Here is a 70,947-nt window from a genome sequence, read left to right on the forward strand (position 1 = left end):
TGCATTACTATAAATAATAAGTGTTGGTTTAAATCTCACTTGGGCAAATTAGACTCTTTCAGGGTAGCTTGCCGCATATTGTTTTAGCAAGGCTTAGAAAAAGTTTGCAGCTGTTTAAAAAAACTTAAAAGTTGGATTTCTATTTCGCCCTTCCCAAGTCGGCTGAACTCTTTGAAGTTGGGGTACAGACGTCGTCTGAAGAAACAGAAATACAACGACCTTCTCAATTTCTGCTTTGGTGCCAAACCGAGGTTGGCTCAGGATCCCAGTTAGCTTGTCTCTGATGTAGTCTGCTTTAGCTGTTCTAGTAGTTAGAACAGTCTTGTGAGCAGGAGAGCCAGTTTGGTGTAGTGGTTAAGTGCATGGACTCTTTATCTGGGAGAACCGGGTTTGATTCCCCTCTCCTCCAATTGCACCTGCTGGAATGGCCTTGGGTCAGCCAGAGCTCTCGCAGATATTTCCTTGAAAGGGCAGCTGCTGGGAGAGCCTTCTCAGTCCCACTCACCTCACAGGGTGTCTGTTGTGGGGGGAGAAGATAAAGGAGATTGTAAGCCGCTCTGAGTCTCTGATTCAGAGAGAAGGGTGGGGTATAAATCTGCAATTCTTCTTCTTAACTTGCTTTTATAAAACCTAAAGCTTGTTGTCATGTTTTGGCCACAAGCAAACTCTGAATCATAGAAGAGTTGGAAGGGACCTCCAGGATCATCTAGTCCAACCCCCTGCACAATGCAAGAAACTCACAAATACCTCCCCCTGAATTCACAGGATCTTCATTGCTGTCAGATGGCCATCTATCCTCTGTTGAAAAACCTCCAAGGAAGGAGAGTCCGATCACCTCCTGAAGAAGCCTGTTCCACTGAGGAACCGCTCTAATGGTCAGGAAGTTCTTCCTGATGTTGAGCTGGAAACTCTTTTGATTTAATTTCAACCCGCTGGGTCTGGTCCTACCTTCTGGGGCCACAGAAAACAATTCCACACCATCCTCTCTAGGACAGCCCTTCAAATACTTGAAGATGGTGATCATATTACCTCTCAGCCACCTCCTCTCCAGGGGGGGGGGGGGGGACAGAAAAAACTGAGAAATGAAATACCTGGTCGGAAGCAGTTAATACTTTCTTGAAGTGCATCTTGTGGCTTCTTCTCCCAAGAAGTAATCAATCCCTGGCTGAGAAGGATGTTGATTGGTGGTGTCTTTGTGGAGAGCGACATAATGGTGTGCTATTCTCTTGCATTCCAGTCCTAGGGCAGGCCTGCTTTTAAGTAAATCCCACAGAAATAACCAAGGCATGCAAAGAAAATGTGTTTTTAGGATATCGGCCTTCGAAATAGTTGAGTAGATTTTGGTGTCTGATTGTGTCACAGGTTTCTGTAGCTCCTGTAATTGTTGGAGGCATCTGGTTTTAAAGTAACCTGGATGAGTTTTTGGTCAGGTTTGTGATATATATAGCAATGGGGTCTGTAGTAATGAATTTTGCTGGCTGGTTTTTCTTCTCTGTGTCCATAAGGGTTTTGATCCATTCTTTCAGCTTGTTTTGCTTCCTTTGAAACCTTATGTATTAAGACAAGAGCTAACGATTTGGTCTTTTTTTTTTAGTGGTCTTAAAGGTGTCACTGGAATCTAACTTTGTTCTTGGAGACTCTTAACTTTGTTCTGTTGCTTTAGACCAACACAGCTACCTACCTGGATCTGTCCCCAAGAAAAGCTGCTAACACATCTCCGGGATTCACAGAAAGCAACCAGCTCTCCTCAGCATCATTGACTGAATTGTGAACTGTTACCAGTTTTACTCCTTCTGATGCAAGTAGGCAAGGGTTTAAAAACCAATCCCAGCATTTTGAAAGCTGCAGAGGGGGCGATCCTTTGATATTTTGTGTGTGTGCCGCGGAAGCACAGTTTGTAATAAATTTTATTTATATATATATTTTAAAGAGAAGCACCGTTTGTAATCTTGAGAAACAAAACAGATCTGATATCCTTAGTAGTCTCTTTTCACGTAGAAGGAAGTTTTAGAGAGGCTGCTGGATCTTGTGCATCAGTTGTGTTGTGCATCAGTTGTGTTGAAACGAAATCAGTTGTGTTGAATTTTTTTGTCACTCTCGAAAGTTCAGGTATCATATCTGATACATTTTGTTCGTAATAACCGCTTGGAAGCAAGGCATCTGTTCTAAAGTGCTTGTTGGGGAAAAAAGCAAACGGTGGCATTGTCCAGCTGTCAGCGAGCATATTGCTAACGTTAATTGAATGAACTTTGGATTTTTTTATGAGCAGATAGGAATTGAGAATAAAAAAGAAATGCTGGGTAAAATTTATCAAAATTTGTGCCTTCTAGGATTGGAGTGCCCTTTTCCCCTAGGGGTTTTAAAGTGGTAGTATATTTATAGGTTAATAGCTAGATTTGAGTTCTGTAGCATTTTAGAGATTAACAAAGTTTTGGAATTAGACGCTTTCAGTGGTCAAGAGCTTCTATCTGACGATTCGGTTGGTCTCTTAAGGTGCTACTGCATCTAGTTATTCTACTGCAGACAAACACAGCTACCCTTTGAAATTATAGGTTAATAAGTGTTAAGCCTGTATTCCTCACTGGAGCCATGCAAATAATTCGAAAATAATATTTTAGTAGCATAATTAATTTCACCTCTTTTTTTTCATAAGCCCTAAATCTTTTTGCTCACGTGCTGTGTGTTGGAATGTGTAGTCTAGTGAAGAGGTGGCCAGATTACTTAATGCAAGAGTTACATAGAATAAATGAAGAAAGGTTGAAGGAGCTGGGCATGTTTAGCTTGGAGAGGAGGGGGCTGAGAAGTGATACGATCACCATCTTCAAGTCCTTGAAGGGCTGTCATAAAGAGGATGGTATGGAATTGTTTTCTGTGGCCTCAGAAGGTAGGACCAGAACCTGTGGATTGAAATTAAATCAAAAGAGTTTCCGGCTCAACATGAGGAAGAACTTCCTGACTGTTAGAGCAGTTCCTCAGTGGAATAGGCTTCCTCGGGAGGTGGTGAGCTCTCCTTCCTTGGAGGTTTTGAAACAGAGGCTAGATGGCCATCTGACAGCAATGAAGATCCTGTGAATTTAGGGGGAGGTATTTGTGAGTTTCTTGCATTGTGCAGGGGGTTGGACTAGATGACCCTGGAAGTCCCTTCCAACTCTAAATGTCAGGTGTTTGAGAGCCACAAGACATGAACATCAGATGTTAGAGAGCCACAAGGAAGGAAGGAAGGAAGGAAAATGGATTGGGGGAGGGAGGGAGAGGTGGAAAGAAAGCAACTTTAACTTTAAATGTGTTTCCCAAGCTGCTGGCTGGCTTGGCGAAGTGATTTAAAGAGACAAATGACTTTTCCTAGCCAGCTGATGGGGAAGTGGGGGCTTCAAGAGCCACACAATATGTGTGAAAGAGCTATGTGTGGCTTCTGAGCTGCAGTTTGGCCACCCCTGGTCTAGTGGTTGAGAGCTTCAAACCAGTCTTTGGGCAGCCCAGGTTCAAATCCATGGAAGTTCACTGGGTGACCTTGGTTTGCACTGTTCTGTGGTTCTCTCCCCCCAGTTTTGTTTCGGTTGAAGGCTGAGAACCTGCAGCTTGCTGCATTGGGAAAGAGTAAAAACATAGAGCAGCATCAGATTGATGGGAGATGTTGAGGGTGTGCAGTACAAATCCGCCTTTCTTTTGGGGCCTACCTGGCTGTTTGTTTTTTGCCAGCATACACCATTGCTTTGCCTTCCTGTCCGCTGTTCTTTGTGTCACGAGATCTTGATGATAGCCCTTGTGTCTTATATTGGGCGTCTCTGGTCTTAATTGAACACATGGTGTTGAAATATTGAAAGTGACTTTCAACAGAAAAAGCATTCTGCTTTTTAAAGAGTTTATTCTTAAACAGATGGCATTGCAGGCCTTCGGTGAATTGTGGCCAGGGCATAAGGCTAAGGCAGTTTAAAATGATGAATAGTGAGAATTCTGGTCCCTTTGTGGGAATGACTGCCTTTGAGTAATACTAAAAAAGTGCACTTAAGGACATTTTTCATGTCAGAAGCTTTTAAGCCACTTTATTTACTTCATTTATGCTCAGCCTTTCTCCCAGTTTGATGTGGTGCTTAAGAGCGGTGGACTGTAATCTAGAGAACTCATTTTGATCCCCCCCCCACTCCTCCACATGCAGCCAATTGGGTGGCCTTGGGTCAGTCACGTTCTTTCAGAGCTGTTCCTTCAAGAGCAGTTCTCTCAGAGCTCTCTCAGCCTCACCTTCCTCACAGGGTATCTGTTTTGCAGAAAGGAAGGGAAGGCGATTGTAAGCTGTTCGGAGACTCAGAGTGAAGATATAAATCCAGTTCCTCTTTCTTCCTCCTCTTCTTCCTTATGAACATATGAAGCTGCCTTATACTGAATCAGACCCTAGGTCCATCAAAGTCAGTCTTGTCTACTCAGACTGGCAGCGGCTCTCCAGGGTCTCAAGCGGAGGTTTTTTTCACACCTATTTTCCTGGACCCTTTTTTGGAGATGCCAGGGATTGAACCTGGGACCTTCTGCTTACCGAGCAGATGCTCTACCACTGAGCCACTGTCCCCTCCCCTTCCTTCTTCTCCTTGCCCCATCTAATGGGCATTGCCACAATCTACCTTAGATTCCTCCCCATTTTGAACATTGCAACATTGATGGGGAAGAAGTTTTTCCACTTGCCTGTCCAGGTGCCTTTGCTTGCTGCCTATGGCTGAATGAACGCATGAAGCGGCCCTTTTACTGAATCAGACCACTGGTCCATCAGAGTCAGTACTGTCTACTCAGACTGGCAGAGGTCTTTCACACTGCCTGCTGCCTTGTCCTTTTAAGCTGGAGATGCCAGGGATTGAACCTGGGACCTTCTGCGTGCCAAGCAGATGCTCCGTCCCCGAGCCACGGCTCCTCTTGAATGCATTGTTCTGATGATATGTGTGCCTAGCGAGCAGGAAGAAATGAGGAAAAGGTGGGCTTGTGGGGCGCCTCTGATTTCATTCATTCTTTACTATCCCCTTGGATTTCTGGTGGAACTGGGAATATGTCAGCTTCCCTTAAAGGTGCCTCCTTGTTTTTTAAAAGTTAAAATATTGTTGCATCCGTGGATGTCTGATAAAGATTATTGTGCCGACAGATGTTCACTTAAAGGGGGGAGGGATATTGAGTTAATTGATGTGACCTTTTGCTGTCTTTGTCAGCCTTACTGAAAACTGGGCTGTCAGGTGGGGTGGGTGTCTCACAAATGTCCTGAAGTCACAGAAAGGAGGATTTGGATCAGGAAGCTGAGTCACGGCTGAAGGGAGAGACTTCCATACAAGGAAGAGAGGTTAACGTATGGGTGTGGGGGGGGAGAAGCCATTCCCACATATGTATGGCTCTGTGGGAGAAGAAAAATGGTCAAATGGGGTGTGCGCGCGGGCAGAAATGTGTGAAGTGCGCAGAAATGCACTTCAGGCCTTATCTAGCCACAGGTGACCCACAGTCACTGAAATGTGACAGTCAGTCTGTTGCCATTGCTTGAAATGTGACTGAAATGTGACTGTCATTCTGTTGCCATTGCTTGGTTTTTAAACATAAATCCTGATGTTGTCAGTTTTAAAACTGCCTTCTGGTCTTACGTTCATATCCACAAGGGTGAAATAGCTCAAAAGCACTTTCACCAGGATGTTTGCAATCTCCTTTTCATTCCCCTCTCCCTCCTCTCCCTCTCCCTCCTCATCTCCTTCCTCTCCCTCCTCTTCTCCCTCCTCCTTTCCTTCCTCTCCCTCCTCTTCTCTCTCTCCTCTTCTCCCTCCTCATTTCCTTCCTCTCCTCCCTCCTCTCCCTCTTCTCCCTCCTCATTTCCTTCCTCTCCCTCCTCTCCCTCTCCCTCCTCTTCTCCCTCTTCTCCCGCCTCTTCTCCCTCCTCTTCTCCCTCCTCTTCTCCCTCCTCTCCCTCTCCCTCTTCTCCCTCCTCATTTCCTTCCTCTCCCTCCTTCTCCCTCCTCTCCCTCCCAATGAAGGTATATCCACTTGTTTTTCATTCAGTGTTCTGGGGCTTTAAAAGCAAAGGTTCATAATCCTAGAATGCTCCTGTACTTCAGTTTTCCAAAGATAAATGGGAAATAATTTTCATTCCAGAAAATGCAATATAAATGATGAAGAAGAATAAAGCTAAGTAGTTTTAGGGGCCAAGGGTATTGTTGAATTTAAAAACACTTCTATAAAAGAGTCTTTTTTAAAAGGGTAATTTTTCAGTGGAAGCGATGTTCCTGGCAGTGGCATCCTGACAGTGGCAGGGTTTTTTTTTAGTTTTAATAAATTTAGATTAATCTGTCTGGGCTTCAGCTGTTCTAGACGCAGCAGTCTGGCCTGTCTATTGCAATAAGAGCCTTTATAAATTTGGTTACGATAAAATTGCAAATCTGAAATGCTGGAACGCATGCTTCCTTCTGGAAGACAGCTTTTGGGTGGTGATGTTTGGGAAAACAAAAGGCAGGAAATGCCTTCTGGAAACAACCCCTGCTCTCCATCCCCTTTAAAGTCAAGCAAATATCTGCCAATGAAATACTCCAGAGAACTATTCTCAGTGGGGGGTGGAAACTGTGGTTGCTGTCAGGGGGATGGAATGAGAAAGCATGATGAATCCCTTTCAGTGCCAGTATCCGTGCATCTTCAGATCTTGTTGTTGTTCAGCTGCACAGTCGAGTCTGACTCTTTGTGACCTCGTGGGCTCTCCTGTCTTCCACCATCCTCCAAAGTCTGCTCAAATTCGAGTTAGTTGCATCAGTAGTAGTAGTAGAGGAAGACTGCAGATTTATACCCCGCCCTTCTCTCTGAATCAGAGCGGCTTACAATCTCCTATATCTTCTCCCCCCACAACAGACACCCTGTGAGGTGGGTGGGGCTGAGAGCTCTCCCAGAAGCTGCCTTTTCAAGGACAACTCTTGCAAGAGCTATGGCTGACCCAAGGCCATTCCGGCAGCTGCAAGTGGAGGAGTGGGAAATAAAACCTGCTTCTCCCAGATAAGAGTCCACACACTTAACCACTGCACCAAACTGGCTCTCCGATGTCCAGCCATCTCCTCTTTTGCCCTCCTATTCTTCTTTTGCCTTCTGTCTTTCAGCATTAGGGTCTTCTCCAGGGAGTGCTTCCTTCTCATTTGGTGGCCAAAGTATTTGAGCTTCAGCTTCAGCATCTGATTTTCCAGGGAACAGTCAGGGTTGATTTCCCTTCGGACTGACTTTAGCATACGTACAGTCAACTTGTAAGAACAGAAAGAACTGAAACCAGAATGATCAGAATAATCAGAATATCAATGTGCATCTTGGACTTAATGACCGTAAAATGTATGGAAATGTTTTTATTGTATATCTTGTTTTGAAATTTTTGGGAGGTTTAAGCATATTCCATATTCCAACAGGTTTTGTGGTTGTGGTTCAAGGAACATAGAAAGTACTGAACGTTCTCCTGCATTGTAGATTTTACTGTGATATTCGTGCCATGTACTTAGATCCTCTTCTTTGAAATCATGAGGGACAATCTGATGTTGGTAAGACTCTGTTGTCCTCTCATAACCCCGAAATTATTGAGACTGGCTAAATATCTGTGCTGTGCTTCTAAGAGGAGAGGAATGCTTCAGATGTTGGGGTAATATTATATGTTTTCTCCCTTGCCGATTGTGCACATCTATGCTGCTATGCCAATAAAGGTTGTTGTTGTTTTGAAATTTTATCTCTGTTTTTAACTGTTGTGAGCTCGTTAGGGGAGGGCGGGATATAAATTTGATAAAATAAATAAATAAGCTTGTGAAGTGGACACGTTGATTGAAGTGGGAGAGCTCATGTTAGTGGTCAGCAGCCTGAGGGGACTCATATTTTGATCAAGGGGGATCCCTGTTTTCATTTAATGTTTTTCCCCACACCCACAAGTGTTCTGGATGGCTCCGGTTAGATCTATTGAGGTTATTTTAAATAAGAACATAAGAGAAGCCATTTTGGATCAGGCCCGTGGCCCATCCAGTCCAACACTGTGTCGCACAGTGGCCAAAAAACTCAAGTGCCATCAGGAGGTCCACCAGTCAGGCCAGGACACTAGAAGCCCTCCCATTGTTGATCCCCAAGAACCAAGAAGACAGAGCATCACCATCCCAGACATAAAAACATAAGAGAAACCATGTTGGATCAGGCCAGTGGCCCATCCAGTCCAACACTGTGTTACACAGTGGCCAAAAAACCCAGGTGCCATCAGGAGGTCCACCAGTGGGGCCAGGGCACTAGAAGCCCTCCCACTGTCTCCCCCCCCCCCCAATAAACCTTTATATTTGGACTGTATCTGTATAAATTGATGGTGCGGTCTCATTTGGAATACTGTGTACAGTTCTGGTCACCGCACCTCAAAAAGGAAATTATAGCATTGCAAAAAGTCCAGAAAAGCAACTAGAATGATGAAAGGTTTGGAACACTTGCCCTATGAAGAAAGGTTAAAATGCTTGGGGCTCTTTAGCTTGGTGAAACGTCGACTGCGGGGTGACATGATAGAGGTTTAGAAGGTTATGCATGGAGTGGAGAAAGTAGAGAAAGAAGGACTTTTCTCCTTTTCTCACAATACAAGAACTCGTGGACATTCAAAGAAATTGCTGAGCAGTCGGGTTAGAATCGATAAAAGGAAGTACTTCTTCACCCAAAGGGCGATTAACATGTGGAATTCACTGCCACAGGAGGTGGTGGCGGCTACAAACATAGATAGCTTCAAGAGGGGATTGGATAAAAATATGGAGCAGAGGTCCATCAGCGGCTATTAGCCACAGCTTTTTATTGGAAATGTCTGGGGCAGTGATGCTCTGTATTCTTGGTGCTTGGTGGTGGGCAAAGTAGAAGGGCTTCTAGCCCCACTTGTGAACCTCCTGATGGCACGGAGTTTTTTTTGGCCACTGTGTGACACAGAGTGTTGGACTGGATGGGCCATTGGCCTGATCCAACATGGCTTCTCTTATGTTCTTATGTGTGACACAGAGTGTTGGACTGGATGGGCCATTGGCCTGATCCAACATGGCTTCTCTTATGTTCTTATGACCGAGAGAATTTTCATTTGGTGGCAACTCTGTTAATACAGGGACTGATTTATTTAAGCAGTTACTCTGGAGTCAATGTGGAAAGGCCACGGCTCTGTGGCGGATCATCTTTGGCTTAGCGTGCCAAAAGTCCCAGGTTCAAATCCCTAGCATCTCCCAGGGTAAAAGGATTAGGTAGCAGGTGATGTGAAATACCCTTTTCTGCCTAAGACCCTGGAAAGCCACTGCCAGTTTAAGTAGACAGTAGTGACCTTGATGGACCAAGGGTCTTATTCAGTAGAAGGCAGCTTTATGCATCAAAATTGCTTGCAAATGCATCAGGAGTTCTCTGTGGATCTTCCATCCCAGGGTCCTTTAAAGCGGGGGGGGGGGGGTCAAACTCATTTGTCGTGGGGGCCGAATCTGCCATAAATGAGACCTTGTTGGGCCAAGCCATGTCTGGCCAGGCTGTATGTGGACCTATATAAAATTAGGTAGCAGAGATATAAACTTTATAAAGGACCCAGGCAAACACAACGTTTTTTTAAAAAAGGAAGGAAAGGTCCCCTGTGCAAGCACCAGTCGTTTCCGACTCTGGGGTGACGTTGCTCTCACAACTTTTTCACAGCAAACTTTTTACAGGGTGGTTTGCTATTGCCTCCCCCAGTCATCTACACTTTTCCCCCCCAGCAAGCTGGGGACTCTTTTTACCGACCTCGGAAGGATGGAAGGCTGAGTCAACCTTGAGCCGGCTACCTGAAAACCCAGCTTCCGCCGGGGATCGAACTCAGGTCGTGAGCAGAGCTTAGGACTGCAGTCCTGCAGCTTTAACACTCTTGTGCCACAGGGCTCTCTGTTTTTAAAAAAACAAACCTCAAATAATAATAATAATAGTTAATTTGTATCCCGCCCTCCCCGCCGAAGCAAGCTCAAAATAAAACATGCTTAAAACATTAGCACTTGTTGGTCTTAAAAGCTCTTTCTTTGTATCTCTCCCAAGGGATCCAGGGAACTGGGCAGCTCTGGCTCTTTCCTTCCTTCCCCAGGGGACCAGGAGGGGGAGGAGCCTGGCCAATAGAAGGAAGAGTGGTTTGGCTCAGTAGCTCTGCTGTGCAATTGAAAGAGCCTGGCAAATAGAGACTTTGCTTTAGCTCCTGTGCAACTGAGCAAGCCTGGCAAAGCAAGCTGTGATGCGGAAGGAAGCAAGAGAGAGGGAGAGGGAAGCAGATGTACAGCCAATTGCTCAGGGGCCTGATAGGAGCTCTCCCAAGGGCCTGATTTGGCCCCCAGGCCACATGTTTGACACCCCTGCTCTAGAAGAAGAAGAATTGCAGATTTATACCCCACCCTTCTCCCTGAATCAGAGACTCAGAGTGGCTTACAATCTTCTATATCTTCTCCCCTCACAACAGACACCCTGTGAGGTGGGTGGGCTGAGAGGGCTCTCACAGCAGCTGCCCTTTCAAGGACAACCTCTGCCAGAGCTATGGCTGACCCAAGGTCATTCCAGCAGGTGCAAGTGGAAGAGTGGGGAATCAAACCTGGTTCTCCCAGATAAGAGTCCGCACACTTAACCACTACACCAAACTGGCTCTCTAAAGAGTCTCTCATTTTCCAGTTGTGTTTATGTATAAAAATTCACGAAATTGTTTATTTTTTAAAAAATGGCAAACGAGAACTTTTGTCAGTAGACATCTTTGAAGTGTATTTTCATCTCTGGAGGCTCAGTCGTGGATGATGCAGTTCTGTTCATCCAGGTACCATCTGTAATGACCTCAAGTATTAAGGGTGTGAAATACACTTTTTTTTTTTTTTTTGCTTTATCCTCTTAAACCATGAGAGTAAAGGTCTGCTCTAGACCTCACTGGTGGTTCTTGTGCATGGGCGTGTGTCTTGTCTGCTCTGTTTCCATGCTTTTGTCAACAAGCTCCTGTTATGTAAACTGGCGATGTCACTTGATTACATGGATAGGGTAGCCAAGGTTGAAAAGCTGCTCCATTCATTGACAACATTTTGACTTCCTCCTTGCTGTTCATGGGTAGTGAAGAAAGTTATGGGGTGGGTTTGTTTGTTTGGAATTCCTTCTCAATGACGAGGTATGCTCTGGCTCTTCTTGAATCCTGTTTCCTGCCTTTCCCCTTTGCTGCTGACATTGTAAGGAGTTATTTTTTAGCGCTTTCTTCGCCTATCACTCCGAGGCTCCTTGGCAAAACCTCAAAACCGTGGACACTCTTATTTTCAAGAATCTGACCACTGCTAGTGTATGAGAAGTCTAATTATGCATTGGTATAACATTTCTTGAGTGTAGGACGCACTTTGTATTGAGTTTTTCCACACACTCAACATTCACAAGCGTTGGAATCGGTTTGAGCAGGGTTCTTCTGCACGTCTGACCTTTCTGAGCCAGTTTGGTGTAGTGGTTAAGTGTGAGGACTCCTACCTGGGAGAACCGGGTTTGATTCCCCACTCCTCCACTTGCAGCTGCTGGAATGGCCTTGGGTCAGCCATAGTGGTTAAGTGCGCGAACTCCTATCTGGGAGAACCGTGTTTGATTCTCCACTCCTCCACTTGCACCTGCTAGCATGGCCTTGGGTCAGCCATAGCTCTGGCAGTGGTTGTCCTTGAAAGAGCAGCTGCTGTGAGAGCCATCTCCAGCCCCACCCACCTCACAGGGTGTCTGTTGTGGGGGAGGAAGGTAAAGGAGATTGTGAGCCGCTCTGAGACTCTTCGGAGTGGAGGGCGGGATATAAATCCAATATCTTCTTCATCTTCTATCTGGGAGAACCGGGTTTGATTCCCCATCCCTCCACTTGCAGCTGCTGGAATGGCCTTGGGTCAGCCAGAGCTCTCTTATCTGGGAGAACCGGGTTTGATTCCCCACTCCTCCACTTGCAGCTGCTGGAACGGCCTTGGGTCAGCCATAGCTCTGGCAGAGGTTGTCCTGGAAAGGGCAGCTTCTGGGAGAGTCCTCTCAGCCCCAACCACCTCACAGGGTGTCTGCTGTGGGGGAGAAAAATAAAGGAGATTGTGAGCTGCTCTGAGTGGAGGGCGGGATATAAATCCAATGTCTTCTTTTTCTTCTGGGCATTTTCACAGATGCAGAGTCAGTTTATTCCCCCCCTCTCCACACACACACACACACGCACACGTGCCTTAAATAATTAGGATTTACAAGGGAGGGTGCTGTCACAGCATGCCCCTTGTTTTTTGTTTTTTAAAAGGCCCTAAAATATTGATATAGTACTGTAACTATAGTTTAAGCAAGGGGCCCCCAACCCCTGGGTCGTAGACCTTTTAGCAGCCAGGCCATGGAGCAAAGCAGAGGTGCTCCACCACCCCTTTTGCCTGCCCAGTACGGTACCCGGGCAGATGAAAGAGGCAGTGGAGCCTCACTCTGCGGCTGTGGGAGGCAACCTCAGAGCAGCCCCACTGCCCCTTCTGCATGTGACCTGGATGGACAAAAGAGGCAGCACGACCTTGCTCTGAAGCACCACCTCTTTTATCTGCCCAGCTCCCAGGAAGGAACACCTTCACCTACCCCTCATTTAAAGACCCCATGGGGGCAGGGAATGGGTGTGGGTTGGGGGGGCAAAACCCCCAGCACCCCCGCTCCCACCAGCCCATGGAAAAATTGTCTTCCACAAAACTGGTCCCTGGTGCCAAAAAAGCTGGGAGTCACTGGAGATTCTCTGAATTTTGAGCATGCTTTTAAAAAATTTTTTAAGTATGTATCTGACCCCTCCCTTGTGGAGCTACAAGGAAATGGTCTCACCTTTCTGTGAAGTGGGGACTGGAGACTTGCCTTATTTTTTTTAACGAAAGCTGAGACTTCAGAGAGCCTGCTTAAACTACCATTACAACATTACATTGATATTTTAGGGCTTTTGCAAAGAAAGGAAAAACACAACCACTTGTCTTCGGTAGGTAGGAGAGGGAGTGGTTTGCGGTTTGACAGCGATGGCTGTCCAGTCATTCGGGCAAGTGGGACAAAGAAAACTGACAGAAACATTACCTGTGATGGGAAAAAGCTGACTCGAAATAAGCTTCCAGAAAAAGACTGGAGTAAAAGCGGATTGAGAAGAACCAGAAAAAAAACCCCTGGGGAATAAGGAAACAACAATCCTGAAGCAAAAACTAAAGGCACAAAAATGCTTGTGGAAATTGGGGGATAAGCTCAAGCAGTATGAAGCCAGAATGGATGCAAAAATAACACACAGAAAACCTCTTCTGTCAGGAATTCCTACCTTAGAGATCAGTGCATTTCCCCCATAGTTTGTACTGTGGGAAAGATTGGAAAGAATGTTTTTTAAAATAAATAAAATTAAATAGCAGTCACCCAAGTCTGAGCACTCGCTATGGTGATCTGTGGTGTTACTTAATAATACTTCTGGGGGGGCGGGAAGTAGATGATGAATATACTTCCTTCTGTTCATCTCTTGGAGAAGTCCGTTTTCCTTAGTATGGCCAGGTGCGGCCCCTGAGTTATGAAACTGGAAGTGGAAGGCTTCTGCAGTTTTCGAGTTTGTCATCCTCCTTTCATAAGATTGTACCCTTGTGCTCATCAAATGTTGAATTTTGACAGGAGTGGATGGTCTGTCGCCCTCTTAAATGTCACCTGACTTCTCAAATCTAGTTTGACCCCATTTCTTAATAGTTTCACGTTTAACCTTTGAGGAAATTACAGTGGAGTGTATGTTTGTGTTCCGTGCTGTTCCGTTAACACAGATTGCTTTTTTTTTTTTTAAAAAAAATTAAATGTGTTTATCTGTGTCCTTCATAAAGTTTATATCTTTGCTACCCAATCTTAAAGAGGTACACACCTGTCCTGACATGGCCCAGCCCAGCCTGACATGGCCTGGCCCAACAGGTCAGATCCAGCCCTCTATAACAAATGAGGGCAGAGGGAGCGATCCCAGCGCTTGCTTTAAACATCACAGCTGAAGCTAGGCACACAGGCAAGAAGGAAGCACGCTGCCCCCTCCGCAGCCAGCGCTTGCGGTGGGGCCATGTGGAGTGATCCCAGCGCTTGCCTGAAGAAGATGGAGCCAGGCAGGCAGGCGTGGGGGAAGCGCCGGATCGGAGGCAGAGGCAGCGGATCGCCCCCCAGGAGGAAGGTGCGTCCTATCCTCCGGAGCGCCTTATGGTGCGAAAAATACGGTAAATCTTAACCTTAAGAGTTAAAGGCCATTGCTTATGTGTTCCCTACATTGCTGTTTATTGCAGTTAGAGGCATATCATAGTACAAGCCTTCAGTCCAACATAATACAAGCTGCCCTGCTTTCTGTGGGCTCTTAGTTCAATTATAGTTTTTGGATAAGCAGCATCAAGTCATGATGACACCCCATGGGGGCGTGTTCTTGCTGGAACCCTCTAGAAAATGACTTCATCACCCTTGACCCCTTCCTTCTCATCAAATGGGCTGCAGCTTCTCACGAGAAACTGATCACTGCATTTCCAACTCTGGTCTTGAAGGTGATAAGGGCTGAATAGGTAGAGAGACCAATTAGCAACACCTGCAGGATGGAAGGAGCCTATTTACCATTCACATTAACCTTTGAAGGGGGAATGGGATGATTTACCTCACAAATGCATATTGCAAAGTGAGGTTAATTGACTTAAAATCCCAGATTTTAAGATTTTAATACCTGGCATAGATTTTAATACCTGGTGTGGAATTTGTTATGCAGCTTTCCAGTTGTGGGTCTTTTAATTTCATGTTCTCATTATTATTAAGGGCGGGGGGGGGGGGGACTGCGGCTCGGTAGTAGAGCATCTGCTTGGCATGCAGAAGATCTCAAGTTCAGTTCCCGGTATCTCCAGGTAAAGATCTGGCAGTAGGTGATGGGAAAGACCTCTGCCTGAGACCCTGGAGGGCGGCTGCCAGTCTGAGTAGACAATACTGACTTGGGTGGACCAAGGGTCTGATTGAGTATAAGGCAGTTTCATGCCATCTAATGGCCTTTACACTCTTTCTTTGGTTCTTAGGAGCCGTCCCCAACATTTAAGAGGTAGGCTCATCTCATGTGAACATATGAAGCTGCCTTATACTGAATCAGACCCTTGGTCCATGAAAGTCAGTATTGTCTACTCAGACTGGCAGTGGCTCTCCAGGGTCTCAAACTAAGGTTTTTCTCACCTTTTCGCCTGGACCCTTTTTTGGAGTTGCCGGGGATTGAACCTGGGACCTTCTGCTTACCAAGCAGATGCTTTACCACTGAGCCACCGTCCCTCCCAGATGTGTAACAGAAATAGTATTTTCATTGTCGTATCAGCTAAGTCAGATGCAGTAAAGGAAAGAGGAGAGCCCAGTATGCGATGGGTCGACTTAAGAAAAGAAGTCACAGTTTGCAAGACTTGACCAAGGCTGTTAATGATAGGATGTTTTGGAGGATGTGAATTCATAGGGTCAGAAGTCAGAAGTGACTTAACAATGTTTAGCACCACATATCAACTAAGTTAGTGTCACCTCTGAGACCGGAATGACTGGAATTTTGCTTCCCTCACCCACACCCACAAAAAGTCTCCCAGCTTTGCTAGTGTTTTAACAAGGAGTTTGGGCTCAACTAGACCCCCCCCCCCCAGTCAAAACCAAGTTCTTGAGGAAAGGGTAGAATCAATGATGTAGGGTGGGAAATTCTCCGATGTTACATTCCGGAGGAAAAGAAGAGGACCCAACATGAGATGGATGGACTCAGAAAAAGAAGCCACAGTTTGCAAGATCTGAGGCAGACTGTTAACAATAGAATGTTTTGGAGGTCATGAATTCATAGGGTTGCCATAAGTTGAAAGATACTTGATGGCACATAACATACAGATGTTTTTTCCCATGGAAAATTTTCCACTTGGGTGAATATAACTTGTTTATCTGTAATTGTCAGGGCTGTCATGCTGGGATATGAAGCATGGACAGAAACGTGTTGGTGTATTTGCCTTCTTTTGCTAACGTTACTGAAATTTTGCTGACATTAATATAAACCATTTTATTCAACTTTTTCAGTTCAGTTTTTCTTGGGAAGCCCACATCCCCAAGTGAACACACATAGACACATCAAGCTGCCTTGTACAGATTCAGACCCCAGTCCATCGAAGTCTCATTATCATCTACTCAGACTGGCAGCAGCTCTCCAGGGTCTCAGGGAGAGGTCTTTTCCCATCACCTATTGCAGGGGTGGCCAAACTGTGGCTCATGAACCACATGTGGCTCTTTCACACATATTGTGTGGCTGTCAAAGCCCCCACTGCCCTGTTGGCCAGCTTCAAGAAGGCATTTGTCTCTCTAAATCACTTCTCCAAACCAAACCAACCAGCAGTTTGGAGAATGCATTGAAAGTTAAAGTTGCTTTCTTTCTACCTCCCCATCAATTATTTTCCTTCCTTCCTTCCTTCCTTCCTTCCTTCCTTCCTTCCTTCCTTCCTTCCTTCCTTCCTTCCTTCCTTCCTTCCTTCCTTCCTTCCTTCCTTCCTTCCTTCCTTCCTTCCTTCCTTCCTTCCTTCCTTCCTTCCTTCCTTCCTTCCTTCCTTCCTTCCTTCCTTCCTCCCTCCCTCCCTCCCTCCCTCCCTCCCCTCCCCTCCCCTCCCCTCCCCTCCCCTCCCCTCCCCTCCCCTCCCCTCCCCTCCCCTCCCCTCCCCTCCCCACCTACCTACCTACATCTGATGTTCATGTCTTGCAGCTCTCAAACATCTGACATTCATGCCTTGTGGCTCTCAAACATCTGATATTTATTCTTTGTGGCTCTTACACTAAGCAAGTTTGGCCACCTCGACCAGTTGCTTGACCCAGTTTGGTGTAGTGGTTAAGTGTGCGAATTCTTATCTTGGAGAACTGGGTTTGATTCCCAATTCCTCACATGCAACTGCTGGAGTGACTTTGTGTCAGTCATAACTCCCTCAGAGCTGTTCTGCTCTAGAGCAGTTCTGGGAGAGCTCTCTCAGCCCCACCTACCTCGCAGGGTGTCTGTTGTGGGAAGGAGAAGGGAAGAGAGATTAAGAGAACATAAGAGAAGCTATGTTGGATTAGGCCAGTGGCCCATCCAGTCCAACACTCTGTGTCACACAGTGGCTACTCTGAGACTCCTTCGGGTAGTGAAGGACGGGGTATAAATCTAATATCTTCTTCTCCTCTTTTTAACTGGAGATGTCAGAGATTGAACCCAGGACCTTCTGCATGCTAAGTTCTACCACTGTAGCTCTCCTACGCACCCCCTACTCTGTGTAGCCTGATAGAGTTGTGGGTTGGGGATGATATATAGTTATTTTAGTACTCCACCCACCATCTGAGTCATCCAGAGTGTGGATTGAGGTACAGCTGGGCTTCCATAGTTTCAGCGAAGCAGCAGCTCGGAAAAGGCAAGATTTTTTTCCATAGGGCTTCTTTCACAAAAGCCACTGCCAACATCCCAGAAGCAGTAATTGCAGATATGCAAATACTGCTCCTGTTGGAGAAATAAAGGGGGGGGGGGAGATAATCAAGAAAAGATTGTGAAGTTCTGTCGCTAAGCAGGCGGGTTACTGCAAGTGTGTTAGCAGATTCCCTCCCCCCTTCCTGCCCCTTTTTGAGTTAGCTTGTGTGGGTGTTTTTGTTCTGGTGCTTGCACGAACAGCTGTTGCATGGAATTTAATTTTGTTTGCTGCTTGCAGTTGCAACTTTGTTTGCTCTGCAGGGACTGTGTTTTTTTTTTACTGAGCTTGCAGGTTTACTTAGCGGTTCATTAGTAAACTGGTAATCCGCTAAGGTCCAGTTAAAAATGTTAATTTCTTACAAATGTGTTGCTGCGCTTTTAATGAAAGTAATTTAACATGCTGCATTCTTTCCATTGTCTAGCGAGTGGCATCTTGACGAAGCTGTATAATAGATCGAGAGGAGAGTGAGGGCCCGATTTGTCTAGAGCAGGGATGTCAAACATTCTGTCTGGGGGCTGAGTCAGGCCCCTGGAGGGCTCCTGTCAGGCCTCCAAGTAACTGGCTGTCCTTCTCCCTCTCTCTTGCTTCCTTCTGCATCACAGCTTGCTTTGCAAGACTTGCTGAATTGCACAGGAGCTGCAGAGCAAGACCTCTACTATTTCTATTGGCGGAGGCTCCTCCCTTGGGAAGAAAGAGAGGTAGGTAGAGCTTGTTTTTCCAGGCTCTCTCAATCGTACAGCAGAGCTACTGAGCCAAGCCTCACTCCCTTCTATTGGTTGAGGCTCCTCTCACCCCGAGGAAGGAAGGAAAGAGCCAGAGCTTCCTTTGCCCAGTCCCCCGGATCCCATGGGAGAAATACAGAGAGACCACCTTTAAGACCAATGAGTGCTAATGTTTCAAGCTTAAAAAAATATTACATGTGTTTGTCTATGTCCTTCATAAAGTTTATATGTCTGCTACCTAATCTTAAATAGGTACACACCTGGCCTGGCTTGACATGGTCCAGCTCAACGTGGCCCGGCCCAACCCAAGATTAGGTAGCCGCCCTGAGCCACTTCGGTGGGAAGGGCGGGATATAAATCGAAATATAAATCAATCAATCCGAAATGGCCTGGCCCAACAAGGTCTCATTTATGTCAGATCCAGCCCTCATAAGAAGAAGATGATATTGGATTTATATCCCGTCCTCCACTCTGAATCTGAGTCTCAGAGCAGCTCACGATCTCCTATATCTTCCTCCCCCACAACAGACACCCTGTGAGGCGGGTGGGACTGAGAGAGCTCTCCCAGAAGTTGCCCTTTCAGGGACAACTCTTTTGAGAGCTATGGCTGACCCAAGGCCATTCCAGCAGCTGTAAGTGGAGGAGTGGGGAATCAAACCCGGTTCTCCCAGATAAGAGAGCTCTGGCTGACCCAAGGCCATTCCAGCAGCTGCAAGTGGAGGAGTGGGGAATCAAACCCGGTTCTCCCAGATAAGAGAGCTACGGCTGACCCAAGGCCATTCCAGCAGCTGCAAGTGGAGGAGTGGGGAATCGAACCCGGTTCTCCCAGATAAGAGAGCTATGGCTGACCCAAGGCCATTCCAGCAGCTGCAAGTGGAGGAGTGGGGAATCGAACCCGGTTCTCCCAGATAAGAGAGCTATGGCTGACCCAAGGCCATTCCAGCAGCTGTAAGTGGAGGAGTGGGGAATCAAACCTGGTCTGGAGAGAAAGGCATGAGCTTTTCCGTTTCTAAAAAATGGCCTTGGGTGGTTATGGTGAGTGGGTTGGAGTTGCCTGTAGAGTTCTTTTGAGCTAATTCTCGCTGATTCCTCTGTGCAGACCTGAGAAATTTTCTCTGGCTCAAGGAGCCAGCCCAGAAATCCAGCAACCAGGTTCCTTTTTAAACCTTCCAGGGTTTTGTAATTTAATGGCTATATTTTGCAATTACTGCTACCACAAAACCTCATCTCTTCACAGTTTCTCATCATTTTTTAAAAAAGCGAAATAGCTCAGGCTAGTCAGGTTTTGGAAACTCAACAGGGTTGGCCTTGGTTAGTAACTTGGGTGGGGGACCACAAAGGAAGCCTTTGCAGAGGCAGGCAGTGACAAACCACCGCTCTTCTTGTCCCGCTCTGGCCTGGATAACCCAGGCTAGCCTGCTTGTGGAAGCTAAGCCCAACCCTGGTTAGTATTTGGGTGGGAGACCAGCAAGGAACACCAGTGTTGTCTCTACGCAGAGGCAAGCAGCGGCAAACGTCCTTTGGGTGTCTCCTGCCTTGAGAACCCTAGGAGTGGAGGCCAGTGTAGGCAGACTTCTGGTTTTTCTCACCATGAACAAAAGGCTAATCTGTATCGTTAAACTTTTTGTCCCCTGATTTCTCATAATTCCATTATTGTGTTTTTAAAAAAACCAAACCCCTTCGTTGAATATTGGAACCGGTATAGAAAGAAACTGCTTAAGAAATGAATTCCACTCTGACCTGTGAATGGCGCAAAGAAATGGCAAGAAATTTACACACATTTCTTTTTAGGCCATGAAACAAAACTTTCCAATGCAAAACGATGAATAAACTTTGTACTTTTCAGTGAGAAGTATTGAGAGGTGCAGAATCATCAAGAGGTGCAATGTAATCATAGATGCAAACACTGGGTTGCTCAAAGAGACTTCTCAGTGGCATGGTGACATGGCAAGTGGAATTTGTCAAGCTGTTCTTGGTATGGTTGCTGTGCCCATTCTAGGATGGATTGCTTCTTAAACTTGTAGTGTGCTTACTCTCTTGAAGGGTTTTTTTTCCCTTGTAGTGTGCTTACTCTCTTGAAGGGTTTTTTTCCCTTGTAGTGTGCTTACTCTCTTGAAGGGTTTTTTTCCCCTTTTAGTGTGCTTACTCTCTTGAAGGGTTTTTTTCCCCTTGTAGTGTGCTTACTCTCTTGAAGGGTTTTTTTCCCTTGTAGTGTGCTTACTCTCTTGAAGGGTTTTTTTCCCCTTGTAGTGTGCTTACTCTCTTGAAGGGTTTTTTTTCCCTTGTAGTGTGCTTACTCTCTTGAAGGGTTTTTTTCCCTTGTAGTGTGCTTACTCTCTTGAAGGGGTTTTTTCCCCCTTGTAGTGTGCTTACTCTCTTGAAGGGGTTTTTTCCCCCTTTCTGAGGTTGGAGTGCTATTTTCATGTATCTTGTTTTCATTCTTTCACACCTGCACCTTTATTATGCACCATTTGTTCTAAAACTGGTTAACATTTATTTGCGGTCCAGATATAGATGAATTTTGCAAAAATGTCCAGAAGGGGATACCTCATCCCAGGTTTATTTCTTGCTGTAGTTCAGCAATAAGAAAATTTAGTGCTTGCGGCAAATCGAGCGGGAATTTTGACACTTGCTTGGGTTACTAAAAATACGACAAAACAATTAGCAACGTAACTAATTTTGGAATTTTTTTTCCATCCTTAGGTTAGGATTTCCAATTTCTTCTGTACCTTGCCCGAGGAGAGGAAATGACTTTAGCAGAATTCACTCCAACTCGGCCGTGTGTAAAGCGTCTTCATGCCCCAGGGACTTGCAAAGGGGGAAGAACGGTGACCGTTCCCTGAGGGTTTTTATCTGTGGGGTTTTATTTTTTTTTTGCTTGGATTCCGCTTTGGGGTAGAAGGAGGGGAAACATGACAACTTCATCCATCAGGCGGCAGATGAAAAACATTGTGAACAATTACTCCGAGGCGGAAATAAAAGTCCGGGAGGCGACTTCCAATGACCCCTGGGGCCCTTCTAGCTCCTTGATGACCGAAATAGCTGACCTGACTTACAATGTGGTGGCCTTCTCTGAAATCATGAGCATGATTTGGAAGCGGCTCAACGACCATGGCAAAAACTGGAGGCACGTGTACAAGGCCTTAACCCTGTTGGATTACTTGATTAAGACCGGATCGGAGCGTGTGGCCCAGCAGTGCAAAGAGAACATCTTTGCCATCCAGACGCTGAAGGATTTTCAGTACATCGACAGAGACGGCAAGGACCAGGGCATCAATGTGCGGGAGAAGTCCAAGCAGCTGGTCTCGCTCCTGAAGGACGACGAGCGGCTCAAGGCGGAGAGGGCCCAGGCCCTGAAAACCAAAGAGCGGATGGCTCAGGTGGCCACAGGGCTTGGGAATAACCAGATCACCTTCGGCAGAGGTTCCAGCCAGCCTAACCTGTCCACCAGCTACTCAGAGCAAGAATACGGCAAATCCGGAGGCTCGCCGGCTTCTTATCACGGGTGTAAGTACAACTGGGGCGAGCGGGCTGCGTTTTGGGGGTGCTTCGTAACTGTGGGCGTTCTGGCATGAGTGGGGATCAGAGGAATAAAGATCTTTGGAACGAGTTGCATAAATATGACCCTTTTGTAAGGTGTGAGCGTACAGGGGCTGCACTGTGACAATATAGTTGAGAATCCTCACAAGATGGTTGTCGTGAGGAGCCAGATGGAGTGTGCAGATCACACCCCTTCTGCAGTCGCTCCAGCCAGTTTGGTGTAGTGGTTAAGTGTGCAGACTCTTATGTGGGAAAACGGGGTTTGATTCCTCCCCTCTTCCACTTGCAGCTGCTGGGATGGCCTTGGGTCAGCCATAGCTCTCTTATCTGGGAGAACCAGATTTGATTCCCCACTCCTCCACTTGCACCTGCTGGAATGGCCCTGGGTCAGCCAGAGCTCTCTTATCTGGGAGAACCGGGTTTGATTCCCCACTCCTCCACTTGCAGCTGCTGGAATGGCCTTGGGTCAGCCAGAGCTCTCTTATCTGGGAGAACCGGGTTTGATTTCCCATTCCTCCACTTGCAGCTGCTGCAATGGCCTTGGGTCAGCCATAGCTCTCTTATCTGGGAGAACCGGGTTTGACTCCCCACTCCTCCACTTGCACCTGCTGGAATGGCCTTGGGTCAGCCAGAGCTCTCTTATCTGGGAGAACTGGGTTTGATTCCCCCCTCCTCCACTTGCAGCTGCTGGGGATGGCCTTGGGTCAGCCATAGCTCTCTCTTATCTGGGAGAACCGGGTTTGATTCCCCCCTCCTCCACTTGCAGCTGCTGGAATGGGCTTGGGTCAGCCAGAGCTCTCTTATCTGGGAGAACTGGGTTTGATTCCCCACTCCTCCACTTGCAGCTGTTGGCATGGCCTTGGGTCATCTCTCAGATAAGAGTCCGCATATTTAACCACTACACCAAACTGGCTCTCCTGCTTAGCTTCCAAGCTTTCACAAGATTGAGTTAGCCTGGGCCATCCAGGCTGGGTTTTCTGTACTCTGTAGAACCCATTCATAAGTTTGACATGCATATGCATATATGGGGTAGTCCCTCCTGGCTGCAGCATGGACCTCCAGCTGAAAGAAGCTGACACAGCTCCTGTAGTTAACCGTCAGAAGTACGTCTTTTTGTGAGTTCTCTGCCTAGTGCTGGTGATTCCATTGGGGACCCCAAAGCTGTAGGTCCCGTTCACTGAAAAAGGTGTTAGAATACTGTGCGTGGTGTCATGTAACTGCCGTAAACCTTTATCGGTGATTCAGAGTTCAGGAGGAGTTGCTGCAAAAGAGCCAAGAAGGCAGCTGTGAATGATAACTCTCCGAATAACATTCTGATCGTTCTTATTTCTTGCCTGGAAACACCCATCTGTTATTAATATCCATTGCTTTTGTATCATGGTGCCTTTTTAAAAAGTGCGTGTTCTGTATTTCTCCTCCTTGGTTTCTGAAGTATTTGTGTGTGTGTGTGTGTGCTTTGTAGTTAGTGAAAAACAATGCCCTGGTTTCTGGAAGTGCCTTTTCCCCTCTTTATGTTCCCTGTTCAGCTTTCATTTTCACACATACCAGTAAATTAATTGAGGGTGAAAACTGCTGTCTGCTGTTTTCCGGAAGCTAATTCATGATCAAAGGCCAGAATATAGGATCAGTGTAGAGTTACTACTGGAATGCTGGTGGCTTGGAAAGGGAGGAATTACCTTCCACATACTTTGAGGGCTAAGAGCTGCTTACAGTGCATTGGAGAAGGACAAACAAAACCCAGGACCTTTATATGCGCCGTCAAAGGTCCTTCTCTGTTAAAGAAAGATTAAGAAAATCCGAACTAAATTAAAATCTCAGTTTTACCCCTGCTGTTTTAGACTTGGGTTTTCCTTTCATCCTTCCTGTAATGATACCCTTTTGTGTGTTAAGAACATAAGAGAAGCCATGTTGGATCAGGCCAGTGGCCCATCCAGTTCAACACTCTGTGTCACAGAATAACCTAAGAGAAGCCATGTTGGATCAGGCCAATGGCCCATCCAGTCCAACACTCTGTGTCACATAAGAACCTAAGAGAAGCCATGTTGGATCAGGCCAATGGCCCATCCAGTTCAACACTTTGTGTCACATAAGAACATAAGAGAAGCCATGTTCGATCAGGCCAATGGCCCATCCAGTCCAACACTCTGTGTCACAGAATAACCTAAGAGAAGCCATGTTGGATCAGGCCAATGGCCCATCCAGTCCAACACTCTGTGTCACACAGTGGCCAAAAAAATAGGTGCCATCAGGAGGTCCACCAGTGGGGCCAGGACACTAGAAGTCCTCTCACTGTTGCCCCTCCCAAGCACCAAGAATACAGAGCATCACTGCCGCAGACATAAGAACATAAGAGAAGCCATGTTGGACCAGACCAGTGGCCCATCCAGTCCAACACACTGTTGCCTTTCCCCTCCCAGCACCAAGAATACAGAACATCACTTGCCCCAGACAGAGTTCCATCTATACTTTGTGGCTAATAGCTCCATATGTTGATCCATATGTGACTAATAGCTCCACCTCCGCTCCAGATGTTGATCCAATCACCTCTTGAAGCTGGCTATGCTTGTAGCTGCCACCACCTCCTGTGGTCGTGAATTCCACATGTTAATCACCCTTTGGGTGAAGAAGGGCTTCCTCTTATCCGTTCTAACCCAACTGCTGAGCGGTGTCATTGAGTGCCCACCAGTTGTTGTATTGTGTTCCACTGGATGGTGATCATGCAACATCTATTTGGGCAGAGGGCATCATCCTTCTGCAAGATTTGCGTCCAAGCGGTGCCTTAAAAGACCAGCAAGCGTTACAGGATATAAAATTTCAAGAGGCAAAGCTGTCTTAGTCAGGGATCTTCAATGCTCACGTTTGTACCCAGGAAGTCTTGTTGGTGTTAAAGGTGGCAGTGGACTTGAATCTTGCTGCTCTTCCACAGACCAGCCTGGCTTCTTGGTGTAACCCTTCTCCAAGACTTACCTGACTTAGGATTGCCTTAGCGCGGGGTCTCCAGGGGGGTAGTTTTCAGGATGCCTACCAGTACTGGTTTAATCCCAGCATCCATCTAAAGGTAGGACCCAGCATTGTTCTTGGCATGGGGCTACTGCTATATTGTGTTGAGATCTCCCCTCCGTCCCGGACAGTTTTAGGAACGATTAGCTGTGCTGTGATGTCGTCGTGTCATGTGAATTTTGTCTCTGCCCACATTGTCTGGCCAAGTCAGAATGTGACGAAGCCATGTACATGGGACTGAGGGCTGCCATTTTTTGGTTGCCGTCCTTCGTGGAGAATAACGTGCTTATTCTTGCCTCAGGCCCCACGTCAGAAGTCACTAGCTTAAATGTATGTCTGTTTCCCTCCTCCTTTCTAGGAGCTAATTGCCTTGTATCCTTAATAAGAGTTTCTGCAACCTCTGTGTGTGGCATTTATGGGAGCCACAACTATTCTAAGGGTGGGGCACTGGAGCGCCCCAGAATGCGGGAACCTAGCCAAAATACAGAGAATCCTCTCTTTCAAAAGTGGCCCCACCTACCTGAAGAGGTCTGAAAACCATGCGAAACTGAATTATTTATTTATACATTTGATGTTTTAGAGCGTCCTCTCCCAATTACTCAATAAGGCTTTTCTACACAGGGCAGTAGAGTCACATTGTACTAAATGAGGATTTGACAAATTATTAGGGATTGTGGTCTACACTACTGCGTAGAGCTTGCAGAAACTCGGATCCTGTTATGTAATTTTGCATTCATTTAGTGTGTCATGTTCAAACGTAGGCTTTGCTTCAGGAAGTGTCTATTTCTAGGCCTCTGGTTGGTTCTGCAACCCTGATTTTGTTTTGTTGTTTTACTGAATGCCCCATCCTGTCCGATTGTCTTGACTCACCCCATGTAATGTACCTTGAGTCCAAGTGAGAAAGGTGGACTGTAACATAAATAAAATAGATCCCAGTGGGCAGCCGTGTTGGTCTGAAGCAATAGAACAAAACAGTACATAAGTGCACCTTTAAGACCAACTAAGAAAACTTACTGTTTTGTTCTATAAATAAAATAGTTTCAGGAAGGGTAGCTGTGCTGGCCTGCGGTAGAAGAGCTAGATATGAGCCCAGTAGCACCTGAGAGACCAACAAAAAATTGGGGTATGAGCTTTGAAGAGTCAAACTCCCCTCTTTTTAAAGTTCATACCCTGAAAACCTTGCTGGATTTGAATCTGGCTCTTTTCATAGAAAAGATCAGATGGAAAAGCAGAAATCCCACTTCAGCGATTACTGGAAACCTAAGAACGTTAGATGAAGAGAACATAAGAACATAAGAGAAGCCATGTTGGATCAGGCCAGTGGCCCATCCAGTCCAACACACTGTGTCACACAGTGGCCAAAAACACCAGGTGCCATCAGGAAGTCCACCTGTGGGGCCAGGACAACAGAAGTCCTCCCACTGTTGCCCCTCCCAAGCACCAAGAAGACAGAGCATCACTACCCCAGACATAAGAACATAAGAGAAGCCATGTTAGACCAGTCCAACACTGTGTCACACAGTGGCCAAAAAAAACCAGGTGCCATGGTGCCATCAGGATGTCCACCAGTGGGGCCAGGACACCAGAAGCCCTCCTACTGTGCCCCCCCTATAAGAACATAAGAGAAGCCATGTTAGACCAGACCAATAGCCTATCCAGTCCAACATTCTGTGTCACACAGTGGCCAAAAACACCAGGTGCCATCAGGAAGTCCACCTGTGGGGCCAGGACAACAGAAGTCCTCCCACTGTTGCCCCTCCCAAGCACCAAGAAGACAGAGCATCACTACCCCAGACATAAGAACATAAGAGAAGCCATGTTAGACCAATCCAACACTGTGTCACACAGTGGCCAAAAAAAAAACAGGTGCCATGGTGCCATCAGGATGTCCACCAGTGGGGCCAGGACACCAGAAGCCCTCCCACTGTGCCCCCCCTATAAGAACATAAGAGAAGCCATGTTAGACCAGACCAATAGCCTATCCAGTCCAACATTCTGTGTCACACAGTGGCCAAAAAACCCAGGTGCCATCAGAAGGTCCACCAGTGGGGCCAGGATACTAGAAGCCTTCCCATTGTTGTCCCTCCCAAGCACCAAGAATGCAGAGTATCATTTTTTCTAGACAGAGTTCCAACAATACACTGTGGCTAGTAGCCACTGATGGACCTCTGCTCCTTAAGTTTATCCATCCCCTCTTGAAGCTGGCTATGCTTGTAGCCACCACCACCTCCTGTGGCAGTGAATTCCACATGTTAATCACACTCTGGGCGAAGTACTTCATTTTATCCTTTCTAACCCGACTGCTCAGCAATTTCATTGAGTGTCCACGAGTTCTTGTATTGTGAGAAAGGGAGAAAAGATTCTTTGCAGCGAGCCCTCTGCTGGAGTGAAAGCCATGCAACAGGTCTTTAGTCACAGTAGACATCTCCCTCAGTGATTCCCATGTGGTTTGTGAATCCCAGATCTTTTATTAAAAAAAAAAATATCTCCAAAACAGAAACAAAGTAAGGCTTTGGGAGGTCAAAATTGGATCTATCCAGTACCATCTTACATAAACATCTGAGTTAGCTGTCATGCGCTGTGAGATAAAAGTTGCATTGTTTGTCAGTGTTACGAAGGCAATTCCCCTTTACGCTCGATCCTTGCAAACAAAGCATTTTGCTGATACTGCTGTTATAATCGAAGAATTTAAAGGGGGGGGGGGGGGGATCAGTGGCAACGCTGGCTTTATTCAGTGACACAGATCTGATGCCAAAATGTGATCGGGACACGACAGACAGTTAGATGGATTTTTATTCCCTCCCCCTATAAAACCGAATGAAAACATGTTCTCGTTAGGAAGTGTCTTTTTCTATAAAACACAGCTGTTAATTTAAATGAAGAAGGGGGGGGGGACATTCAGAAGGAAACATGACTAAGCTGCATGGCTGAAAACCTGAGTTGCGGCAATTGTGTTGCCTGTCACCTTTTAAAAGGAAAAAAACTGCAAATTGCCTTGAGTACATTTATTGATTTGTTTCACGTGGGTATTCATATTGATCTGCAGTGGAAGTTAGATGCAGTAGTAACCTTAAAAGACCAGCAAGATCCCCAGGGTTGACTTTTTAAAGCAGGGGTATCAAACTTGTGGCCCAGGGGCTGAATCAGGCGCCCCATAGGGTTCTAATCAGGCCTGTGAGCAAGTCTGCGTTCTTCTCTCTCTTTTGCTTCTTTCTGCCTCACTGCTTGCTTTGCCAGGCTTGCTCAATCACCCAGGAGCTACAGACCAAAGCCTCTATTTTCTCCAATGGCTGAGGCTTCTGCCTTGTGGAGGAAGGGGCACTTGCTTTGCCAGGCTTTCTTAATCATACAGCAGAGCCTCTTTTCCTTCTTTTGGCTGAGGCTCTGCCCCCTCCTCATCCCCTGGGGAGGGAGGGAAAAAGTCAGAGCTTCCTTTTGCCTAGTTCCCTTGATCACAAGGAGAAATACAAAATCTTTAATTGTGTTTGTCTGTGTATAAAGTTTATAGGTCAGCTTCCTGGCATTACATTTTATGACATGCATGGCCTGGCCCAACAAGGTCTCATTTATGTCAGATCTGGCCCTCATAACAAAGGAGTTTGACTCCCTTGCTCTAAAGTTTATGCTCTGGAAATCTTATTGGGTCTTTAAGTTGCTACCGAATGTAAGTAAAGGCCTGCTGGGTCAGACCATTGTTCCATCCAGTCCAGCACCCTGTCTCACGCAGTGGCCAATCTCGGGGTAGTTGTGAAGATAAAACAGAGGAGAGGAGGGAGGGATATAAGCTACTTCAGTTCTCCTTTGGAGAGAAAGGCAGAGTATAAGTGAATTAAATAAATAAATGTCAGCTGCATGCTGAATTTGCTGCATCAACTTCCAGATTCCTCCCACATCAGAATCTCACTAACTTCTTTGCTGCGGTTCGGGCTCCTAATCTCCAGGAGCTGTGCGTGTTCAGTTGCATTAAACAGGAAGCATCAACTTCTCAGTCCAGCGGTGTGTAACTTAGAACAAGCTCGTTTTGAAGAAGAGCTGTTAAAACAGAAGAAGACTGCAGATTTCTACCCTGCTCTTCTCTCTGAATGAGAGTCTCAGTGCAGCTTACAATCTCCTTTATCTCCTTCCCCCACAACAGCAGACACCCTGTGAGGTGGGTGGGGCTGAGAGAGCTCTCACAGAAGCTGCCCTTCCAAGGACAGCTCTGCGAGAGTTATGGCTGACCCAAGGCTGCAAGTGGAGGAGTGGGGAATCAAACCCGGTTCTCCCAGAAAAGAGTCCGCGCACTTAACCACTGCACCCAGCTGGCTCTTCTCAGGGAGAAGGTGGGTTTGCCAAAGGCAGCCCACCAGCTCTGGTTAAATGCACATGTTCATTATTGTGCCTCTGTGTGTGTGTGTGTTTGTCCACAGCAACATCGCCTCGAGTGTCTTCTGAACTGGAGCAGGCGCGGCCGCAGACGAGTGGGGAGGAAGAACTCCAGCTGCAGCTTGCCCTGGCTATGAGCAGAGAGGTTGCGGAGCAGGTTAGTTTCTTTGCAAGCCACCGTTCACCCTTTGCAGCCTGCGTCGAGACACCCACAAAGGGTGGGCGGGGAGGTGGAACCATCTGGGGCTCGTTGGTTTCTCTTCTCGTTAAGCAATTCCGTGCTTACGTAACAGGCACACGTGAGAAGCCACCTCCCCAGCTTCTGTTGTGGAACGATCGCCCGATATGACAGTATGCGGTTCTCACGCTTTCGGTTTATTTAATGAGAACCGTAGCCATCTTGCAAAACAGCTCGCTCTCCCTGTTTGTGTGTGCATGTGAGAGAGAGAATGCAGTCTGTAGAAATAATGGAATCGCTTGTCTGAAAGAAGAAGCTCAGTTTACAGGAGAGGACAACGGGCTTACAGTTAATCAAACACTGCCTCTGGGAGGGTGGTGGATTTTGTGTTCCCTGTGGCAGGAAAGAAAAAACTCTGTGCAGAAGATTCTTGCATTGAAATGGGAGATGTCAGCAAGCAAATGAGGTCTTGGGCAAAGGGTTGAAGCCGTGGAACTGGGTGTGGGGGAAGTATTTTGATTCATGTTTGTACATTTGCCTTGCCCCGATGCAGAGGGAGGCCTGGTTTTATGTCAGGCTTTCTTGGTGGTGGCCCCCATACTTTGATGTCTTTCAGGAATGAGATCCGCCTGTGTCATGAGCCCAGTGGGTTGCTGCTTTACACTGCCGCCACTCTGGATTGATGGTCCCAGCCCAACCAAAAATGCCCCTTTTAGCCGAGAAATACAAGCGTGATGACCAGGCAGAGAACATTAAAAAGATAAAGATTTATTAATACAGGGATGGGTATTTAAACAAGGCGAGGTGCTTAATAGACATAACAGTGTATAAAGGAAAAAAGAAAATAAACCCTAACGCGGCTACCTGTCCTTCCCCTAGCCTTTTAGTTGTCAGGACCCACAGTCCTTTCCCCCAGGCCAACTGCCTATGACTCACTCCGTCTTCTGAGTCCTTCTCTCCACCTTCTGAGTCCTCCTCTCACCCACAGACTGTCCTCCCAGCCTGACTCTTTGAGAGAAAAGAACACAGTTCCGCAGCCCACAAAGTTTATGTCGCAATCCCCTCACACAATCCCTGGACACTGGTTACAGCGGGTGCCAAGCATGGTGGGGATTGTAGGCTGTGTCTGCTTTCTACTCCCACACTGGTCTTTAGACCCAGGCCTTCCTAGGCCTTGTCTCCCAGTCCTGCACAGATCATGACAGCCTGCTATTTCTTAGCTTTTTTCATTGCTGAGAAAAGATGCTCAGAAGGCGTTTCCTGAGCAGGATTTCTTGATACACCGCAAATGCTTCTACATAAGTTTTGGACTGATTTTGCACGAGGCTTTTTTCCAGGTGGAGAGCCTTTTTGCTCCTGGGGCTTCTCTCCGCTTCCACACACGTTGCCCCCGGAGCTGCGATTTGGCACAGCGTTCTTCCGCAGCAAGCAAAATCCTCTTCCAAGCGGTTCCTGCTTGCTGTGGGAGAACGGCGCGCCAACTCACAGCTCCCGGGCAACTTGTGCAAAAAACAGAGAGAAGCGCCGGGATCGAAAGGGCTCTCCACTCGGAACAAACCCTAGTGCAGAACCGGTCTTGGTGTTTCAAAGTGTGAATGAATTCCATCATTGATATTCCTCAGTTATTCTGCGGTTCCGTGGGTAACTTGAATTCCTTTCCAGCTGCCTTGTCAAGCTTCTGCTTTTGTTTCTGGACCTAGGTAATGGATCTCCCACGGGGAGGGAATGAATTTGAGACTTCTGAAGTATTCTCAAAAATTAAACCAAGGTCTTTTCTTTCGAAAGAATTCCGCCCCCCACCTTTATTGTGAAACTTGCCCAGTTTCATCTGTCTTCATGAAGACAGAACAACCATTTAGTCTGAAGTAGGTAACAGGTGGTAATGGTTGCCTGACATTTTGCCAGGAGGAACGCCTTCGACGTGGTGACGATCTGAGATTGCAGATGGCTTTGGAAGAAAGTCGCAGAGATACAGTGAAAATTCCCAAAAAGAAAGAGGTAGGCGCTGGTCAGGGGTAGGTGGGGGGAGATCACATTTTTTTTTTGCACCGAAAGTGAGAATGCATTAGAGATGTGCCTCAGAATCTGGGCTTTTTTTGAGCAGGAACATACAGGAATGCAGTTCCGACTGGCTTGATGTCAGGGAGTGTGGCCTGATAGGCAAATGAGTTCCTGTTGGGCTTTTTCTAAACAAAAGCAGCCCTGCTCAGAACAATTGCATTCTTGGGATAGTCCTGATTTTTCTCTGTGTTTCTGCGTGTGCGTGTGTGCGTAAAGAGATCATTAAAATCTCTTCTGTGTTTGTGTAAATGCCAAAAAAAGCAGAATAAAGAAGAAGATGAAGATATTGAATTTATATCCCGCCCTCCACTCTGAAGAGTCTCAGAGCGGCTCACAATCTCCTTTCCCTTCCTCCCCCACAACAGACACCCTGTGAGGTAGATGAAGATATTGGATTTATATCCCGCCCTCCACTCTGAAGAGTCTCAGAGCGGCTCACAAACTCCTTTACCTTCCTCCCTCACAACAGACACCCTGTGAAGTGGGTGGGGCTGGAGAGGGCTCTCACAGCAGCTGCCCTTTCAAGGACAACCTCTGCCAGAGCTATGGCTGACCCAAGGCCATTCCAGCAGGTGCAAGTGGAGGAGTGGGGAATCAAACCTGGTTCTCCCAGATAAGAGTCCGCACACTTAACCATTACACCAAACTACACCAAGGCATTCGAAAGAACAAAATGTTGCATGTTTGTGCAGAGGCGATGCCATATCTAGGAATACAAATACCTAAAAACCTAGATGACCTGAAGAAATTGAATTATGATGGTAAAGGAAGTGGAGAAGTATCTTGCCAAATGGCATGCAACGTCACTTTCTTGGATTGACAAGTTCCATATTGTTTAAACATTTGTTCTCCCCAAATTTATATTTTTGTTTAGGACTCTCCCAGTTGCTCTGTCTTACACTTGTTTGCAGAAATGGCAAAATATGCTCTTAGACTTCTTTTGGATGTACAAAGCACCTAGGATTGGAAGACATACAAAACGAGGTGGCATCGGTTTGCCAAATCTACATCAATATCACTCAGCCATTAAACTGGCAAATATCACAAGACTTTTACATCCTGTACCGGAGGCTGACTGGATATATTTGCAATCAGTACTTTTACATCAATTTAATGTTCAAGAAGTAATATGGCAAGCAGCCTCTGAAAGACCAAAATGTATTCAACAGAACATCTTACTTTCCTCTCTATTAGCTGAATGGGGTAAACATTGGAATAAACTCCTGCCCCCCACTGTCAAGATTTCAGACCTTATTAAATCAGCCATGGTTTCAGCTGGGATGGCTGACAGATGATTTTAAACAGTGGAAAACAGCTTATCTTACAACTTTCAGAGATATCTCTTCTAAACAGAATTTACTCTCCAAAGTAGACTTGGAACATAAATTAGGAAGTCCAATACCTTGATTACAGTATTCCCAAATCTCTCACCTGTTCTCGGCTAAATAGATTCATAAAGTTTTGCTTCAACCCTTGACAGGTTTTAAATCTATTTTGAAAGATACAGGGTCTACAGGAAAACACCTCATTTCCAAAATATATGACCTGCTTTCTAGTTTTACATATGCTAAACCTCTTTCTTATCTGTCTACTTGGCAGAAAGATTGTTCCTCTGAACTATCGGAAGATGACTGGGAATTCTTCTGGAAATCACCATCTTTTAACTTTAAAATACTGGAAGTGAAATTGCAAACATTTAAAATTATATCTCACTGGTACCTTACTCCTTTAAAACTGGCAAGAATAACCAAGTCGTCCTCTTCCACATGCTGGAGACGATGTGGGTTAGTGGGAGATTATATGCATTGTTGGTTGTCTTGCCTAGTTATTAAAGACTTCTGGACTCTGGTTGTGACACAAATAAAAGCAGTTACCCAAATACATATGACATTAACACCAGACCATCTTTTTTTGCATCAGTGGACATCTCATCAATATACTACCGCAACAATAGAAAGATGCTCTGTATTACTTTATTCAGCCAAATTTATAATTGCTAAGCGCTGGAAGAATAAAACATCACTGACACTCGCACAGTGGCATGGGAAATGGTGGGGGTATGTACATGTTAGCTAAAGTTACTGATAACTTCAAATACTTAGACAACTGCAATGTTCAAACCAATTTCACTTCAGTGTGGTTACCTATATTCTATCTAATTGAAGTTGGAGACATTTCTAAACAAGTCAATGATTTAGGTTTATGGTAGCAGTTTTGTTGAATGGTGCTTATTACATGGATATGATGCGTCGTTATTGTTGTAACTGTTCAGATTGACTATACTTGAAGTAATAATTTAAAATTTTTTTTAAAAAATCTCTTCTGCGTTGGTGTAAATGCCTAAAAAAAGCAGAAAAAAAGGCATTCGAAAGAACGAAATGTTGCATGTTTGTGCAGAGCTTTTTCACATTCTCTCACCCCCTGTCTTCTACAGCGCACGACTCTGTTGGATCTGATGGACGCCCTGCCCTCTTCGGCCCCGGCTCCTCAGAAAGCAGAGCCCTGGGGGCCTTCGGCGGCAGTAAACCAAACAGACCCCTGGGGGGGCCCTTCAGCAGGCAGTACCACCTCGGATCCGTGGCAGTCATTCGGTAAGCAAGTGAAGCTATGGAGAGAAGGACCCCCCCCCCCGGCCTCTTCAATACATGTGGTTTTTCCGTGAGAAACAGCAGGGTTTTGTAATTTTTCCCCCTTACATAGTCTTCTCCTGTGCAACCCCAAGAAAGCTCTCCTGGGTCCGGTGTTCCCTCTAAGCTGAGTTAGTGTGAGCTAGCTCAATTTTTTTGCCTCCAGCTTGCATATTTTTGTCTCAGCTCAGGAAAAAGGGCCCCTGGGCAAACTCATTGATGCAGTCACTCACAACTTTAATGCCAGCAGCTCACGAAGTAGAATTTTTGCTCACAAGACTCCACAGCTTAGAGGGAACGTTGGCTGCTTGGAGTAAGCCCTAAAAACACTTTCATCGTTTGGTGAGATTCAAGGGTTCTGTTTGGGAAATAACCAGGGCATGCCTTGGGGCAGCCAGATTCTTTCAAGACCAGTGGGGGGTGGGGAGGGAGTAGTTGGCAGATCAGCCGGTGTATCCCGGCCTCTGTCTTCACCTTCGGCGTCCAGGAGAAGGCCTGGCTTCAGAAGCACTCTCAAGCCTCTCACTCGCACGTTTGTGTAGGAAAGCGACTCCATTCAGACCGTTTCTACCAGAACTAGGGATTGTTGAGAGCCAGAAGTTCTGTCATTGTCGGATTTAACCTTCACTGTTCTTGCTTTCATGCAGTTGGCTGCCAACTGCAGGCCATTGTTTCACTGTACGGGACTGAAACTGCCCTGCTTGGTGGGGAGGGGGAGGAGAAACAGAGCTCATCAGCGTAGTGGTGACACTGCACCCCCTAAACTCAGGACAATGAACATAAGAACATAAGAGAAGCCCTGTTGGATCAGGCCAGTGGTCCCTCCAGTCCAACACTCTGTGTCACATAAGAACATAAGAGAAGCCCTGTTGGATCAGGCCAATGGCCCCTCCAGTCCAACACTCTGTGTCACAGAAGAACATAAAAGAAGCCCTGTTGGATCAGGCCAGTGGCCCCTCCAGTCCAACACTCTGTGTCACAGAAGAACATAAAAGAAGCCCTGTTGGATCAGGCCAGTGGCCCCTCCAGTCCAACACTCTGTGTCACAGAAGAACATAAAAGAAGCCCTGTTGGATCAGGCCAGTGGCCCATCCAGTCCAACACTCTGTGTCACACAGTGGCCAAAAAACCCAGGTGCCCTCAGGAGGTCCATCCGTGGGGCCAGGACGCTAGAAGCCCTCGCACAGTGCCCCCCCCAAGCACCCAGGATACAAAGCATCACTGCCCCAGACATAACATAAGAGAAGCCATGTTGGATCAGGCCAGCAACCCATCCAGTCCAACACTCTGTGTCACAGAAGAACATAAGAGAAACTATGCTGGATCAGGCCAATGGCCCCTCCAGTCCAACGCTCTGTGTCACACAGTAGCCAAAAACCTCCAGGTGCCATCAGGAGGTCCACCAATGGGGCCACGACACTAGAAGCCCCCCCACTGTTGCCCCCCCCCCACAAGCAACAAGAATACAGAGCATCTCTGCCCCAGACAGAGCTTTCCAACGATAAGCTGTTGCTAATAGCCACTGAAGGACCTCTGCTCCTTATGCTTATGCAATCCGCTCTTGAAGCTGGCCATGCTTGTAGCCGCCACCACCTCCTGTGGCAGTGAATTCCACATGTTAATCCCCTTCGGGTGAAGAAGGACTTCCTTTTATCCATTCTAACCTGACTGCTCAGCAGTTTCATGGAGTGCCCACAAGTTCTCGTATTGTGAGAACTTCTTTCTCTGCCTTCTCCATCCCGTGCATAACCTTGTCAACCTCCATCATGTCACCCCGCAGTCAACATTTCTCTGCCTCCTGTTGTCCAGTGGGACAAGCTTCAGGGATGGAGAAGGGCCCAGCAGCTAAGAACTTGGAAGGGGAATAAGCTGGGTCCCAGTGATGCGACTTGGATCTCAGGTCTCACGCAAGGGGCTGCCTACTAGGAGATCTTTTGCTTCTCTCTTAAGGCTATAGTGCCCCCCCACTATGTTGGGCCCCTGTCAGGGCTTTTTTTTGTAGCCAGGACTCCTTTGCATATTAGGCCACCCCTCCCCAATGTGGCCAATCCTGCAAGAGCTTCCTGGACTCTTAGTACAGGGCCCACTGGAAGCTCTTGGAGGATTGGCTACATCAGGGGTTTGCGGCCTAATACGCAAAGGAGTTCCTGCTACACAAAAAGCCCTGGCTCCTGTTAAGATTTCTGGCTGTCTCTAGTATCCATCAGGCTGCCTTCTCCTGTCTTAAGAATTTGCCCCCCCCCCCCCAATACGAAAAGGTAAAGGTGCAAGCACCAGTCATTTCCAACTCTGTCACTTTCACAATGTTTTCATGGCAGACTTTTTACGAGGTGGTTTGCCACTGCCTTCCCCAGTCATCTACACTTTCCCCCAGCAAGCTGGGGACTCATTTTACCGACCTCGGAAGGATGGAAGGCTGAGTCAACCTCAAGCCGGCTACCTGAAAACCCAGCTTCCGTCGGGGATCGAACTCAGGTCGTGAGCAGAGTTTAGGACTGCAGTACTGCAGCTTTGCCACTATTCGCCACGGGGCTCACACAGACATGTGGTAATGTCCCTGCCTTTTTCTCCTCCCTAGTTAAAGGGGAGGTTCTACTTCATATTGAAATTGAAGGAATCTCTTTCACCCAGAGATTCTTGGAGATGTTTATAGGCAGCGTCCTTGGCTGGCAATTTTTGGCCACAAATGTAAGATTGCTGAGTAAAATACCAGTGTGGCTCAGAGAGAGAGCTTCTACTCAGCAAGCAGAAGGTTCACTCCTTGGCATCTCCAGCTAAAAAGAATGGGAAGCGTAGGTGATGTGGAAGGCCTCAGTCCGAGACTTTGGAGAGCCACTTATGGAGAAAGTAGAGGAAGAAGTACTTTTCTCCCTTTCTCACAATAGAAGAACTCGTGGGCATTCGATGAAATTGCTGAGCAGTCAGATTAAAACGGATAAAAGGAAGTACTTCTTCACCCAAAGGGTGATTAACATGTGGAATTCACTGCCACAGGAGGTGGTGGAGGCTACAAGCATAGCCAGCTTCAAGAGGGGGTTAGATAAAAATATGGCACAGAGGTCCATCAGTGGCTATTAGCCACAGTTTGTATATATATGTGTGTGTGTGTGTATATATATATATATATATATGTATAAATTTTTTGGCCACTGTGTGACACAGAGTGTTGGACTGGATGGGCCACTGGCCTGATCCAACATGGCTTCTCTTATGTTCCAATCTGGGGAGACAATGCTGCTCTTGATAGATCACTTCAGGCTTCCTTTAGCGAAGGGCTATGACTTCGTGGTAGAGCATCTGCTTGGCATGCAAAGGGTCACAGGTTCAATTCCTGGTATCCAGTAAAAAGGATGATGTGATGGGTGATGTGGAAGACCTCTGCCTGGAGAGCCACTGCCTGTCTTGAGTAGATCAGGGGTGGGGGCCTGGGGGCCGAATCAGGCCCCCGGAAGGCTCCTATCAGGCCCTCGAGCAACTGGCTATCACCTGCTTCCTTCTCCCTCTCGCTTGCTTCCTTCTGCATCACAGCTTGTTTTGCCAGGCTTGCTCAATCACACAGGAGCTAGAGCAGAGTCTCTGTTACTCTGTTTTCTCCATTGGCTGAGGCTCCTCCCTCGGGGAGGAAGGGGTGGGGAGAGGGAGAGCTGGCTTTGCCAGGCTCTCTCATTTGCACAGCAGAGCTACTGAGCCAAGCCTCTCTTCCTTCTATTGGCTGAGGCTCCTCCCCCTTCTGGTCCCCCGGGGAAGGAAGGAAAGAGCCAGAGCTGCCCAGTTCCTGAATCCCATGGGAGAGATGCAAAGAAAGCACCTTTAAGACCAACAAGTGCTAATGTTTTAAGCATGTTTTATTTATGGGTTTTTTTTTTAATCTTTGTGTTTGTTTGTGCTCTTTATAAAGCTTATATCTCTGCTACCTAATCTTAAATAGGAACACACATGGCCCGACCCAACAAGGCCCAGCCCGACAAGGTCTCATTTATGTCAGATCAAACAACTGACACATAACAAAATGAGTTGGACACCCTGAGACAATACTGACCCTGATGAGCCTGGGAGTCTATGTCAGTAGTGCCCCCAAGTTCAGCGGTTTAATAAAATTAGAACCGGGCACACATTTCTTCTCCTGGTAACGCAGTCCCTAGGGCGTCTTGCCCTTTGTTGCTGGCAGAAGCCCCAGGAAACCCCGTTTCTCAGGCCGTGACGGCTCTCCTTGAAGTCCCGCCTTGTATGGCAAAACTAAATCAGCTCTGTGTTACGAAGAGAGAGCAGCCAGAGCGTCACGTCACGCTCTTAGCCACAGCTGCGGCGTTTTCTCCTCCTTTTCAGCATTCATTTGGGCCAGTGATAACTGGCCCCTTGTTCTGCTCTGCCAAGCTCTCTGGGTGCCTGAGAATCGTACTGAAGGAGCCAGATTTATGTATCTGAAAGCTGGTTTAAAAAAAAAAAAAACAGAAAAGAAAAGAAAGACTCAGATTGGAACAGAGATTTTAAAGTCTTCCTTTGCCGGGCCGTGGCATTTCAGCGGGGAGGGGAATAAGGGATCTCTCAGAGGAAGGTGTTGCCCTCCACGCTTCTCCTGTTCCCTCTTCTCCGTTTTTTTTTTTGTTATCTGTTTCATGAATAGAGCAACTGTTCCGGACACTTCCATCTACAGCTGCCCTTGCCAATTAGCATTTTTCTGCATGGCATCGTTGATAAAAATGCAGGAGGGGAGAGGAGGAGGAGGAGGAGGAGGAAATGGAACCCGTTCCTCTTAAAAAGCTTTCCAGTGCTTCCTGTCTTTGGGAGACAACAGAAGCTGGAACAGACACCCAAATCTGCCACCTGTCGATGCGAGTGAGGCTCGCCGTTCAGAAATCCTGATCGCGTCTTCCCCACTGGCACACTGGAATGAGGTTTTAAGAGCAGAAGTTCAACTTCAGTTCATTGACTGAGCCGAGGCAAACCTAGTCGCCTTATTACTGCGAGTGAGCGGAACAGAAGAGATTCCAGTCATTTGGATACGAGAAGACTGCAAAAGAAGGCTGCAGATTTATACCCCGCCATTCTCTCTGAATCAGAGACTCAGAGCAGCTTGCAATCTCCTATATCTTCTCCCCCCACAGTGGACACCCTGTGAGGTGGGTAGGGCTGAGAGGACTTTCACAGCACCTGCCCTTTCAAGGACAACTCTGCCAGAGCTATGGCTGACCCGAGGCCATTCCAGCAGCTGCGAGTGGAGGAGTGGGGAATCAAACCCGGTTCTCCCAGAAAAGAGTCCTCACACTTAACCACTAGAAGAAGAAGAATGCAGATTTATACCCCGCCCTTCTCTCTGAATCACAGACTCAGAGTGGCTTACAATCTCCTATATCTTCTCCCCCCACAACAGACAACCTGTGAGGTGGGTGGGGCTGAGAGGGCTCTCACAGCAGCTGCCCTTTCAAGGACAACTCCTGCAAAAGCTAAGGCTGACCCAAGGCCATTCCAGCAGCTGCGAGTGGAGGAGTGGGGAATCAAACCCGTTCTCCCAGGTAAGAGTCTGCGCACTTAATCACTACACCAAACTGACTCTCACCAAACGAGGCTTCAGTAGGTGTCCTTGGGGCCAGCCTACCTCTCAGGTTTGTTGTGAGAATTTAAGAGGAGAAGGTGGCTTGTAAAATAAAACACATGAAGTAGTTTACATAAAAACATGCTCCTAGGGAGCTTTCCTGATCCCTGGGAGAAACCCAGAGTGAGCCGAAGTAAATATTTATTCTTACCTGGGAGAACCGGGTGTGATTCCCCACTCCTCCACTTGCAGCTGCTGGAATGGTCTTGGGTCAGCCAGAGCTCTCTTATCTGGGAGAACCGGGTTTGATTCCCCCACTCCTCCGCTTGCAGCTGCTGGAATGGCCTTGGATCAGCCATAGCTCTCTTATCTGGGAGAACTGGGTTTGATTCCCCACTCCTCCACTTGCAGCTGCTGGAATGGCTTTGGGTGAGCCATAGCTCTGGCAGAGGTTGTCCTTGAAAGGGCAGCTGCTGTGAGAGCTCTCTCAGCCCCATCCACCTCACAGGGTGTCTGTTGTGGGGGAGGAAGGCAACGGAGATTTTGAGCCTCTCCGATACTCTGATTCAGAGAGAAGGGTGGGGTATAAATCTGTGGCCTTCTTCTTTCTTCCGTCTTTTATTTTCTTTTGACCTCCTCCCTACCCTGCCTACCAAGCAGCAACAGTCCAGAAGTGGCTTAAAATCTGATTTATGGAAGCCATCTGGGAACTGTTTTTTAAGACTGTATGTTTATATTGTCTATCACCCAGAGATTGGACAATCCATGAATTTAATTTATAGATGTGTAAACGTGGGGACAGTTTAACTGTATAGAACGGCTTCCATAAGATCGAGTTCCACTCTCATCTCCATGACGGGTTGTGCGTCTCCGCTCTCCTTTGTCTGCAGGTGCCAAGCCAGCTGCTCCCGTTGACCCCTGGGGGGGGTCCCCTGCAGCCTTGCCCCCTTCCCAGCCCCTCTCGAAGAATGTACACCCCTGGGCTTCCTCACAGCCACCTTCCACGACAGCCAAAGCCACCGCCGATCCTTGGGGACCTGCCTCTGTGAACAAGCCTATTTCCGCTTCCGGTGAGCAACATTGTTTTGCCTTTTGAAGGCGGCCTTGATTTACTGTGAGTCACACATCAGATCACCTGATCGTCTTCCACTCTTTACAGCCGGTGGAGATGCTCAGAATGCAGTAGGCCTAGAGATGCGCATTTAGGCATGGTTTATCTCCCCAAGGGGTTTAAGTCACTGGGGGGGAGGGGGGCACCATGACTTTCAGTTTCTCTTTTGAATGATCTGGATTCAGATTACCTTGTTTCAGATGTCGCAGTACCCGTATGATAGGCGAGGCCTCTGATTTAAATTAAATTAATTTTATCTGCAGGCCATTTTTCTCCCCAGCAGGGGACCCATAGAGGTTTACATCATTCTCCTCTCCTTAGAAGAGCCCCATGGCACAGAGTGGTAAAGCTGCAGTTTCGCAGTCCTAAGCTCTGCTCTTGACCTGAGTTCGATCCCCGGTGGAAGCTGGGTTTTCAGGTAGACGGCTTGAGGTTGACTCAGCCTTCCATCCTTCTGAGGTCGGTCAAATGAGTCCCCAGCTTGCTGGGGGAAAGTGTAAATGACTGGGGAAGGCAATGGCAAACCACCCCGTAAAAAGTCTGCCGTGAAAACGTTGTGAAAGCAACATCACCCCAGAGCCGGAAATGACTGGTGTTTGCACAGGGGACTACCTTTACCTTTTACCTCTCCTTCACTTTATCCTCAAAACCACCTTGTTAAAGTAGGTTAAGCTGAGCAGGTGTGAGTGGCCAAAGTCTTCCATGACACATTTGAACCCAGGTTTTCAGGGTCTTAATCTGTACCTGACTATGCTGCACAACCCCTGCCTTTCACCAGGAAAATCCTCCAGGTTGCTTCTGTGTGCGGTTTTAAATATCTCAGGTATTACACAGCAACAATTCAGTTCAGATTGAGATAGGAAAGTGACCATATTGCTCAGCAGCTGAAGTCAGAAAGATTTTTTTTGGTTTTCTTGTGTGTGTTTGTTTGTATGTCTGCACCTGGAAGGCAACCTGAAGAAAGATTTAACCTTTAACCTGAAGAAAGGTTAAAATGCTTGGGGCTCTTTAGCTTAGAGAAACATCTACTGCGGGGTGACATGATAGAGGTTTACAAGATTATGCACGGGATGGAGAAGGAAGAGAAAGAAGTACTTTTCTCCCTTTCTCACAATACAAGAACTCGTGGGCATTTGATGAAATTGCTGAGCAGTCGGGTTAGAACTGATAAAAGGAAGTCCTTCTTCACCCAAAGGGTGATTAACATGTGGAATTCACTGCCGCAGGAGGTGGTGGCGGCTACAAGCATAGCCAGCTTCAAAAGGGGATTGGATAAAAATATGCAGCAGAGGTTCATCTGTGGCTATTAGCCACAGCTTATTGTTGGAACTCTGTGTCTGGGGCAGTGATGCTCTGTATTCTTGGTGCTTGGGGGTGGGCAAAGTGGGAGGGCTTCTAGCCCCACTTGTGAACCTCCTGATGGCACCTGGGTTTTTTGGCCAGAGTGTTGGAGTGGACGGGCCATTGTCCTGATCCAACAGGGCTTCTCTTATGTTCTTATGTGACACAGAGTGTTGGACTGGAGGGGCCACTGGCCAGATCCAAAAGGGCTTCTCTTATGTTCTTATGTGACACAGAGTGTTGGACTGGAGGGGCCACTGGCCTGATCCAACAGGGCTTCTCTTATGTTCTTATGTGACACAGAGTGTTGGGCTGGAGGGGCCACTGGCCTGATCCAACAGGGCTTCTCTTATGTTCTTATGTGACACAGAGTGTTGGACTGGAGGGGCCATTGGCCTGTTCCAACAGGGCTTCTCTTATGTTCTTATGTGACACAAAGTGTTGGACTGGATGGGCCATTGGCCTGATCCAACATGGCTTCTCTTATGTTCTTATGTGACACAGAGTGTTGGACTGGATGGGCCATTGGCCTGATCTAACATGGCTTCTCTTATGTTCTTATGTGGCACAGAGTGTTGGACTGGATGGGCCATTGGCCTGATTCAATAGGGCTTCTCTTATGTTCTTATGTGACACAGAGTGTTGGACTGGAGGGGCCATTGGCCTGTTCCAACAGGGCTTCTCTTATGTTCTTATGTGACACAAAGTGTTGGACTGGATGGGCCATTGGCCTGATCCAACATGGCTTCTCTTATGTTCTTATGTGACACAGAGTGTTGGACTGGATGGGCCATTGGCCTGATCCAACAGGGCTTCTCTTATGTTCTTATGTGACACAGAGTGTTGGACTGGAGGGGCCATTGGCCTGTTCCAACAGGGCTTCTCTTATGTTCTTATGTGACACAGAGTGTTGGACTGGATGGGCCACTGGCCTGATCCAACAGGGCTTCTCTTATGTTCTTATGTGACACAGAGTGTTGGACTGGATGGGCCACTGGCCTGATCCAACATGGCTTCTCTTATGTGACACAGAGTGTTGGACTGGATGGGCCACTGGCCTGATCCAACATGGCTTCTCTTATGTTCTTCTGTGACACAGAGTGTTGGACTGGATGGGCCATTGGCCTGATCCAACAGGGCTTCTCTTATGTTCTTATGTGACACAGAGTGTTGGGCTGGAGGGGCCACTGGCCTGATCCAACAGGGCTTCTCTTATGTTCTTATGTGACACAGAGTGTTGGACTGGATGGGCCATTGGCCTGATCCAATAGGGCTTCTCTTATGTTTTTATGTGACACAGAGTGTTGGACTGGTTGGGCCATTGGCCTGATCCAACAGGGCTTCTCTTATGTTCTTATGTGACACAGAGTGTTGGACTGGAGGGGCCACTGGCCAGATCCAAAAGGGCTTCTCTTATGTTCTTATGTGACACAGAGTGTTGGACTGGAGGGGCCATTGGCCTGATCCAATAGGGCTTCTCTTATGTTCTTATGTGACACAGAGTGTTGGGCTGGAGGGGCCACTGGCCTGATCCAACAGGGCTTCTCTTATGTTCTTATGTGACACAGAGTGTTGGACTGGAGGGGCCATTGGCCTGTTCCAACAGGGCTTCTCTTATGTTCTTATGTGACACAAAGTGTTGGACTGGATGGGCCATTGGCCTGATCCAACATGGCTTCTCTTATGTTCTTATGTGACACAGAGTGTTGGACTGGATGGGCCATTGGCCTGATCTAACATGGCTTCTCTTATGTTCTTATGTGACACAGAGTGTTGGACTGGATGGGCCATTGGCCTGATCCAATAGGGCTTCTCTTATGTTCTTATGTGACACAGAGTGTTGGACTGGAGGGGCCATTGGCCTGATCCAACATGGCTTCTCTTATGTTCTTATGTGACACAGAGTGTTGGACTGGATGGGCCATTGGCCTGATCCAACAGGGCTTCTCTTATGTTCTTATGTGACACAGAGTGTTGGACTGGAGGGGCCATTGGCCTGTTCCAACAGGGCTTCTCTTATGTTCTTATGTGACACAAAGTGTTGGACTGGATGGGCCATTGGCCTGATCCAACATGGCTTCTCTTATGTGACACAGAGTGTTGGACTGGATGGGCCATTGGCCTGATCTAACATGGCTTCTCTTATGTTCTTATGTGACACAGAGTGTTGGACTGGATGGGCCACTGGCCTGATCCAACAGGGCTTCTCTTATGTTCTTATGTGACACAGAGTGTTGGACTGGATGGGCCACTGGCCTGATCCAACATGGCTTCTCTTATGTGACACAGAGTGTTGGACTGGATGGGCCACTGGCCTGATCCAACATGGCTTCTCTTATGTTCTTCTGTGACACAGAGTGTTGGACTGGATGGGCCATTGGCCTGATCCAACAGGGCTTCTCTTATGTTCTTATGTGACACAGAGTGTTGGGCTGGAGGGGCCACTGGCCTGATCCAACAGGGCTTCTCTTAGAAGTTGACAGGATCCTCCTATCTGCACGCCCGACAACTTGTAAATTGGACCCATGCCCCTCTTGGCTTATTAAGACCTGCCAGAGGGAGCTAAGATATCCTATACGGGATATCATAAACAGATCCCTACTGGAGGGGCATTTTCCATCAGCGCTTAAGGAGGCGGTGGTCCGTCCCCTCTTGAAGAAAACAACATTAGATCCGGCCGAATTGGCACACTATCGGCCGGTCTCGAATTTGCCCTTTTTGGGCAAACTTATTGAGAGGGCAGTGGCGTTGCAGCTACAGAGTTTCCTGGAGGATGCTTCTGTCCTTGACCCCTACCAATCTGGCTTCCGCCCGGGCCATGGGACGGAGACGGTGCTGGTCGCCCTGGTGGATGACCTTCAGCGGCATCTGGATCAAGGCGGCTCGGCGGTGCTGATGCTGTTGGACCTATCGGCAGCGTTCGATACGGTCGACCATCGGCTTCTGGCGCGCCGCCTTGCCGACGCTGGGATTCAGGGGCTGGCCTTGCAATGGCTTTCCTCTTTCCTTGATGGTCGGGGACAAAGGGTGGCGATTGGGGAGGAACTGTCCCAGAGGCACACGCTTGACTGCGGCGTGCCTCAAGGGGCGGTACTTTCCCCGATGTTATTCAACATCTATATGCGCCCCCTTGCCCAGATTGCCCGAAGGTATGGGCTGGGTTGTCATCAATATGCGGACGACACCCAGCTCTATCTGCTTATGGACGGCCGGCCCGCCTGCGTCCCAGAAAATCTGGACCGGGCGTTACAGGCAGTGGCTAGGTGGCTTAGGCTGAGCGGGCTGAAGCTGAACCCGGCGAAGACAGAGGTCCTTTGCTTGGGTCGCTGCGGCCCGGGAAGGGAAATCCCCCTGCCAGTTTTTGACGGCGCGCCATTGACAGCGTCGGGCAGGGTCAAGAGCCTGGGGGTGCTGTTGGAGCCTTCTCTGACGATGGAGGCTCAGATAGCAGCCACTGCCAAGTCCGCTTTTTTTCACCTTAGGCGGGCGAGACAGTTGGCCCCCTTCCTGGAGCGCGACGACCTAGCAACAGTGATTCATGCTACGGTCACCTCGAGGCTGGACTACTGTAATGCCCTCTACATGGGGCTACCCTTGTGCCGGACCCGGAAACTGCAGTTGGTGCAGAACGCTGCTGCCCGGCTGCTATTAGGGCTCCCAAGATGGGAGCACATTCGGCCGGGGCTCCGGGATCTGCACTGGCTGCCAGTAACATTCCGAGTCCAGTACAAGGTGTTGGTCATTACCTTTAAAGCCCTGTATGGCCTAGGACCTGCCTACCTTAGGGACCGTCTCTCCCCACAAGTTCCCCAGAGAGTACTACGTTCCGGCTCACAAAATCTGCTGGTAGTCCCTGGGCCAAAGGAGGCCCGCCTAAAATCCACCAGGGATCGGGCCTTCTCAACAGCGGCACCTTACTGGTGGAACCAGCTGCCGGAGGAGGTGCGGGCCCTGCGGGACCTAGGGCAGTTCCGCAGGGCCTGCAAGACAGCCCTCTTCCGGCAGGCCTATAACACCTAACTGATACTTTGGATGGAACATCTTTGGATGGAACAAAATGCTCTTATAGACCGCTGGCTTTATTTTATCTTGTTTTATTAACTATGCTTTTATTGTATTTGTAAATGTTTTAAATGGAACTGTATGAATCATTGTGTTGTGAGCCGCCCTGAGACACTTCGGTGAGAAGGGCGGGATATAAGTCCATCAAATAAATAAATAAATAAATAAATAAATTATGTTCTTATGTGACACAGAGTGTTGGACTGGATGGGCCATTGGCCTGATCCAACAGGGCTTCTCTTATGTTCTTATGTGACACAGAGTGTTGGACTGGAGGGGCCATTGGCCTGATCCAACAGGGCTTCTCTTATGTTCTTATGTGACACAGAGTGTTGGACTGGATGGGCCACTGGCCTGATCCAACAGGGCTTCTCTTATGTTCTTATGTGACACAGAGTGTTGGACTGGATGGGCCACTGGCCTGATCCAACATGGCTTCTCTTATGTGACACAGAGTGTTGGACTGGATGGGCCACTGGCCTGATCCAACATGGCTTCTCTTATGTTCTTCTGTGACACAGAGTGTTGGACTGGATGGGCCACTGGCCTGATCCAACAGGGCTTCTCTTATGTTCTTATGTGACACAGAGTGTTGGACTGGAGGGGCCATTGGCCTGATCCAACATGACTTCTCTTATGTTCTTTTGTGACCCAGAGTGTTGGACTGGAGGGGCCATTGGCCTGATCCAACAGGGCTTCTCTTATGTTCTTCTGTGACACAGAGTGTTGGACTGGATGGGCCACTGGCCTGATCCAACATGACTTCTCTTATGTTCTTTTGTGACCCAGAGTGTTGGACTGGAGGGGCCATTGGCCTGATCCAACAGGGCTTCTCTTATGTTCTTATGTGACACAGAGTGTTGGACTGGAGGGGCCACTGGCCTGATCCAACAGGGCTTCTCTTATGTTCTTATGTCATGTCAGCCTCTGGTGACTGGCTCCTACTGGAGGCCTGGAGGATATTCAGAGAGGTGGCTGAACAGAGCCTGCCCCTCCTGACTGCTGCTATTCCAAGGAGGCCATCCATCCACGTACTTGCCAGAGTCACCTCTACTTTAGCTTCCGATATCTGATGAGGTTGGGCTTGCCTGGGCTATCCAGGTCAGGGCCAATCAGAAAAATCTTAATTCATAGAATCATAGAGTTGGAAGGGACCTCCAGGGTCATCTAGTCCAACCCCCTGCACAGTGCAGGAAACCCACAAATACGTACCCCAAATTCACAGGATCTTCATTGCTGTCAGATGGCCATCTAGCCTCTGTTTAAAAACCTCCAAGGAAGGAAAGCCCACCACCTCCCAAGGAGGAAGCCTGTTCCTTAAAGGTTTATAATGGAGTTAGCCTGCTGCCGATGTCAGAAAGGAGGCAGGCAAATATACCAGGAGGGAATTCCTTGTTCAAAAGGCCACCTCTGGAAATGTCCACTGAACACCTGCCCCTCTTCCCACAGTTAACCTCTGCTACTCTGCTATTGAAACAGTATGGCCCAAAGTATTCCACGGAGGAATCAGTGAAGTAAAAAAGATTTAAAGGTTGAAGACGTCCAGTCTTTTCAAGGGAAGCAAATTCCTTTGTCCTGCTAATCCTGGAGAATTGCCTTCTGGGAGTGTTTTTGCTTCTGGCGGGAAAGAGAGAGGAAGCAGTTCCCTCTTATACAGGTGGTCTAGCCCTGCATGCTGCATTGTGCTTCGTCCTGCTGATGGCATAACTCCCTTCTTGCTGTGCCCCTGCAGGAAGCAAATCCTTTGACCTCTTCAGCAATTTGAATGGGACGGTTAAAGATGACTTTTCTGACTTCGACAGCCTTCGGACGTCTAAAAAGCAAGGTATGCGTCAAATAAACCTCAAAGCAAAATTGAAGTTTCCCACAGCGTATAGTGGACTGAAACACAAAATTTCAGCTGCATGTCCTCTCCCCCCCCCCACTTCCCCCCCCCCCCCGCTTAGGCAGCAAGAATGCTTTGTTATCAGAAATGGAATATCGAAGGGCATTGTGGCTCTCTTGTTCCCTGAGCTGTAGCATTTTATTTATTTATTTTTTGAGCGGTTGTCCTTTGACATCAGTTTTCAGAGCTTGCAAATGGTGAGATTCAAGTTGGTGGTAATTTAGCAGAGAGTTCTCTCGAACTTGCTGGACCTTTATTTAGATGGAGATTATGAGCTGAGAAAAAGAGCCCCGTGATGCAGAGTGGTAAAAGCTGCGGTCCTGAGCTCTGCTCGCAACCTGAGTTCGATCCCGGCGGAAGCTCGGTCCAGGTAGCCGGCTCGAGGTTAACTCAGCCTTCCATCCTTCTGAGGTCAGTAAAATGAGGACCCAGCTTGCTGGGGGGAAAGCGTAGGTGACTGGGGAAGGCAAGGACAAACCGCCCCGTAAAAAGTCTGCCGGGAAAATGTTGTGATGCGACATCACCCCCCGAGTCAGAAATGACTGGCGCTTGCACCTTTACCTTTCCTTACTGTAAGATCAAAAGATATCATTTATAACAGATGATACAGAACACACATACATTGTCACCATTTCTGTGACTAACAAATAAAACACTTGACTTGCTGCTTTATTGGTACTTATGCAAAAACATTACTCATAATGTGAACTAGTTGACATTTCTATATGGTCGAGGACCTGCCTACCTTAGGGACTGCCTCTCTCCATACGTTCCCCAGAGAGCACTGCGATCAAGCTCAAAAAATGTTCTTGAAATCCCTGGGCCAAAAGAAACGAAATTAAAACCTAATAGAGAACAGGCGTTCTCTACAAAGGCCCCCCAATGGTGGAACCAATTGCCGGAAGAGGTGCGGGCCCTACGGGATCTTAACCAGTTCTGTAGGGCCTGCAAAACTGCCCTCTTCCGGCTAGCTTTTTAAGACAGAACTCTTGATAAGATTAATAATACCGAGCCATCTTATATGCCATTCGACTGTATTTTAACATCTTACTGTTTTATTGGTTTTATTCTTTAAATTATTAATTGTAATCTATTGTGTATTTGTATCATGGTTTCTACCATGTTCTGTTAGCCGCCCTGAGCCTGCCTAGGCGGGGAGGGCGGGGTATAAATAAAAGTTTATTATTATTATTATTATTATTATTATGAGCTGGGAATTCAAAAAGCAGGCAAGACGGTGCAAGCCAAGCTGCTGTTGAAGTAGATCCGGATCACGCAGGATCCTTGCAGTGGGTGGCTCCGATTCATTTCAGCTGCTTTCAACGTTTCTGCTGGCTTTTGTTGCCATCTTCGTCCAGTTCCATGGTTTTGCAGCGGCTCTATTGCAGAGGTTCAAGTGGCCGTTGCCGTTCCAAAATCCTGGTGACTTTGTTCAGATGAGAGGCATCTCTGTAGCCCAGCTTTTGTGGACGTATTTGATTCCCATACCTTGAAGACGGCAAAAATCGTTTTATGCTGAGGTTTTTTTGGGGTTTTTTTTTTTAAAATTTAAATTTTATTGAAACATTTAAATAAATTTGAATAAATAACATTCCCCAACAAGGGGAACCAATACATAACCTCGCAAATACCGTCACACCAGATATTACTAGTTAGAGTTTACAGAAAAACTCATCAAATTGTATAAATAAGTCAGAGTCAGAGATCACTGGGTTACATCCATTCAAATATTAGTAGATCATAAAATTCATATATTTTGCCGGCAGTTTCCCAAATATAGTGTCAGATCCATTCACGTGCTCAAGGAAGCTAAACCACTTTTGCAAAAACCAGTCTCCCGCCTTAACAGTGTCTAGCAAAGTAATAGTAGTAGTCAGTTTATCCTGAAGCAGGACATCCCACACTTTATTGCACCAATTCTGGAGTGGAGGGCTATTAGGTTGTTTCCAACCTGGATTTGAATTCATTCGCACCTTAGAAACTGACAAGATTTTCAGGGGATAAGTTCCTGAAGGGAGCTTTGACTCTCATACCACAAAGCTCTTGAACAAAGCAGGAGTCAAGTGGCACCTTTAAGACCAACAGAGTTTTATCCAGAACGTCAGCTTTCGTGTGCTCTCTAAGCACACTTCTTCAGACGAGGGGATCGGGTACAGTGGGCTGAAATACATGCAGTTTGTTGATTAAGAGGGCAAACTTATGCAGAGCTGCGATCGCAGGGTGGAACAGTGTGACAATTGAGAAGGCCATTTGGTCTGAGGAGCCATAAAAGGTAATAAAAGTTTTCTGCCAATTGGTGTTTCTAGAAGTCTAGGTAAATTACAAAAGGACATGTATTTCCGTGTTGTCCACCTAATTCTTGCTCACATTTGAGGCGGTATTGGACTTGAACCTAGCTATTCCGCTGCTGACGAACACGGCTACAACACAGGAGAGCCAGTTAGGTGTAGTGGTGAAGTGTGCGGACTCTTATCTGGGAGAACCGGGTTTGATTCCCCACTCTTCCACTTGCACCTGCTAGAATGGCCTTGGGTCAGCCATAGCTCTTGCAGGAGTTGTCCTTGAAAGGGCAGCTGCTGTGAGAGCCCTCTCAGCCCCACCCACCTCACAGGGTGTCTGTTGTGGGGGAGGAAGGGAAAAGAGATTGTGAGCCGCTCTGAGACTCTTCGGAGTGGAGGGCGGGATATAAATCCAATATCTTCATCTACCTCACAGGGTGACTGTTGTGGGGGAGGAAGGGAAAGGAGATTGTGAGCCGCTCTGAGACTCTTCGGAGTGGAGGGCGGGATATAAATCCAATATCTTCATCTACCTCACAGGGTATCTGTTGTGGGGGAGGAAGGGAAAGGAGATTGTGAGCCACTCTGAGACTCTTCGGAGTGGAGGGCAGGATATAAATCCAATATCTTCATCTACCTCACAGGGTGTCTGTTGTGGGGGAGGAAGGGAAAGGAGATTGTGAGCCACTCTGAGACTCTTCGGAGTGGAGGGCAGGATATAAATCCAATATCTTCATCTACCTCACAGGGTGTCTGTTGTGGGGGAGGAAGGGAAAGGAGATTGTGAGCCGCTCTGAGACTCTTCGGAGTGGAAGGCGGGATATAAATCCAATATCTTCATCTACCTCACAGGGTGTCTGTTGTGGGGGAGGAAGGGAAAGGAGATTGTGAGCCGCTCTGAGACTCTTCGGAGTGGAGGGCGGGATATAAATCCAATATCATCTTCTTCTTCTTCTACTCTCTGAAACTGATTTCAGCTTGTGTATTTATAACCATTTATTTTATTAAAACACTCTTTGTTCAATCGAGCTGAATGCCAGTTAGATTCTTTCTTTTTTCCTTTTTTCAAAGGGATGATACTCCCCGATTGGGAGGTAATGAGTGAATGCACAGTTTTATAATGGCAATAGATTAGAGAGGGGGGTTAAAAAAAATATATCTGATGCTTCTGAATGTCTTCCCCATAGAGACAATTAATCCGTGTCTGTATCCAACAGCATTCTAAAGAAGGATACCAAGGTCAGTTTGTAGAAACTTTATTTTCTCTTAACCCCGTGATTGCAATTCTAGAGTCCCTGAAATTCTGCAAAATAGGTAGGGCTTGCATCTGACCTGGGTAAAGACGGCGGTACTTGCTTTTTAAATGATCCCATTAAATAATTTTTGGGGAAAAAGAATGAACGGATCAGAGATTCTCTTGTGCTCCTAATTCCCCCCAATCCCTTTATCAGGTTTTTTGCCTCTGTCCTTAAGTGCGTGTACTTGGAAGCGAGCTCGCTGGATTCCAAGTGCATTGGCTTGGGATCACAACCTTTAATTCCACAGTAAGAAATGAGGAGAAATTAATGATTTATTCTGATGTGAACATGAGCATAAAACAGTTCTTTATCATTCTTGGACTTTCCCTGTTTGTTCCAGCCGATTCGGTGTCGGCCCAGAACAGCGGTACAACCAGCCCCGACCTGTTTGAGTCTCAGCCTTCCAATCCGGCACCCGGTAAACAGAACGCTGCACGGAAAACCCCGGAGTCTTTCTTGGGCCCCAACGCTGCCTTGGTCAATCTGGATTCGTTGATATCGAAGCCGCCACAACCCGCCCCTTCACTGAATCCGTTCTTGGCTCCAGGTATATCTTAACGTAGGCTTTGCTGTTGAAACAGGGTGGGGTTGGGAACAGCGGAGCTTTAAAAAAAAGGTGGCAGTCAACTCATAGAACCAGCGGGTTGAAATTAAATCAACAGAGTTTCTGCCTCAGCATTAGGAAGAACTTCCTGACCGTTGGAGTGGTTCCTCAGTGGAACAGGCTTCCTCCTTGGGAGGTGGTGGGCTCTCCTTCCTTGGAGGTTTTTAAACAGAGGCTAGATGGCCATCTGACAGCGATGAAGATCCTGTGAATTTAGGGGGAGGGGTTTGTGAGTTTAGAGTGGTTCCTCAGTGGAACAGGCTTCCTCCTTGGGAGGTGGTGGGCTCTCCTTCCTTGGAGGTTTTTAAACAGAGGCTAGATGGCCATCTGACAGCGATGAAGATCCTGTGAATTTAGGGGGAGGGGTTTGTGAGTTTAGAGCGGTTCCTCAGTGGAACAGGCTTCCTCCTTGGGAGGTGGTGGGCTCTCCTTCCTTGGAGGTTTTTAAGCAGAGGCTAGATGGCCATCTGACAGCAATGAAGGTCCTGTGAATTTAGGGGGAGGGGTTTGTGAGTTTAGAGCAATTCCTCAGTGGAACAGGCTTCCTGGGGAGGTGGTGGGCTCTCCTTCCTTGGATGTTTTTCAGCAGAGGCTAGATGGCCATCTGACAGCGATGAGGATCCTGTGAATTTAGGGAAAGGTATTTGTGAGTTTCCTGCATTGTGCAGGGGGTTGGACTAGATGACCCTGAAGGTCCCTTCCCCTCTTGCCAGGGGTGTTTGTGAGCAGGGGAGAGGTCCTGTCTATAGAAGTGGTGCCGGAGGCCTTCCTGTACATTGTTGCAGCCACACCAGAGCTGGCGTGAAAGCCATAGCATAAGCGACTGAGAGAGTAGTCTGTGAGGTACCAACCAGAGACAGATTTTAATTGGAGCTACCCAGGGCCTTTGCATATTAGGCCACACACCCCTGATGTAGCCAGTCCCTCAAGAGCTTACAGTAGGCCCTATAAGAAGAGCCCTGTAAGCTCTTAGAGGATTGGATACATCAGGGAGGTGTAGCCTGATTTGCAGAGGAGTTCCTGCTACGACGAAAGCCCTGCAGCTACCCCAGTGTCCACCCTCACCCTCCGCACTGGCTAGTGGCATATATTGCCTTGGGAAACGGAGACCAACGTTAAGAACCCTTTCGGTACTCAGGGATGGACCTCTCTCATAGCTGCATCAAGAAAGTGAGGTGAACCTACTTTTTAAAAAGGCAGTTCCCTGCGCAAGCACCAGTCTTTTCCGACTCTGGGGTGACGTCGCATCACGACGTTTTCACGGCAGACGTTTCACGGTGGGGTGGTTTGCCATTGCCTTCCCCAGTCGTCTACACTTCCCCCCCAGAAAGCTGGGGACTTTACTTTAAAGAGGTGTAAATCTTCAGGCAGCGACAGTGAGCTCTCTACAGAAAACAGTCCTTGTTCTTTCTTCTCACAAATTCCCACTGGTCACGTTGAGCAGATGCAGCGGCAGACTGGCTGTTTAACTTACCAGGTGATTTCCCAGAGGGACGCCTCCCTAGAACAGGGTGACATCCCTGACAAGGTCTCATTGATGTCCGATTCGGCCCTCATAACAAATGAGTTTGGCTGGGCCATTTTGGGCTGAGCCATATGTAGAAGAAGATGATATTGGATTTATATTCTGCCCTCCACTCCGAAGAGTCTCAGAGCGGCTCACAATCTCCTTTACCTTCCTCCCCCACAGCAGACACCCTGTGAGGTGGGTGGGACTGAGAGGGCTCTCACAGCAGCTGCCCTTTCAAGGACAATTTCTGCCAGAGCTATGGCTGACCCAAGGCCATTCCAGCAGCTGCAAGTGGAGGAGTGGGGAATCCAACCCGGTTCTCCCAGATAAGAGAGCTGTGGCTGACCCAAGGCCATTCCAGCAGCTGCTAGTGGAGGAGTGGGGAATCCAACCCGATTCTCCCAGATAAGAGAGCTGTGGCTGACCCAAGGCCATTCCAGCAGCTGCAAGTGGAGGAGTGGGGAATCAAACCCGGTTCTCCCGGATAAGAGAGCTCTGGCTGACCCAAGGCCATTCCAGCAGCTGCAAGTGGAGGAGTGGGGAATCAAACCCGGTTCTCCCAGATAAGAGAGCTGTGGCTGACCCAAGGCCATTCCAGCAGCTGCTAGTGGAGGAGTGGGGAATCCAACCCAGTTCTCCCAGATAAGAGAGCTATAGTTGACCCAAGGCCATTCCAGCAGCTGCTAGTGGAGGAGTGGGGAATTAAACCCAGTTCTCCCAGATAAGAGTCCGCACACTTAACCACTACACCAAACTGGCCCTCCTGTGTACCTATTTAAGATTAGATAGCAGAGATATAAACTTTGTAAAGGACACAGACAAACACGACTAAAATGGTTTTTTTTTTTATAACACCTTAACACATGCTTAAAACAGTAGCACTCATTGGTCTTAAAGGTGCTTTCTTTGTATTTCTCCCTTGGGATCCAGGCTCTGGCTCTTTCTTTCCTTCCCCAGGGGACCATGAGTGGTAGGAACCTCAGCCAACAGAAGGCTTAGCTCAGTAGTTCTGCTGTGCAATTGTGATAGCCTGGCAAAGCAAGTTCTTCCTCCCCCCCTTCCTCCCTAAGGGAGGAGCCTCAGCCAATGGAAACAATAAGAGGTTTTGCTCTGAAGCTCCTGTGCGATTGAGCAAGCCTTGTAAAACAAGCTATTATACAGAAGGAAACGAGAGAGGGAGAAGGAAGCAGATGTCAGCCAGTTTCTCGGGGGCCTGATGGGAGCTCTCTTGGGGCCTGATTTGGCCCCCGGGCCAGATTATTGACATCCCTGCCCTAGAGGGTCACTGGTGGCAGGAGTAAGCAGAGCCCCAAGCCCCTGAATCTCTGCCCCAGCTTCAGAGGTTGCTTAGCCTGCACCCCTCATCAGCCACGGCAGCTCTCCAAACCCACAGGAATGTCTTTTCCATCACCTATTTGTTCCTTTTAACTGGACTTGCTGAGGATTGAAGGATTGGGGGAGGGACAGTGGCTCAGTGGCAGAGCATTTGCTTGGTAACCAGAAGGTCCCAGGTTCAGTCCCCGGCATCTATGACTAAAAAGGATCCAGGCCAGAAGGTGGGAAAAACCTCTGCTTGAGACCCTGGAGAGCCGCTGCCAGTCTGAGTAGACAATACTGACTTTGATGGACTACAAGGGTCTGATTCAGTCGAAGGCAGCTTCATATGTTCAACTTGGGACCTGCTGCAAGAGGAGCAGAGGCTGTATCATTAAGCCGTGGTCCCTCTTCCCCTCCCTACCCGCTTTCTGAAATGATGGAAGCTCGTTTTAGGGATCGATGCCTTGTCTGACCAAGTGCCTCGTCCAGTTCACCAGGAAACGCTCTTCCCCTCTTCTGTCAGTAGCCGCAGAACAGTTTCTCTTTCCCACAGTGGCCACCAAAGCCCTCCCAGTAAAGCCAGTTGTGTGTTTACATTACAAGGAATGTGTCGTTTTGGCAGCAGGCCAAAGCATCATATCCTGGGAAAGTTCTTCTTTGCTCTTTCCTAGCTGCTGGTGTCTTTGGAAATAGCTGTTCTTTTTAAGAAAAAAATTAAGTCAACAAAATGTTCTCGAAGGCTAGAATCCATTGGTGGTTGTAGATTTTCTGGACTTTGTGGCCAGAAAAATCTACATTGTGAGACCTGACGTTTCACCTGCAACTGTCACTGGCATCCTCAGAAGTACAACCCAGAAAACTGGAGTTCTCGGAGAGAGCAAATATGAAATAGACAACCCCAGATCTCCCTCCCCTTAAAAGATGCCTGTCGTTCAAACCCTCTCAAGGGCTCTGGCATATTGGTAGGCCTTTCAATGCCTCTTGAAAAACTCCAAGAAGATGATGATATTGGATTTATATCCCGCCCTATACTCTGAATCTCAAGAGTCTCAGAGCGGTCACAATCTCCTTTGCGCCCGCCCACAACAGACACCCTGTGAGGTGGGTGGGGCTGAGAGAGCTCTCCCAGAAACTGCCCTTTCAAGGACAACGAGAGCTCTGGCTCACCCAAGGCCATTCCAGCAGCTGCAAGTGGAGGAGTGGGGAATCAAACCCGGTTCTCCCAGGTAAGAGAGCTATAGCTGACCCAAGGCTATTCAAGCAGCTGCAAGTGGAGGAGTGGGGAATCAAACCCGGTTCTCCCAGATAAGAGAGATCTGGCTGACCCAAGGCCATTCCAGCAGCTGCAAGTGGAGGAGTGGGGAATCAAACCCGGTTCTCCCAGATAAGAGAGCTCTGGCTGACCCAAGGCCATTCCAGCAGCTGCAAGTGGAGGAGTGGGGAATCAAACCCGGTTCTCCTAGGTAAGAGAGCTATAGCTGACCCAAGGCTATTCAAGCAGCTGCAAGTGGAGGAGTGGGGAATCAAACCTGGTTCTCCCAGATAAGAGAGATCTGGCTGACCCAAGGCCATTCCAGCAGCTGCAAGTGGAGGAGTGGGGAATCAAACCCGGTTCTCCCAGATAAGAGAGCTCTGGCTGACCCAAGGCCATTCCAGCAGGTGCAAGTGGAGGAGTGGGGAATCAAACCCGGTTCTCCCAGATAAGAGAGCTCTGGCTGACCCAAGACCATTCCAGCAGGTGCAAGTGGAGGAGTGGGGAATCAAACCCGGTTCTCCCAGATAAGAATCCGCGCACTTCACCACTACACCAAAGGAGGAGCCCCCACTTTAACTTCTTCATGGAGCCCTTTCCGCAGAGCCAGGTCCACGATCGAAAATGCCCTGGTTGTCTGTCTCTCTCATATGCTGGATGGGCCACGTTAATTGGCAGGATAGCTGACAGATGGTTGCCCGACGACTACAGTTGTCCCGCAGGGGCACATGGAAGGAGTGCAGCCCTTCATGGATTTTGCTGTCGTGAGCCATTCTGTCCACGTAGGAGTTAGGGATGACGTTGGGATTCCCAGAGATCTTGCAACCTTCTTTGCGCAAAAATGGGGGGCGGTGTGCGTGGAATCCACCTCCAGAATGCATCTTGCTTCCACCAAAGCGACCACGTTTGCTTCCCCCCCATGTATTCCGACAGCGCCTCTTGCTGAAACGGAGAAGTTGCTTCCCGTGTGTTTTCCTTTGGTCCGCAGCGCCTGCGCAGAGAACGGAAAGGGGCCAGTGAGCGAGCTGCCTCCCGTCCTCTGCAGCTGGGTCAGCGTGGGCAATCGCAGCTTTTGGGGGAGGCTGAGAGGGGTGCCGTGTAGGGAAATACTGACCGCTTGGATTCTCTCTCTCCCTTCTCTGTGTTGTTTTTTTTTTTAACCCCCTTCTTCACCACTAGGGGCCGGTGCTGCGTCTGCTGCTTCTGCTCCAATCAACCCTTTCCAAGTGAGCCAGCCCCAGCCTCTCACCCTCAATCAGATGCGGTCGAGCCCCGTCATGGGCAGCAGTCCGTCCTTCCACGCCGTGCCGGCGGTGGCCGTGGAGCCCATACCTCTCCCGGCCGTGGCGCCCGTGCCCGCCGTGGGCACAATGGTGTCCCTCGCCGGGATGGGCCGGGGGATGGGCGTGGGCGTCGTGGGGCCTCTGGCGGCCCCCCTCCGCAGTACTGGAATCCCCACCTCCGCCTCGCAGCCTGCAAACACAACTAACCCTTTCCTCCTATAAGAACTTCAGCGCCTGGGACTTGACTCGGCTTTATGAGGTTTGCGGAACTGAGCTGGAAGCGCCTCGAGCTCGTTTGGACAGCGAAAGAGCGTGCAAGAGACTTTGCCGGCGGCGGGGGTAGACGTGCGGTTTGCGGTTACGTTCTTGGAAGAGTTCTCTCTCTCTCTCTCTCTCTCTCTCTACTTCCCTATTTAATCTAAACTTTTGTCTGCAGGTGGTGGTACTTAATTTTTGGCTTGCGGGAGAAGGTGCGTAAGATGCCTTTGAACCCTCGTCACCAGAGTTTTAGATTTCTTCTCTCTCTCTCTCTCCTCTTCCCCTGAAACATTTCAGTACCGGAGGAAGAACCTTGCTATTTTAAACTCCCCTTGCCCCTTTTTTGCTATATTTTGTACATGATACCCTTCCCCCCAAAGCAGGCTGTGACCCAGGTGTGTAGGCATCCTGCGTTCACAAAGAATACATCGGAGGGCTCAAGTGCTCGCGAGACCGCATCGGCACAGAACTCCGTACTGTCCTTAGACCGTTGGGTCGCCCATAGTCCTTATGAAATCGTAGAGCAAAGGAGGGTTTGCAGTGGCCAGAAGTGGCTTTTAAGTAAAGCTATCATGCAAAACTCTGCCCTTTCCCCTGGGGTCAGGGGTTGACCAAGAAGGCAAATTTGTCAGAAGGGGAGGGGGAGAGACAGAAGTATAGCTCTCCACCAGTTGTGAACTTCTCAAAGTGTGCTGTTTTCCATATGCAGTGTTGAAATCTGTGTGCTTCTTTTTTTTCTTCTTCTGGGGGACTCTTAAAAAGGACTTCCTGTCCGAGCGGCTGGCATGCTGGGTTTGTGTTCGGGAGTGGCTCTCCGCTTCGTGCTCGTCCGATAAGTGACTTCATTTGGGAATTACTGTGTGCGCGTGTGTGGTTTGTTTTTGTTTTTAATTTGACTTGCATCACGATTTTTTGCAAAAAGGGGGGAATAACGGGGCAACGATGAATTCCGTTTCGACTGGGGCAAGTTTGGGGAAATAGTTTTGGGATGAACTTTGCCATTATTATGCAGTTATCCTTGTATACTTTTGCACTTTTGGGGGTTTTTTTGGGAGGGGGAGGGAGTTTTAGTACCGTTTTCAGACCTGAATGGGCATGATTTGCCCTGAAGTTTCTCTCTTGCTAATTTTTATAATGTTCTTATTTAACAAGTCTGTAGCATCAGGTCTGGCTGAAAAAAATCAAGACACTGACAGTTTTTATGATTTGATCCCCTCTTATTTATATATATATATATATTTTTAGCTCTTTTGTTTCTGTAAAGAGAATTTTAAAAGGGAAATATTTGTGAGCTGTTTTGCTTTGGAACAAAGAGGTTTCTTAATGAAATTAAGATGTGCTGAAGCAGCAGAACTTCAGAGTGGAACACAAATGCAGCATTTAAAAAGGAAAACACTAAAGTTGCCTTCCCCCCCCCCCCCTTTTCCCTTCCTGTTCTACGATCAATCTCCTTCCCTCATCCCAATGAAAAGACTTTTAAAAGCCTTTTATAGCCAGGAGATCACAAAAGGAACAACTTCTCTCTTGTAATACTTTGGGAAACTTTGAAAACAAAACTGTTGTATGAATGTTGTTAATTCTAATTGACTAAATTCTTCTAACTAAAAGTGCACTCTGTGCTAACAAGAGACTCTGTTTGCAGTTTCATTGCAAATCAACTTAAAAAAAAAAAAAACACCTTGCGCTTACATTGTCAAGAAGCCACATTCGAGGTTACTAATACATTGAAATTCTGCTTGTTTTGGAGCAAAGATGACAAAAATACCTGAGGTGTAAGCTTTTAGTTGAGAGGCTAGAACAGGGGTCCTCAACCTTTTTGAGTCTACATGCACCTCTGGAACTGTGACATAGCGCAGTGGGTGCAGTCGCAAAATGGCTGCCCTAAGAGGTGGAGCCAACCACAAAAGATCAGAGAGTGAGGTCATGCATAACTCTTAACAGGAACTCTTCAACATGGCTTGGACCGATGCAGAGGGAAGCAGCTATTTCCCAGTCACTCTGCAACAAGGTTTGCACACATGGCAACTAGAGATAGGCCTGTAAGTGCGTGTTTCCGATGTGTCCAGTCATTTCTCTTCTCCCAAATAAAGGAGGATTTGTGATTTCAAAAAGGGCTGGTGTCCTTTCAAAGACTTGAAAGGGGTCGTGCTTTTGGTGAAGTCATCCTTGTATAATTTTAACTCTTCAAATAACTTAGTTATCACCATGACCATGTTGCTCCTTAAAACCGAAACACACCTGCTGGAGGATTGCTGTGTGCCACAATGCAAACTCAGCCTGCCAAAGAATTTCACCCAAGAGTGAGCGCTGGCATAAAGAACATAAGAGAAGCCATGTTGGATCAGGTCAGTGGCCCATCCAGTCCAATACTCTGTGTCACACAGTGGCCAAAAAACCCAGGTGCCATCAGGTCTACCAGTGGGGCCAGGACACTAGAAGCCCTCCCACAGTTGCCCCTCCCCCAAGCGCCAAGAATACAGAGCATCACTGCCCCAGACATAAGAGAAGCCATGCTGGATCAGGTCAATGGCCCCTCCAGTCCAACACTCTCTGTCACACAGTGGCCAAAAAACCCAAGTGCCATCAGGAGGTCCACCAGTGGGGCCATGACACTAGAAGACCTCCCACTGTGCCCCCCCCCCCAAGCACCAAAAATATAGAGCATCACTTGCTCCAGACAGAGAGTTCCAAAAATACGCTGTGGCTAATAGCCACTGATGGACCTCTGCTCCAAATGTTCATCCAATCCCCTCTTGAAGCTGTCTATGCTTGTAGCTGCCACCACCTGTGGCAGTGAATTCCACGTGTTAATCACCCTTTGGGTGAAGAAGCACTTCCTTTTATCCGTTCTAACCCGACTGCTCAGCGATTTCATGGAATGCCCACGAGTTCTCGTATTGCGAAAAAGGGAGAAAAGTGCTTCTTCCTCTACCTTCTCTATCCCGTGCATAATCTTGTCGACCTCGATGACACCCCTCAGTCAACGTTTCTCTGAGCTAAAGTGCCCCCAAGCATTTTAACCTGTCTTCATAGGGAATGTGCATCCTATACTGCAGTAACCCCCCCCCCTCCCCCCCCCCTCCCCCCCCCCCCCCCCCCCCCTCCCCCCCCCCCCCCCTGACCTGGTTAGTTAGGCCAGCCTGATCTCATCAGATCTCAGAAGCTAAGCTTGGTTGTTGCCCCAGGATTTGGATGGAGACCACCAAGGAAGCCCAGTGCACAATTGTATCATCCTGAAACCATTGCCTCCCCCCCCCCCCCCGGTCCGTGGAAAAATTGTCTTCCACAAAACTGGTCCCTTGTGCCAAAAAGGTTGGGGACCACTGAGATAGAGAATAGTGCAGAATTGTTTTCTGTGGCCCCAGAGGGTTGGACCAGAACCAATGGGTTGAAATTAAATCAAGAGTTTCGGGTTCAACACTAGGAAGAACTTCCTGACCGTTAGAGGGGTTCCTCATTGGAAGTCTTCCTCGGGAGGTGGGGGCTCTCCTGGGGGGTTTTTTTAAGCAGAGGCTAGATGGCCATCTGACAGCAATGAAGATCCTGTGAATTTAGGGTGAGGGGTTTGAGTTTCCTGCAGGTATTATGAGTTTCCTGCATGGTGCAGTGGGTTGGACTAGATGACCCTGGAGGTCCCTTCCAACTTTATGATGCTACGATCTCGAGTGCCTTGCTTTGGAGCTCTTAACTGAGCGACGTTCAGGATGTACCTCTACCCGCTCAGTTCTTACAAATCAACCTGCTTCTCTTCATTTGGTACTGTTTTTTACTATGTATTGAAGACATTAATGTTGCACATGTCATGGAAGAATATCTAGTATTTTGTTTTTCATGGCAGGCTCCTTAAAAACATGTAAGTGTGCAAAAAAGTCTACTGTTTAGAACAAAAACACCCCCCCCCCCCCTCAACTATTTTCTTTAAACTGGGAGTAGGTAACTTTTGATGGAATTTGTGCTATTAATGCTTTATTGTATGGCTAAAATTTATCATGTATCATAATGGTCTCTATTGAGCCCCCCTTTCTCCCTTAGCTGCATTGCAGAAAGGGGGTGTTGGAGAAGAAGAGATTGGATTTATATCGTGCCCTTCACTCGGAGTCTCGGTGTGGCTTACAGCCTCCGTTCCCTTCCCCTCCCCACAGCAGACACCCTGTGAGGCAGGTGGGGCTGAGAGAGAATAGCTCTGAGAGGGCTTGTGGACTGATCAAAGCCACCAAGTAGTACACCGATGTTCACACTGAAATGAGAAGCTTAATGCTGTGATTAGAGAACGTCGAATGGGGTTCCTGAATAATTGAGCCGTTAAACTGAAGAAAGAATTGAAACATCGCCAACATCTAGAGAGACGTCTTTTCAAGAAAGCGACTGCGTTGAAGCTACACTTCTCAGGAGCACCCACCTTGTGAATTTCAGTTGGACTGTTTCCAAGTTTGGACTTATATCTACTCATTTGGGGAAGGGGTTTTTTTTGGTCTCTTGGGGTTTCTGTTACTCTAAAAGGCCCCGGCACCGCCGGCCTCTTATCGTTATTGTATTGTTTCTTACGTGTTGTACACAATCCTTGTAATATATCTTTGCAAACTGAAAGGTATTACTTGGTGGCTTTGACCAATTTACTCATTACACCAAGTGCCCTTCGAGCAGCAGACTTGGCTGAGAGAAGTTGTGGCTGACCCAAAGTCACCCAGCAGCTGCGTGCGAAGGAGTAGGGAATCAAACCCAGTTCTCCCAAATTCGAGTCTGCACACTTCACTGCCACACTGAACAAGCAGGAAGGGTGTGTTGACAGAATTTAATGTGTGTTGCTTCTATTCCAGGATAACAATTCATAAGAACATCAGAAGAGCCCTGCTGGGTCAGACCAGTGAGGGTCCCTCCAGTCCAGCATCCTTTTTCACACAGTGGCCAACCAGTTCCTCTGGAGGGCCCACAACAGGGCAGAGAGGCCAAGGCCTTCCTTTCAGAAGAGCATCAGAAAGCCCTGCTGGATCAGACCAGTGGTGGTCCACCTAGTCCAGCCTCCTGTCTCACACAATGGTCAGCCAGTTCCTCTGGAGGGCCAACAACAGGGCAGAGAGGCTGAGCCTCCCCCTGAGAAGAACGTCAGAAGAGCCCTGCTGGATCCGACCAGGGAGGGTCCATCTAGTCCAGCCTCCTGTCTCACACAGTGGCCAGCCAGTTCCTCTGGAGGGACAACAATAGGGCAGAGAAGCCAAGGCCTTCCCCTGAGAAGAACATCAGAAGAGCCCTGCTGGGTCGGACCAGGAAGGGTCCATCTAGTCCAGCCTCCTGTCTCACACAGTGGCCAGCCAGTTCCTCTGGAGGGACAACAATAGGGCAGAGAGGCCAAGGCCTTCCCCTGAGAAGAACATCAGAAGAGCCCTGCTGGATCAGACCAGTGAAGGTCCATCTAGTCCAGCATCCTGTTTCACACGGTGGCCAACCAGTTACTATGTAGGGCTAACAACAGGGTAGAGAGGCTGAGGCCTTCCCCTGTGAAGAACATCAGAAGAGCCCTTTTGGATCAGACCAGTGATCTAGTCCAGCCACCTGTCTCACACAGTGGCCAACCAGTTCTAGAGGGCAACTGCAGGGCAGAGAGGCCAAGGCCTTCTCCTGAGAAGAACATCAGGAACATGCTTTCCGCAGCCCTCCTTTTTAACTAGACTCTGGGGATTGTTGAGTACTCTGACGGGGGCTCGAAGCCCAAGGGGAAGAGGTCGGCGTGCAAACGCTGCTTCTAAGCGATACTGCCCATAGTGAATCTTTCTGCTGGGTTGCCCAGGGGCTGAAAAGGGCCAGAGCGGGGAAGAGTTGGGTAGCCTTAACAGAAGGAGGCTTGCCGTGATCCGTACAGAATCCATAAGAGTCAGAAGGGACCTCCAGGGTCATCTAGTCCAACCCCCTGCACAATGCAGGAAATTCACTAATGCCTCCGCCTCACTGCTCCGTGCCCAGTGGATGGCAAAAAAATCTCCAGGCTGAGTCCCTCATTGAGGGAGAATCAAGTCCTCCTTCATGTTTGAGGTCAGTCCCGCAGCAGCATAGAAACCTTTCGGCGCTGTGCCAGGTCTTTTTTTCAGAGGAGAGATGTGTTGGTGTCCAGTGGAAAAGCTTGATTTGAACCCAGCAGTGCCTCAGACACCAACAGGATTTGGGGGGGGAGGCATGAACTGCCAAAGCTCCCTTCGTTCTTGAAAGCTTATACTCCCAAATCTTGTCGGCAACTAAGGTGCTCCTGAGCTCAGATTTAGCTGCTGGTTTCATGTTTCTTACATGTGCAAAGTCTTACGCAGGGATGACCCACACGAGAGCCACGTAGAGTAAACATCAGATGTTTGAGAGCCGCAAGACATGAACATCAGATGTCTGAGAGCTAGCTGCAGGACAGGAACGCAGGCAGGCAAATAGATTTGGGGTGGAGGGAGAGGTGGAAAGAAATCAACTTTCAATGCATTCTCCAAGCCACCAGCTGGCTCGGCTTGGAGAAGTGATTTAAAGAGAGAGAAGCCTCCTGAGCCCGGTTTTGGCCACCCCTGCTGTAGGGCTTCAAGTCCTGAACAGGAAGGCTGCTTGGAAGCCGCATTCCTTTCTGGCTTGGCCTTGGATTGTAGGTGTGCTGCAGCTGAGTCCAAAAGAGAGCTTGTGGCTGTAGTCCGATATGCAGCTCTCCCTTAACCTTAAAGGAACGGAAGGCAAGTTACTGCCAAGATGCGGGCATTTCAGGTTTCACAGCTCCTGGAATTTTCTCCAGCTCAAACCTGCAGAAGTCCGGGAAAAATGGAGGCCCTAGATCATAATCCAAAGCAGCCCCTGGAGAGGACTTACTATGCCCCTGGCATTTCATTGCCGGTGGTTGTTTTGCTGGAGATTGGAGCGAACTTAAGTGGCTCGGAGGTTTTTAAACAGAAGCTAGATGGCCATCTGACAGCAATGAGGATCCTGTGGATTTTGGGGGAGCTCTATTCACGACCTGAGTTCGATCCGCGGCGGAAGCTGGGTTTTCAAGGTTGACTCAGCCTTCCACCCTTCCGAGGTCGGTCAAACGAGGACCCAGCTTGCTGGGGGGAAAGCGTAGATGACTGGGGAAGGCGATGGCAAACCACCCTGTCAAAAGTCTGCCGTGAGAGCAACGTCACGAGAGGCAGAAACAACCCCAGAGTCGGAAACAACTGGTGCTTGCACAGGGGATCACCATTGAATAGAAATAAAGTGCACAATTGTATCATCCTTTTTTTCCTTTGCGGGTTTCCTGCATTGTGCCGGGGGTTGGACTAGATGACCCTGGAGCTGCCATCTCGCTCTGATTCTATGATTCATTTGGGGTCAGGTAGCCTTATCAGATCTCAGATCCTAAGCAGGGTCAGCCTTAGCTAACATTCGGATGGGAGGCCACCACAGATATCCAAGGTCACCAAGCACAGGCAGGGAATGGCCAACCCCCTTTTCTTGTCTCTCGCCTTGCCTTGGGTCGCCCTGGCTAGCTTGGGCTCGTCAGATCTTGGAAGCTCAGCAGGTACTTGGGTATGGTGGGAGAGCCCCAAGGAAGCCCAGGGTTGTTCTGCTGAGGAAGGGGGTGGCAAACAACCTCTGAATGTCCCTTAGCCTTGAAACCCCTCCAGTGTCACTGCAAGTCAGCTGCCACTTAGAATCCTAGAGCTGGAAGGGACCTTCAGGGTCATCTAGTCCAACCCCCTGCACAATGCAGGAAACTCACAAACCCCTCCCCCTAAATTCACAGGATCCTCATTGCTGTCAGGTGGCCATCCAGCCTCTGTTGAAAAACCTCCAAGGAAGAAGAGCCCACCACCTCCCAAGGAGGAAGCCTGTTCCACTGAGGAACAGCTCTAAACTCACAAACACCTCCCCCTAAATTCACAGGATCTTCATCGCTGTCAGATGGCCATCTAGCCTCTGCTTAAAAACCTCCAAGGAAGGAGAGCCCACCACCTCCCGAGGAAGCCTGTTCCACTGAGGAACAGCTCTAAACTCACAAACACCTCCCCCTAAATTCACAGGATCCTCATTGCTGTCAGGTGGCCATCCAGCCTCTGTTGAAAAACCTCCAAGGAAGGAGAGCCCACCACCTCCTGAGAAGGAAGTCTGTTCCACTGAGGAACCGCTCTAAACTCACAAACACCTCCCCCTAAATTCACAGGATCCTCATTGCTGTCAGGTGGCCATCTAGCCTCTGTTTAAAAACCTACAAGGAAGGAGAGCCCACCACCTCCCGAGGAGGAAGCCTGTTCCACTGAGGAACCGCTCTAAACTCACAAACACCTCCCCCTAAATTCACAGGATCCTCATTGCTGTCAGATGGCCATCTAGCCTCTGTTGAAAAACCTACAAGGAAGGAGAGCCCACCACCTCCCAAGGAGGAAGCCTGTTCCACTGAGGAACTGCTCTAAACTCACAAACCCCTCCCCCTAAATTCACAGGATCCTCATTGCTGTCAGATGGCCATCTAGCCTCTGTTGAAAAACCTACAAGGAAGGAGAGCCCACCACCTCCCAAGGAGGAAGCCTGTTCCACTGAGGAACCGCTCTAACAGTCAGGACGTTCTTCCTAATGTTGAGCCGGAAATTCTTTTGATTTAATTTTAACCCACTGGTTCTGGTCCTACCTTCTGGGCCACAGAAAACAATTCCACACCATCCTCTATGACAGCACTTCAAGTCCTTGAAGATGGTGATCATATCACCTCTCAGCCGCCTCCTCTCCAGGCTAAACATCCCCAGCTCCTTCAGCCTTTCCTCATAGGACTTGGTCTCCAGACCCCTCACCATCTTCGTTGCCCTCCTCTGGACCCGTTCCAGCTTGTCTATACTTGATGCCCCCCTCCCCACCAGTGGGTTTCAACAGCCGAGTGGAGCTTTGTAGTTGTGTCTTCCTGGTCCCAGTCTGGTGCTGAAAAACCAGCAGCATCGCTAGGGCTGGTCTGCAGCGGTGTTCCTGCTGTCTCCAGGCCCAGGGCAGAACAGCTGTGTCAGTTTTCTCGTGGTGATTTAATTCCGCATCCGTTTTTCCTTTTTTTTTTGGTTCCTCCGCTGAACTCACGTGCATGCCATCTGCTGCTGAGTTCGACAGATCTGCAGATTCCAACACCCCCCCCCCCCCCCATCCGCTCTTCCTGTTCTCGTTGCAGAACATTTTGTTGCCTGCCGTTCTGGCTCTCGCCATGCCTGCTTGGGGGGGAATTTTTGTGTCTGCAGTTCCTTCCCCCACCCCCTGCTCGTCCAGCTGCTGCTGCTTCAGTGGGTTTGCTGTTGCTCAACTTTGAACATTTAAGAACATAAGAGAAGCCATGTTGGATCAGGCCAGTGGCCCATCCAGTCCAACACTCTCTTTCACATAGTGGCAAAAAGAACCAAGGAGCCATCATGAGGTCCACCAGTGGGGCCAGGACACTAGAAGCTCTCCCACTGTGCCCCCCCCCCCCAATACCAAGAATACAGAGCATCACTGCCTCAGACATAACATAAGAGAAGCCATGTTGGATCAGGCCAATGGCCCATCCAGTCCAACACTGTGTCACACAGTGGCCAAAAAACCAGGTGTCATCAGGAGGTCCATCAGTGGGGCCAGGACACTAGAAGCCCTCCCACTCTTGCACCCCCCAAGCATCAAGAAGACAGCATCACTGCCTCAGACATAAGAACCTAAGAGAAGCCATGTTGGATCAGGCCAATGACCCATCCAGTCCAACACTCTGTGTTATGCAGTGGCCAAAAAACCCAGGTGCCATCAGGAGGTCCATCAGTCAGGCCAGGACACGAAGCCCTCCCACTGTGCCCCCCCCCCCGCACCAAGAATACAGAGCATCACTGCCACAGACATAAGAACATAAGAGAAGCCATGTTGGATGAGGCCGGTGGCCCATCCAGTCCAACACTCTGTGTCACACAGTGGCCAAAACATCAGGAGGTCTACCAGTGGGTTCAGGGCACTAGAAGCCCTCTCACTGTTGCCTTCCAAGGACCAAGAAAACAGAGCATCACTGCCCCAGAGAGTTCCAACAATACACTGTGCCTAAGAGCCACTGATGAACCTCTGTTCCTTATGCTTATCCTATCCCCTCTTGAAGCTGTCTATGCTTGCAGCCGCCTCCACCTCCTGTGACAGTGAATTCCAGGTGTTAATCACCCTTTTTACCTCATTTACCTCATCTCCACTCATTCGACTGGTCCTAAAATGCTCTGGAGTTTTCCAAGTCTTTCTTGGGGGCAGGGAACCTCACCTGCTTCAGCTGAGAGGTTCACTTTTTAAAGAAGTGTTTTGGATTCAACCAGGAAAAGGAAAGGAAAGGTCCCCTGTGCAAGCACTAGTCATTTCCGACTCTGGGGTGACATTTCTTTCACAACGTTTTCATGGCATGCTTTTTATGGGGAGGTTTGCCATTGCCTTCCACAGTCCTCTCACTTCCCCCCCCCCCAGCAAGCTGGGGACTCATTTTACCGACCTCGCAAGGATGGAAGGCTGAGTCAACCTCAAGCCGGCTACCTGAAAACCCAACTTCCACCGGGGATCGAACTCGGGGCGTGAGCAGAGCTTAGGACTGCAGTACTGCAGCTTCAACACACTGCGCCACGGGGCTCTTTTTGGATTCAACCAGACAAGCTGTTAAATATTGTATTCAGCCCCCCCGTTTGATTTGAAATGCCTTCAAAGGCTGGAGTCCACAGCTCTTCAGCCGTCTCCTCAGTGGGATGACACACATGAAGCTGTCTCTATGCTGAACCTGAGGGACGGTGGGGAGGGATAGTGGCTCAGTGGTAGAGCATCTGCTTGGGAAGCAGAAGGTCCCAGGTTCAGTCCCTGGCGTCTCCAAAAAAGGGCCCAGGCAAAAAGGTGAGAAAAACCTCAGCTTGAGACCCTGGAGAGCCGCTGCCAGTCTGAGAAGACAATACTGACTTTGATGGACCAAGGGTCTGATTCAGTAGAAGACAGCTTCATATGTTGACCATCAAGTTCCTCAAAGTCCCTCAGCTAGAAATCTTTCCTGGCCCCTGCTGCCGATTAATTTTTTAAACTCGAGATTTTTTAAACTCGGGATTGAACCTTGGGCAGCCCAAAGAAAACTGTGCAGCACACCATAAATATCCCAATGCAATAATTCCAATATGCTTGTTCCAATGTAATTAATCTTCCAAACCCCAATGAATTGCTATTCAAAATGAATACAAAATCGTCCATAGGACCACGGAATGGCCAGTTATTGCAGGTGATAGACAGTTAATGGATAGTCATCGTCTTCAGCCAATGTCTCCTTCAAGCCGACAAATGGTGGCATTTTTGTCCTGAAAATGGGAAGGACTGGTTAGCTTCAGCTAACAAGTGATTTTGTTTTTGTATGCAAGTGAAGCTATGGTGCATTGAATTGCTAGTTAAGCCTTTGGCTGAGGAAGGTACTTTGGCTTCCCCCTTCGGCTACAGAGCCGAAGAGCCAGTTTGGTGTAGTGGTTAAGTGCGTGGACTCTTATCTGGGAGAACCGGGTTTGATTCCCCACTCCTCCACTTGCACCTGCTAGCATGGCCTTGGGTTAGCCATAGCTCTGGCAGAGGTTGTCCTTGAAAGGGCAGCTGCTGTGAGAGCCCTCTCCAGCCCCACCCACCTCACAGGGTGTTTGTTGTGGGGGAGGAAGGGAAAGGAGATTGAGAGCCGCTCTGAGACTCTTTGGAGTGGAGGGCGGGATATAAATCCAGTATCTTCATCTACCTCACAGGGTGTCTGTTGTGGGGGAGGAAGGGAAAGGAGATTGTGAGCCGCTCTGAGACTCTTTGGAGTGGAGGGCGGGATATAAATCCAATATCTTCATCTACCTCACAGGGTATCTGTTGTGGGGGAGGAAGGGAAAGGAGATTGTGAGCTGCTCTAAGACTCTGTCCTTGAAAGGGCAGCTGCTGTGAGAGCCCTCTCTAGCCCCACCCACCTCACAGGGTGTCTGTTGTGGGGGAGGAAGGGAAAGGAGATTGTAGGCCGCTCTGAGACTCTGTCCTTGAAAGGGCAGCAGCTGTGAGAGCCTCTCCAGCCCCACCCACCTCACAGGGTGTCTGTTGTGGGGGAGGAAGGGAAAGGAGATTGTGAGCCGCTCTGAGACTCTTCGGAGTGGAGGGCGGGATATAAATCCAATATCATCATCATCTTCTTCCTGGCTTTGCCGTGTTATGTTGGTTGAAGGAGACGACTGTTCATTGAGACTGTCTATCACAGGGGTGTCAGACATGTGGCCCGGGGGCTGAATGAGGCCCCCAGAGGAGTCCTATCAGGCCCACATGGAGATGTGAAGAACCGGAAAAATTCGGGGGAAAAAAATCATTTTTTTTCTTGAAGCCTTGTTTTTTTCTTTAAAAAAATGAAAAAAGTGAAAAAAAAATTATGGAACGTTTTATTTTAACATGATGAATAAAATATTTTAAGACAAGGTGTTCAGATATTTTCCAAATCATTTCTAGAAAATATGTCTGGTATCAGATTATTCTAATTTCTCTGCACTGAGGACAAGCACGCCCTGGGTTACAGACTGAACTCTCCAATGCAAAAGCAAGATGCATTTCTTCCTTTAGGAGGTGTTATTGTCACAACAAAAGAAAAAGGCTTCAGTTTTGTTTTTGCACGCGGGTGGGCATACTGGGTGGGTGGGTATACTAGGTGGGCGGGCACTGGGTGGGTGGGCATACTAGGTGGGCGGGCACTCAGGCTTCACTAGGCCTCAAAGCCTTGGAAGAAAATACAGAGCAACAAAAAGGACCTGAAAGTATATACTTAATTTAAAAAGGTAAGAGTTTTCATTTATCTGTAAAAAGTAAAATTGTCCATAGTCGTATTTTATGTTCCTAAAGTAACAGAATGACTTTCAATCTGCAAAAGAAAAAAGAAGTGCTATTGTAGCATTTTTTTTTTCAATTTTTCTGAAAATTTCCGGGTTTTTCCGGAAACCACACCCCCCTCCCCCGGGAAAAAGAAACTTTTTTTTCCCCCCGAGCTTCAAAATTTCTGGAAATTTTCAATGGTTAGGCCCCCCAGCAACTCTCTGTTGCCTGCTTCCTTCCCCCTCTCTTGCTTTCTTTTGGGGAAATTGATCTAGCTCTGCCATATTGGCTCAGTTTTTGTGTGATTATTTTTCTTGTGTTATATGCGGGTTTTAACTTTTTTCAGTATTTATTGCGCTTTTATTAAAGTGTCAAGTACGCTATAGGACAAAGCAATGTGATGTCCTACTTTGTTCCTCTGTCTTTGTTCTCCCCTCTCAAGCTGCTTAGGCTTAATTTCTCCACAGTGTTGAATCTCGGGAGGAAAGGGA

The 70,947-nt window shown here is 48.0% G+C and overlaps 1 protein-coding gene across 1 annotated transcript; it reads left to right on the plus strand.

Moving 5' to 3' along the window:
• The first annotated feature begins 21,009 nt into the window (after positions 1-21,009).
• On the plus strand, positions 21,010-59,272 carry EPN2 (epsin 2). Its single transcript, XM_060260779.1, has 8 exons — positions 21,010-21,649; positions 29,092-29,204; positions 31,131-31,223; positions 33,721-33,877; positions 40,337-40,516; positions 47,693-47,785; positions 51,763-51,969; positions 57,285-59,272. The coding sequence occupies exons 1-8, from the start codon at positions 21,055-21,057 to the stop codon at positions 57,608-57,610; spliced, it is 1,764 nt and encodes a 587-aa protein (XP_060116762.1). The 5' UTR covers positions 21,010-21,054; the 3' UTR covers positions 57,611-59,272.
• The last annotated feature ends 11,675 nt before the right edge of the window (positions 59,273-70,947 follow it).

Source organism: Heteronotia binoei, chromosome 20 (assembly GCF_032191835.1).
Source record: "Heteronotia binoei isolate CCM8104 ecotype False Entrance Well chromosome 20, APGP_CSIRO_Hbin_v1, whole genome shotgun sequence".
Lineage (NCBI taxonomy): Eukaryota > Metazoa > Chordata > Lepidosauria > Squamata > Gekkonidae > Heteronotia > Heteronotia binoei.

Bases quoted from the DNA above. Each gene is read 5' to 3' on its own strand.
- EPN2 (XM_060260779.1), top strand. From the start codon at position 21,055: ATGACAACTTCATCCATCAGGCGGCAGATGAAAAACATTGTGAACAAT. The intron at 33,878-40,336 runs GTAAGCAAGTGA...CTTTGTCTGCAG, and splicing joins GGATCCGTGGCAGTCATTCG to GTGCCAAGCCAGCTGCTCCC. The intron at 40,517-47,692 runs GTGAGCAACATT...GTGCCCCTGCAG, and splicing joins CAAGCCTATTTCCGCTTCCG to GAAGCAAATCCTTTGACCTC.